Consider the following 72,089-nt stretch of genomic DNA (forward strand, 5'->3'; position numbering starts at 1 on the left):
GCACGTCTCATACACAGTATTGATTTGCATCATCGCGAGGGCGCGAACACTGAACATATCACACATGATGAAACAAGATCGTTATCCAAATGTGAATGTGTATATTACGTGTTCTCTCTCTAGCAACGCAAAAGAGATGGACTTTTTCGGAAATGTCGTTGCATGACTCGTTTTTTTGAAACTCCACCGAATATCACACGTAAATCGAATCGAAACATTTCAACTCTTTATGCATTATGTCAATTCGGTTTAATTTTATTATGGGGTTCCTGGGTATGCAAGACACACTAAAATCACAAACAGATCTTGATGATATTTATTTTATAATATTATCAATAATATAATAATTATTAACTATATGTACAACAAAATCAGAATATTGGTTGCTACTAGTAAATACCCTTGTTGAGTTGTGTGTTCGATGAAAATGATAGATTGCACATATGCTTCGAGGTTGGTGAAGAAAATCTAATAGTCAATATCGTGATAACTTGTGTTAAAACACAGAAAATAGACTCGTGGTTTCAATTAGGTTGTGACTGTGACGATGATTTTGATACACATTAATAAACAGATTTTCTAAACTACATGTTCAACTAAATCACGATGTTGTAGAAGGTAAATACTTGTATTGGCTTGTGTGCTTGATGACAAGTGATTGATTACAAGTACGTTTTGACGTCGGGAATTTTTCGTGATATGTAACTATTGTTCTAAACCACGGCGGCCAACCTTTTTGACCAAAGGATCACATTTGTTTGACAAACCATTGCGCGGAGTACTAGCAGCGCGCGGCGCGAAAAATGTTCGAAGTTCATTGGTCAATAATATTGGTACTTGACTATATTGTGGGCCTGCTGTATATCGCTGGGTTCGGTTTGTGAGGAATGGACTATTCGGCGCCTGGTCATATCGATATCGAAAGCTTCGACCAACACGCGTCAACCCAATCTGATACATTAGGCGTTCTTTAATTTTCACAAAGCAGTAACAACATTAAAAGCAAGTAAATGACTGACGACATGTTGCGGGAAGCGTAGTCATCACATCTCATGTGTTGTGACCAGACTAATCAAATTATTAGTTGACCTTTGCAGGGATTTTTATGGATCAATATTTCATGTAATCTCGGAAGAAACTGGATCTGTCGTACAGTAAAATTGATGTAATTAAACGACGAAGAAAATATATTATTTAAAAAATATTACATGGTGTATGGCAAAAAATCCATGATCTTGTTATTGCCATTGTAATAGACGTCAGTCCAATTCCAACAAGCATGATCCAAACTTTACTATCATCGAAAGCAGCGTTATCAAAAAATCCTACAAAACCGTCCTGAAACAAACAAAAGAATGTAAGCCTTTCTAATCTTACAGAGGGAAGTTACCGTACTTGCTAGGTAATTCAAAGTTCGGAGCGCTTGGAATGTAAATTACTTTGTCTTATGACAAAATGTAAATTGCAAACCGAATAGTGAAATGCAAGCCAAGTTTCATTATCGATAGATGGCATGGGCTCTCGAGAGCAGATACACAGTAGGCCTACCTCATGCTAAATGATAATTCCTAAATCCTTATCAAGACATATAAAATCGCTTACCCATCCTCCATTTTCCCCTATCCACTTTCGTCTTCGACTACCAATGTAATTCCCGACTGACTTTATGATAACTTCTATATTCTCACCGTGATGCTCATCCTCGTTTTTGCGAGCAAAAATGCTACCGAGCACGAACACAGATACGATCCGACCCCAATTCTCTTGGGTATCTTTAAAAATTTCGTCAGCTATCGCCAGGAACATCCGCTCATCCATACAATATTCTTCATATTTCGCATCGACTTCGACATCACTGTATCGGAGACGTTTCGAGATTGCGTTTACGACAGTTCGATGTCGCTCTAACATTTCATCACCAACTCGTCGTAAGGTTCTTTCCGCTTTCGTATTTGCCTTAACGCTTGGCCCGTCGAGTTCGTACATGATAAAGTTCCTGGCCAAGGAATATGCTCGGGATATAATTTCATCCTTTTCTTCAGTGACCGATGGTGATACTCGTGATAATTCCATGGTTTGAAGATAACAGCGAGTCAGAGCTTATTCAGAGATCTAACCTACTTTGAGAATTAGGATCCAAGGATTCACCCATTTATTTTTATGAGAGACTGATGAGAGATTGAAATTACGAATTCGAACATATTCACCGGTCACCGCGATACCATGTTAATGATATCGGTATGTTTCTCAGACCTTGCATGATAATGTTTCGGATTGATTACTATTCAAGGGAAATTCATTCAGAGATTTACGTTACTTTGAAATTAGTATCAAAGTATTTGTTCCCGGATTCCTGAATTGATACATTAATCGCGTATTTATCCACCGATAGCAGAAAGGAATCGTATTTAATGTTAGTGTTAAGATACCAAGACACTAGTCAATAAAAGTATTACCGTAATGTACTTCAATAGCTGTTGAAGTCGATCAGACATCTGTGCTCGATCAAAGTTGTGGACAAGTTCTTTGAACTCTGGCTGCATGTTAGACGCACAAATCATTAGTAAAGACTGTACGTGAACATAATTTAGATTGGAACGTCTTGTGTTTATGATCGAAAATGTTTCACGCAAATCCATGCAGATTCGTGTCGCGGGGCACATTGTCATGCAAGACGGGTATCTGTCAGTGGCGAGATAGCGCAGTGGTATAATCCGCGGCTACAACACCAGTGGGGTGCGGAGTCCATATTACGATTCATTTGATGTTCGGCATTCTACATATAACTCAAGTTTATCCGACTAGGCTCAACGTTGCAAACATATTTCTATTTGCTTTCGTGGTGATCAAAGTGTTTTTTTTTAAACTTTAGCACGCTGGGTAGAGAGGATGAAACGGAATTAGGTATTAATCAATCAGTGGTATGCGAAATCAAGTTAATAATTTATTTCGACCAAATTTTTATGTACCTTTGGTATCTTGTAAATAACTGTTTAATATGAAGATGGTAGTGTGTGATAAGCATTTGCATTATGGGAGTGAGTAAAACGGACCTTGAATTTGATCTGACTAAAATCAACCTCGCGTCACACAAAAACATCAATTATATTATAAGTGTAATATCGAAAAAATTCCTATTGTGTTATATGATGTGCGATATCGAAAATAACAATTGTATTATATGATTTTTGATATCGAAAAAATAACGACACAGCGATTAATAATTTATGTTGGTCGTTCGTCGGTGCTTTAGGTGTTGATTGATGAATTAGAGTAAGTGATATTTTGGATATGCGCACTAAGTTGAAAACTCAGTGATGCTCCTGTGTATTGCTGAATTTAGCTATGTGTGGGTAAATTGGTAGTAATTCAATCACAACTCAAATTCATATGAACCGAAAAATACCTTTCGGTGATTTGGATTTTGTGATAATATTTGGTTCCATTACTGCGAATGAACAGTGATACAAAACACCAGATTACCAGATTCACCATATTACGGTGTACAATTCTGATTTCTTTGATGTTCCGAATTCAACATATAAAGCAATAACTTTTCCCAACTAGTTTAAGCATAATCCAAATTTGTTTTGTGATCATGAAACTTTGTGAAATCTCTGTATCTCACCATATTTGACATTGAGCGTGTTGGATGGTGCTGCGAATAGACTCAAGCATTAATCAAGCCACCATATGTCACATCTCGCGCGCTTCGAATAGTGATCATACGAACCGATGCACATCGCGATGTACCGACGCTATGAGTATCTGTTTAGCTTCCCGTCACAAGTACCGATAATATGACTTGTGTGAGTTGGTGCATTCGACATTAACCATATTACTGTTTTATCTTAAGCTCTATTACAACGCTTGAGTTCGTAGAATATTATTTGATAATCACATAATGCCATTCTGTTAAAACAGTGGTAAGATTGTGAGAAACAGAACAAATTCCCAATCCAGCACTTTTCATATACATACTATAGTGTAGTTGTATTTTTTTCAGATCGAGGTGCTAATGATGGTGTTTCTGAAAAGTTTGTTCATATCATAACACCCTTCACTACAATGTAAGATGTGGTACACATTAAATAATTTAAATTGTGTACTGATCGGATAGTTGAATCTCGTGTTGTGAATAAATTGGGTAATATGTAACCGTAATGAATTTGCTCGCACTACGATATCTTACATTATAATACATGGATTCACTTGCGACAAAATATATCTCAATCTATCATTGGTCAGACATTCACATCTCGTATACTCAATATACAACCTGTTAATCTCAAAGTCACAATGTTGGTTGTAATAAACATTTTATCAATCGCTTTTGCGACGATGGAAGTGTTTTTGATAAATCTGTAGACCTAGAATGTTTTACATTGGGCACGTTAGATAGTACGAAAGAACTCAAGCATTATTCAACCCGCGACATGCCAAATCGGCCGCACGCTATATGCTCGCGCAACTTTTATTTTATAATACATATAGCGGTTCAGTTAGATTGGCAAGGCATAACTGGATATAATGCATGGCGATCTGTCAGTAATTGGCCTTGTTAGGTTTTGTAAGATGTCGATATTTCGGGATGCAATGGCGATAGCATTTTCCGATACTCAATTTTGACACGGGGAAAACAGATCACTGATTGAGTTGAGTTTCAAATCATTTTGTGAATTTTTTGACCCCCTTGATACTGCAGTTTCAACTTTAGCCTTGATTATTGTAAACGATTAGGTTTGTGAAATATTAGCTGATAATCACATATACCATTCTGAAATACAGCATCACCATATCTTGCAATATAACACTTGGATTCGCTTGACAGAAAATTAATTCACGCAATCTGTCATTGATCAGATATTCAAAAATCTGTTAGGATTTACCCAAGCTCAATCGCAACACGACAATAATCAGGTAGTTATGATCACGTTGACGCAAGCGCTCGATAGGCTGTTTCAAAAATCTATACGTGACATACACACGTGAAACAATATCCACATTCATGGCTTTCCTACAGCAGTGATTCGATACACTCGATAGGATAGTTGGGTGCTGAACGATTGTATTCGGTGTGTCTTGTGTATACGCTCACGGATTGCTTTTCGACAACCTGTTCCACGGGAAACAATTCACCATACAACCATTATAGTGATTCAGTGGACAGGATACTATAGTCATTTGTCCCGCGGAATGTAGGTCACTACGCATTAAAAACACCTGTTTTCAAAACCGATCGCGGAAAATCAACCATATGCACGTTATACAATGTAATTAGTTCGGCGAAATACACAATACGCGTCCATGAAGCGCACAATGACGCTTTTTCGAAGCTCCGTAGGTCGATTTTCGACTGCTAGCTAGCTCAAAATGCACTGTTTCTGACTTCCGAAATGCTACATTCTCACTTCCGGTATTTTACGCCTCGCCAGCGAGCGATTACACTACTGCCGTCTGCCATTATTCGCGAATAAAGATATTGCTAGAACAGTGCCCTATTCAAGAGTAAAAACAAGGGCATGAAGTAACATTTAGAGTCGTATAATTGGTCCGGCCCGCGAGCGATCTCAAGGTTCGAATCCGGCCCGCGACGCAATTTGAGTTTCACAGCCCTGCTGTAGGGTAAAGGTGTCAGGTGTCTTCTCCGTAAGTGCCAAAACACTTGGAAGTATGCACATTTTGATATGATTTTATATCGTCAAAAACGAGATGCTGGACAGGAGAAAGAACACCAAAATTGTACTATTGCGACACGTGATATCACTATACCAAGTTAGGAAATTGGCCCTGGATAAAGTTAAAGATCCCTGCTCTAGAATATAGTCTACCGATAATGAAGCTATGACTCGATTTTGCCTACGTCGTCTAGCTAGACGACCTTCCCAAGGATCTTGTTTTCTTATGGATGATAAGAAATTCATTTTGGAGATGCAGATGAGGTACCTGGACTGGCATGGTCATCCAGGCATATCAAGATACCACAAAGTATTACATCGATAGCCTTTTTGCTATAAAATATATTCTCTTTCATCTATTTCGACCAAGACATTCAGAGAAACGCGAGTATGTCTATCAAACTGCCATAGTTATCGCAATAGTAGCTACCTGGAATCTTGGAGATATGATTCCGTAACGCCAAACATTTACGAATAACGGGTTCGCATTAGATTTGATATACCGCGAATGTACGTAAATTGTGGCTGTCAGGAACAACGGAAAGGAAGGAAATGGAAAAACGTTGTATATTTTTGTCCTTGGTGTTAGGGGAAAGTAATTAAAGGTGCGAACAATGAACATGAACACGCTCTGTTCCCGGAAATATTACAGATTGCCGATCCATATCTATATAGGAGTATCACATGCTGCGGCGGGTGCTATCGGATAAGTTTCGTAAACCTAGTATGCTGACGGCCACACACGCCGAACAGGCAAGCTTGCTAAGTTGCTATCCAGTCTATCATTGCTATGCACAACCGGTAAATTGACCGAATTCCTGTAAGTGGCCTATTGCATCGACGAGCAACTGGCATATACGCCTTCTATACACCCGTAAGAGATGGTGCTCATTTAACTTCGTGTTTGGTTGATATGTATATCAGGCTCTTGTAATGGGAATATTCGTTCATTTGTCTATTCATGATTGTAATTATCAAATACAACGAGACGGAGCGCAATTCGCAATCAATTAGTTGACAATATAACCTAAATTAGCTTTGGCAATAGCATCATTATACATAAACAGATCGCATCATGTCATGTATTATAATCCTGGTTATACGAGAGTGCTTCATTTTATCAGGAATTCCTACGCTCTGAACACGGCTTTTCGTAAGAGTGCTATCCCCTCGTTGAGTGGACTTCACTTATCATCTTTTTATGCCTCCACGACTGTCGCGCGTAATTACCTCATGTAGAATCTCATATCTCATATCTCATATCACTATTAAAGCAATCACCAGGCTACACCGGGTGCCTTTATTTTGTGCTAGGAAACTTATGAAAATTATGGAAACTTATGAAACTTATGAAACTTATGAAAACTTATGAAAACTTATGAAACTTATGAAACTTATGAAAACTTATGAAACTTATGAAAACTTATGAAACTTATGAAAACTTATGAAAATTGTGGAAACTTATGAAACTTATGAAAACTTATGAAACTTATGAAAACTTATGAAACTTATGAAACTTATGGGAACTTATGAGACTTATGAAACTTATGAAAACTTATGAAACTTATGGGAACTTATGAAACTTATGAAAACTTATGAGACTTATGAAACTTATGAAAACTTATGAAACTTATGGGAACTTATGAAACTTATGAAAACTTATGAAACTTATGGAAACTTATGAAGATAAAGAGCTCTTGGATGAAGAGCCGTTCAACATACAATTTAAGAATATCTTCCTATTGAAATGAACCCGATTATTTTCGGCTGAAACACGTCAGGGGTAATCGTCAGTAGCTAGTAGAGAATTGAAAAGAACACTGTAAAGCAACAATCGCAATGACATAATGAATACAAGCCAATAAATAATCAATCAATTTGAGTTGAAACCGTCCAGATATGTCGTACCTTATTGTCATCGCATATGTGCTGTGTCGATGTTTGATATGAACGCATGGCATCCCGCACACCAATGCTACTTAGCCTATTTCATAGCGTAATGGTGAGAATTCAGTATGCATACACCCGCTTCATCTTATACCATAAACCTGACTGGAAAGAAAATTTATTACCGTGAATTAAACTAGACTCATTCACCTTTACTTTGCTTCAATTTATTTCGAATGCCAAGTGAAAACCGTGGGCGTTGTCAGTGTGAAGTAGGATAACTCGGAAAATTTTCACGTACAGTTCTGGAAATTGAGATAAGTTCAGTTCATAACATAACAAGTCAGAGCTATTTGTCATAAGCACGAGAATGGCAAATGTCCGTACAGCAACCTCGGTTCGTTTCGTACTATACAGTTCAGTAGGATTTTCCGGAAAACCAGAAGTACATTAGATTCAAAATTGTAAAGCCTTGAAAAATATCAGAAATAAATTAGAGATTACCAGCATTTCGCTCCAAGTATTCTCCTAAATTAACATTGCAATTTACATAAACATTGATCGTAATTGTGGAAGAATTAAAGCTTCGTCCGGAGAGTGAGCATTTTTTATTTAATCTGTTGTGAAGAACAGAGAGTACATCAAAACAATGAGACGTCTACCAGCGCATCTGAGATTTTGTGCACATTGCGCAATCTTTAACTTTCCCCGCGCGGCAATCAAATTGGGTCACGCGTTGGCAATTTAGCATATGAAGATTGCGACACAGTCGCGTTTGCTGATTGACGTTGAATTGGTATCTTGGAAATACTAGTCGACGTCAATGCCACTCAAGTATTTGGATAAACTATGCTTTAAGACCTTTTCGGTTCGCGATATTATTGAACATACTAGCGAAGTCGTGATACACTGATATGTGACGTATGAATATGTTGTTACTTATCGTTCCCAATGATTATGATTTTAAAAATTATATGTAGAATTGTAGATAGCATCACTGCACATCGACCAATCATCGCTGATGCGCGATTGCCCATTGCCATCCATCGTTGCTCTGGTTAAACCTCTAATGAGTCTAGTCTCGTTGTCTCCTGGCACCAGTCACAGGCGTGTATCACCAGTACCAATATCCATGCCTGTAAACGGGTAGGGTAACGGCAGAAACGAAATCAGTCGTGACAATCGATCACTACTCAACTCGACGAGTACTCATTTAGCGGATCACCGATCCGTTGAGGCAATTTCAAATTCGGGAGAATCCGAATTACGCTATCTCATCCTTGACTCCTTTCCGATATTTTTCAGTTTTTAGTGAGTTCACAAGTAAGCGAAAAAAACATTTTATTGAAAGATATAGCAACATGTAAAACGAAACTTAACTGAACGAAAGTTTGCAGAAAGGTACGACGAATAACGGGAAGATGCCAATATAAACACGGCTATCATTATTTGGCAGACACTAATTCGAAACCCAGAAAATTTCCGCCATTCGTATACCTAAAATGAAAATCGGAACTTGCAGCAGAATTCGAAGTACAAATATAAACACGGAATGTACAGTGCTATGTTCCACATCTCACCGAACTTTTCGTTTACATTTAGTTTGTCCTGGTTTGCCACCACTTCGTTTAGAAGGATTATGTGCCAATAATTGGCCATCAGTGGATTGGGATAAGGATCTTGTCAGCTTATAGACTGCCGGGGCCGGAAAAGCCATTAATTGCTGAAATGAACGGTTTTGCTCGTTTTCTGGCATGTCGTCCCAATCCCAAGGCGATACCAAATACTTTTTACAATTCTCGGCAAGGGTAAATGTACCACGGCCCGTGATACTCTTTCGCACATCCAAGTATTGTGAAGTGATCGCCGATTTTAGTAAATGAATTAGGTCTGGTAACTTTTTCTTTTTCCAGTCTGTCAATCGTTTGAGAACATGATTCATGCTCTCGCAGTTGTTATTGGTGAACCATTGGTGTTCGACGCCCATAAAGCTACGCATACGCCAGACCTTGTTCTTCAACAAAGGTAGCAATCTATTTTGTAGGTATGGATTAAGTGTTGGGCAGATGCCATCGCACCTAGTCACTAGGTCTTTTTGTCTGCGATCAAATTCCATTTCGTCTTTGTTGAACAAAAGATTGAAGACTTGATTTACCAGGCTTTTTCTTAAATGCTTGCTTGTACCGATGTCGTGCTGAAGTTTGTCGACCAAATTCGTTTTTAAATGATTGACGCAGAGAACATGTTTGCAGTTTTTGAACGAGTTTTCGATGGCCGAGTGTAGTGCAATTTCGTCGTCTGTCCCCACGACAAGCCGATCAAAAGTACCTCCTATAGCGGAGCTGAGATGATTAAAGAAGTCGTTGAATGTCCCTCTATCTGAACTATGGTCGAGATATATTGGACCGATAAAAATAGGATTTTCCTGCGTTCTGGTGCTTATCATCTTCAGGTTTTTGAAAACTGCTACGGTAACGTACACATTGTCCAGGTTGTAAGTCTTATCAATTCCAAGTACGGTTTTTCCAGTACAACACATTTTTTTAATATCTGTTATGTGGTCATCGGTGTACATGATTATGCTAGATGCTTTCCCTGGAGAATGGATGACTCTTCTCACAAATCTTTCCGTGTGCATCATGTTAACGACATCCAAAAGTTCGTCTGCATAACATTTTCGCGGCAGGCTATTGTGCCCTTCTTTGCTGACCTTGTCCCGGTGCTTAGTTTGGTGAATTTGATTTATATTTCGAGGCATTTGCGAGATACTTTCAGATTCATTTTGAAGATCAACGTAAATGCGCTTTCCAGTTCCATATTTAACCTTTTCTTTTATCTTATCAATAACGCTCGGCGGAGTGCGGGTGTAATTCTGAAGATTGACAGAGCTGTTTCCATGTGAACCGCAGTCCCCAGAAATACCCTTGTACTCCACGACACACACATTACATGGTTCCGACGGTCCACTCTCAATCCAGCTTATACGTTTTTCGTAACCAGGGTTGTTCTTTGATTTAGCGTAGTATCGCCCAACCGTGATAACGTCACCTGGACAAGGCTGCGGTGATAACGGCAAATACTCCTTCATCCGCAGTGTACAAATGGCACCGTTGTGGCAACGCGGCTTGTATACGTACTTGAGTCGGTTGTCGACCTTCAAGTAATACGAATATGTCTGCATGGTTTTCGTCCAAGCTCCCATGTCATCGTAAAATATGCGACGAATCTTGGCAGCCTTTCGTAGTATGTTCGTTGTGAAATCTATCATAATGTAACAATTGTCTTTCCGTCCTGAAGGCATCTTCGAAAGAGCATTTTTGCAATCCATAATTTTGTTAACTGCCTCCTCCGTACTCAAAAACTCGTTAAATGGCAGTTTTGTTATATTTGTTAAAGTCTTGTTAGGTTTAACTGATTCGGGTTTGTCTCCGTCAGCAACTTCTCTCATTTCAGTATTCATCTGTTCACCATTCGTTTGGTCCATAGGCGAATCTTCGCTCGGAATGGTGATGTCTGGCAGCGAATACTTCTGTTCATTAGCAATTACATCGCCATGTTCGTTCCTATGAGATGTTTTGGAGTTGTCTGGTTCGCGTATAATCGGTTTGTCAATGTCGCTTTCCTGATCCTCCAATTTCAGTTTTGATTCGCATGCAAGACCTGGATCACTTGAAGTTAGATCGCTGGTTTTGATCATTGGTACGAAGTGATTCGGTCGAAATGGATAACTTGTCGTAGGCACAGTCGTTTGTGTCCACATGAGAGTCGCGACAGGTCTTGCAGATTTCGATACACCGCGGCCGCAACATTTGCGTGAGAACGGTTCTGTCAAGTATTCGTTTTCCGATGTTGGCGGATAATATGAGCGAATCGCGGAGCCAAGGGCTGCACTCAACGCGTAAATATGCATCATCTCGGACCATTGCCCCGGAATGCATGCTTTTTGTACCAGAAGGGCATAAGGTGATGACACAACTCGAATGTCATCTAAAAGGTCTACGAATCCCTCTGCGTCTTCGTCATAATATTTTGGATTCTCAATAATTTTGAGCGCAGTCAGGAGCCTCAAGCGCAAGTGGTGTTTCGCAGTACCGTATAGGGCCAGCGACACTGCGCGATAAAAACAATTCCCATCGCCATCAACGCGCAAAACCGTGTGATCCGTGGTGATAATATAATGAAACTGCTTCAAAATCGTCAATGAAACATCATCCACCAGTGCAGCCTCGTTTGGCATGCTCCGATCAGGCTCGGGTACATTATACAAACGAAGTATTCGTTTTATAGCTGTACAATGTCCCGGATGGGCTCGAATGTGTTCCAATGTCCATCGATAATTGAATCCGCCTTCGAAGAATATACAGGAGTGGCATATGAAAATCTGGCTTTTCCACTTGAAGTTACCGATCTTCGCACAAGAACAGTGAGAGTATCTGTTGCATTCGTAGCATTCGACCAACTCATCGGACTTTGAAAAATCCAGTCCGCACACAGTACAAGGATGAGACATAATCCAAGACGAACATGCAGCGTTGTTGCAAAAAAAATACAATAATGTTGCTATCCTTCCCACTATTGACCTATGATACCTCAAATGATGACACCTGTCTGCTTGCTTCGATTACTGCCGCGCGGGGGTAAGTTGCAAATTTTGCACAAATCTGAAGCGAGGGGACATTGCGATGAGGTGCTTTGATAACTACATGTTAACTCTCTGGTGACGTTGCAATTCTACCTCAAGTACACGTGCAAATGTATCTATATGTGAATTGCAAAATCAGCGTAAGAGACAGCCAGTCACACACACCAGTCAATGGTCACACTAACGTAGTAGGTTGGTATTAATGGTGTTCGACTACTGTGGTCTGGTTATTTTACACCAGGCTAGTGGTATTCCTTATTATGGTTCCTCATACGCCGACTATTATGGTTCGGGGCCGTCGCAAGACACCGCTTATTCGGTTTGTACGACGAGTCCATGCCTACATAAACCCAAAACACGTATGGGTAGGAATACTGGAGTCGACCTCAGCCTGACTCGAATTCACAACCTATTCATTTTGCAGCGGTGGCGTTGTGAATATATTCAGCGAAAATTTGAAATTATGCTTAAAATAACTGTAGTCTAAAGAAAACGTTCAATAATCTAAATTATAATCCGTCGGTCTCGATGTGATGTTCATTTGTAAAAATATAATTTCTGTCATGCCGACAACCAATATCCACGCGAACTCGGTTTACCAGACGTATCGCGTGCCGAGAAGGGTTAATCCAGTTTTGTACGATGCGTTGATTGATCGCAGACATACTGGCGCCTGTGAGACAATGCGGTTTTCAAAACCTCATTGCCTTCCTAATTACCATCAAGAAATGAAGTGTCGTCGATGTTCAAGTTTATAAATTCATATTGTAATCAGAACAGTCCCCATTCTCTTATTAGGCGTGCTGGCTATTGGTTACCGCATGGTTTCAAGCAGACATGGAGTAATCGTGATTAGTAATCGTAATCGATTACGACGATTACAGCATTTTCAAGTAATCGTAATCGCAATCGATTACATTGGAAAAAATTCCGAAGTAATCGTAATCGTAATCGACTACTTCCCATATCTAATCGATTTCTCCGTGAAAGAACGATTACTTTTTATTTGTACAAGGACTATGACATAAACTGAACATTCGTGAACAAGGAAAAAATGTTATACCAGGTTGGTGACACAGCACAAACGCCTGATTTTCAAACGCCACTGCTCATTATTACGTCAGAAGCAGCCTACTAGCTTTGCGCGTCATTGTGTAAGAAGTATCCACAGTAAATAGATATTCGATGTACCGACGTCGTCCATTAGTCTGATTGTAAGAACACCCGCCGTGCTGTATATCAGATTATCAACGCGTTCCGCATGACACTACCTCGCAGCAGTATAATTTATCTCCGCTCTGCCTATAGTTTAAAATAGTAACTTACGTGTTGATGTTTGGTTATGCTTATGCTTAGTTAAACGCAGTTTGACCGTTGCTGCTTGGCGAGCAGTAGGCCTATCCAGTACGTACGTACATCGGACAAAGATTTGAAATTTTGTACTCGTCAAATAATACATTGCGGTTTCCACAACGAAGCAGTAAAAATCAACAGCTGGTGATATATATATCATAAGCGAGCCGTTTTGCCATTTCTCGTAACGGCAGCTTGCAGTGCAATATCTGTATCAAGTTGAAGGCAGAATTTTATGTTCGCTTCGTCTTATTCTCATGTGACTCTACTTGAAACGGGCGCCTATCGTTATTTCATAATTCTTTATTCAACATTGGGACCTGCCGCCATGGCCATGGACTTATATTTATATATCATGTTAGCGTGGGTTGTAGCTGGTACCAGGACCAAAACAGCAATTCGTCTCCCACTCCAAACGTTGGTCTTTGGCCCCCGTAGGGTGGTAATCTCAAGTTGAAGACTGAATTTCGTCAAGAAATTTAGTAATTGCAATATATTACTATTAATTTTTAATCCTCTCTCAGCCCGCGATGGTCAGATATACCTGTAGAGTTTATTTGTTTGAGGTAATCATGTTGTCTGTCGACTACCACAGACATTTACACTAAGCCGATTTCATGCATTTTCGATTCCGTATCTGCCGACTTGTAGCACGGCCACTTCTAAGCTTTTTGTAAGACAACACATTGGTGTTGCAGCCGTGGATTATACAACTGCGCTATCTCGCCACACAATTACCTACATGTAGAGCTGGGGCAACTTAATTCATAATTATGACCTCTGGTTTCTTGTTATAATTACTTTAGTGTATGTTCTTAATTCGTGACCTCCGGTTTGTTATATAATCAAAAGATATTGTAGTGGCTCAAACGTAGCAGACTAAAAGAAAAACTTTCGTGAGACGCATGAACAAATTGTCATGTCTTTATATCTGTCTGCATGTCTAGCAACTCAAGTTGTAAATTACTAGGGTCAGCGGCCACATTAACTACAATAGGACTTGAAAACATTTTCATCATGGTTAAAAAGCATTCATTCAATGCGGCCGTTGAACTTAATAATCAAGTCAAATAATCCATTGGTTTTCTGGTCAGATAGCGTTGTAAAACGTGTTGTAACACCGCCTGCACTTGAATAAGTCTGGTGATGAGCAGACTTAAATTTGATTGCCGATCCAGACGCATTTGAGTGTGAGCATACTTTTTGACGTGAGTTGAGCAACGAAATCGTTGCTGAGTAGAGAATCGCTACTCGACATCAAAGGAATTGGTCTTCACCCTAAATTATAAACTCCAGATTCCAAGCAAAGCAAGTGAAATTTTTGAATATCATTTTTTTTTGTTATAGATTGATTTTTTATTATTTTTGTTAGATTTTCCAACGTCAAGGGTAACCGCAAGTTGGCTAGCTGAGAGCGACATGCGGCTCTCGGACCCGCGGTTGGCGATCTCTCGAAAATACTCTATAACTTATGTTGGTTTACGAAATACTTTTTGAGTCCCCTTCGAGCTCGCTCTTCACCCTATTGGGAAATTTGGGGTGCGGCAGTTATTGCCCTGGCAAGAATGCAAATCGTTGGGCGCGATAAATTGACCTCTACGAAAATGGGCAATGATACATTATGACGTAACAAGCAAATGACGCATCTTTTGAAAGGGAGTTTGTTATCTCATTAGGCCTTTTCAGCGAAATCCATATATTGTCTTCCAACATAGCTTCTAAGATGCAAAATAAATGTAATCGTGAGTAATCGTGATTACTTTTCCAATGTAATCGTAATTGTAATCGACTACTTTCTGATTTTGCTGTAATCGTAATCGTAATCGTAATCGCGTCATGCAGAAGTAATCGTAATCGCAATCGATTACATTCATGAAGTAATCACCCCATGTCTGGTTTCAAGTATAGTACAAGAAGGCAAAGCCTACTCGCGGTCATCGAATAGGTAAAATAGCTTCGTCAGAGATCACCTCCGCGTGTCTATCGGTGCTCTCAAATCTTCCGGTAGTTTACAGTGTGCTGCTAGCCAAAAAAGGTCGATAATGCTAGGGTGCCGCTGACTATTTTCCATTTACAGAGGGTGCCGCGAGGTTGAAGATTTTGGCAACCACTGCATGGTCTATGTAAATCTTGATTGCCATTATTGCAATCATGATTTAAAAATCCCTATTTGGTATCGAATACCGAGGCAATGGTCTCGCAATAAACTTCGAATCTGAATTAATTTACCTCATGTTTTATAAGCTTCATAATTTCCCATAAGATTCATAAGTTTTCATAAGTTTCATAAGTTTTCATAAGTTCCCATAAGTTTCATAAGTTTCATAAGTTTCATAAGTTTTCATAAGTTTCATAAGTTTTCATAAGTTTCATAAGTTTCCACAATTTTCATAAGTTTTCATAAGTTTCATAAGTTTCATAAGTTTCCACAATTTTCATAAGTTTTCATAAGTTTTCATAAGTTTCATAAGTTTTCATAAGTTTCATAAGTTTCCACAATTTTCATAAGTTTTCATAAGTTTCATAAGTTTCATAAGTTTCCACAATTTTCATAAGTTTTCATAAGTTTCATAAGTTTTCATAAGTTTCATAAGTTTCATAAGTTTTCATAAGTTTCATAAGTTTCATAAGTTTTCATAAGTTTCATAAGTTTCATAAGTTTCCATAATTTTCATAAGTTTCATAAGTTTTCATAAGTTTCATAAGTTTCCATAATTTTCATAAGTTTCCTAGCACAAAATAAAGGCACCCGGCTACACCTCAACACATAGGATATAGCTTGATTAAACGCTTCATCTCTACTCTTATATAGTTGTATTATCTATTTCAAATTACGCATTCCAATAATGACTCTGTCATTCCTGCGTACGTGGTAGTCATGGGCCGTGAACTTTCACCTACTTTGGAATCGAAGGAGCTCGTCACGGCATTCTATTATTTTGTTCACCTTTCACCTACTTTCGTGCATCTTAAATTACAGTGTGATGGCGAACCATTAATGAAGTGACGAAAACTGCCATAGCTATTTATATAAGGGGACCGTGTTTTTATTGTGAACATTTATTGTTAGATATGGAGTCCGAGAATAAGCAATCATCACTAACCGTGCTTAATGTTTTTATAACGTGTTTTTCAAAATACGGATCTGAAATAACTGCAAAATGTATGTTAGGCGATTGCAATACTGTTTGACATCAAGATACTGCACATATTTGAAGGTGTTTTTCAATAGGCATAATTTTACCTTAAAAATAGGATGCACTTCTGCTAATACGATGAAGACTTGTATAATTGTAGTAGTCTTCGCCCGGCGATGGGAATGTGAAAATATAAATCTAGTTAAAGAGCTTCTTGGAGGTACAGAACCTCAATATAGAATGGAATACTATATTTATATTAAAATGAACCATAATATTTTTGGCTGACACTATAGTCAGCGGTAATCGTCAGCAACTGGAGGAACTGCATGGAACATTGTATATCAACAGTCGCATCACAAAATATGACGCAGAATCATGAAATTTAGACCTATCGGCGCGCAGCTTCAAGCTTCAATGAACGCAGATTTTTAGTTAAGTTTTTATCGTGAGCAGTTTTCGTAGCGGTACAGCAGAAATTTTTCCTGGCCATTGATGAGAGCCACGGAAATGTGGTTGCCACACTGTCAAAAATCTGGTAGATTTACTGGGAAATCTCTGTAAATTTTGCAACGAATTGGCGGTAGCTGACAATCACTGTACGTAGCTTGTAATTTTACATTTTTATATGTAATATTACCTCAATTTAGCTCTAAAGTCAAGTTACCAGAATTTCTTCGAAAAATTACTGACATTTACTCGTTGCTGAAGTTTACCAGGCTATTGGCAAAATTGATTAGCTTGAAAATCTCTGCTGCCAATGTATACGTGGAACTGAATGTTACTGATATCATTCTCGTGGTGATTTGACCTGATTCAACCTCGTTCGCGAGACTGGGGTCTGTCATTCGGAAGTTTTTGGCCCTAGTACCAATTTCAGTATAGTTATATAGTACATAGTAGGGTAAAAGAAACAACTGGCAATCGTAGATAGCCACTATAATATATTATAAGGCTATACGGCCGGTCTCGCTGGTTACATTCGTTGTCACGGATAGGACTGATGAGTTAGAATATCAGTTTATGATGTATAATATTGTTCGGGAAACTAGAAATATCAGCACCGCATGCTAAGTTGACCATTTGTTAATGGCGAACAAGGCGGGTTAGGCGACCTGTAATAGGTTACCCTTACGCGTTACTGCTTTTTCTGAGATTTGTAATAAACAACCAACGCACAACTGTGACATCACAAGCAGCGTCTGGTTAAGTAAGTAGCTAAGTACGGTAAGTAGTGACATGACATGGAATAAATATCAATTTATACGCAATTAGATGGAAAAGAAAGGGACCAGATGTAATGATAAATGTTTCTGTATGTAAAAAACGACCTAAATCAAACATTATAACGCAGTGGTCAGTAAATATTATTGGTTGCATGTCAGCGGATGAATACAGCTTATTTCGAAATCGTAAGAGTGTCGTATCGTAGTCTGGCCATTATTGAGATTTGAGCAAAGGGTGGAGCCAACTTGTTGTACTTGAAGAAAGTGGACACGATCGTTGAAGATTCCTAGGAATGCTGATTGGGATACGCATCGTAAAAGGTACAATACTACATAGTATTCGTTACCGTGAATATCTACGACTGTGCACACCACCGGGATGACTTTGATTTCATGATTGAAATATTTCATTCGCCGCATTCTCTGTTCTATTTTGGGATGTTAGTCGACCTATATACTGACCTGTGACACCTCATACTCTGCCGCGGAGTAGTTGAAACTGTTGGCATGTTTATGTCATTTTTGGGCCATAGCATAGAGATGTTTCCATCCACTGCTGGATTTGTTTGGCACACATGCCACCTCAAATGAGGAACCTTTTGCTTCAATACATAAGATCAGTGGTTCTCAACCTGGGGAACGCCAGAAATTGACTAAGTCTGTATGAATTCTGACTAAACATATGTGTTTTGCAACCATTTTCAGAAGACGATTGTTGAAGATGAAACATATTTCGTATTCAAGAAAGCTCGCCAAATTCAAACTCCAGCAGTCGCGCTCAACTTCATTTAAGCAAATTTTTGATATTCTTCGAAGATTTAGAGGAATTCCCAAGAGTAAGTCATTTATTACTTCATAGCTTTGGCAGCAGCCTAAAGCTCGTTGCGCCGGGTAGCTGTTGTTAATAGGTTGCTCGGTTTCGCCTTCAATTAAGCTACCCTATATCAACACAATTTAATTCAATTCAATTCCAAAACTGATCAAATTGAGCATGGCAATATATACGACGCCCTGTTCTCTGTAGTCACTACCATTATTAGGATTAGTCTCAGTGCAACCTACCTTGAAACAAATTGATGTCCTGTCCAATGCTTTTTTGCTATTTTCAAACGAGTTTGGGGAGATTTGTCAAAAATGTTAAAGACTGGAATACGGATTCAAACTTGGCGTAAGACATACCATATGTATCCTATTAGATCAGGGATGGGCAACCTGCTGCCGTAGATGGAAATTTGTGCGGCCGTCAACACCTAATTCAATTAGTATGTGTTAGCATCCGTCGACATGCAAATTGAAATTACTAATTCACTCCCAATTTTTTTAGAGATTTTAATTATTCTTGAAATTTTCTTCGCGCTCCACGCAATTCATCATAACTTAATTTTTCGATTCTAATATAGTAGCACCCAGGTTCTAAATCTGAGCAGGAATCAGAATCGTGTGCTCCTCACGAAAGAAATTTTTTTATGGTACATTTGGGCGATTTCAATTTATTTCCACTACCAATCCGATGGACAATCCTGATCGGGGGTCAAGAAATAACAGCATGCAATAAAGTGCATGACTAATAATAATTGGCCCACACGAAGATGCAATATCATTTATAACTTGCCTGCTGCATTTGATAAAGTAAGTCATGAATCTCTGCTATATCATGTAAAAGGCGGAGCCGTCACCACACTATGTACCAGTACCGGTACTTCAAAAATTGTTATATTTTTGTTACCCTTTTCTTAGTAGTCTTTATAATATCATGTATAGGTTAGGAACTTTGCTTCATATAGAGACTTACGCATGAATTCTTTTTAGTGGAACTGCAAGATACTAGCTACTCAGAAGGAATGAGGACGAGAAAAAGAAACAAGTGGAAGTTTGGCCGATGGTGGGAGACCACTCGTGTTACTGCATGTCTCCTAAAGAAGAATTAGACCTCCTGCAGCAATACTTTTCCATCGATAATCTTCTCATCGTGAATCATGAATGAATATACACTATACAGTTTGTTCCAATGTCGTTTTTGGGTGTGAAGAAGCTTTTGCGATATTTTGGCATCGGGTTGCTTTGCGATGGGTATGGGATGTACGTGAATTTACAAGCGTGTATGTAATCCTGATTTACACAGACAGCATGTATGTAGGTAGGCGGTAAAATTATAGTCTGAGTGGTGAATATACAGGATAAAATGTAGATTGGATATACCGAAGGTGACTGTAACATTATAGTCTGGCGTGCAAAGTGAGATTACCGGACGAGTGTAAGTTAAATTGACATTGACTAACGGCAATGTTAAATTGCCACGAAATGTCTGGCTACCGTGCTTCCAAACATTTCGCGATAAATCGAGGTTTTTTTTACAGTATAGCCACAAGGGGCTAACTCAGTGGTTCTTAACCTTTTTTCCTCCAGCGCCCCCTTTCAAAAATTATCGTGCTCCAGCGCCCCCCTCAACTTCATAATCTAAGGAATGTAATAAAGACAATGAGTAAGAGGGAGGGCCGTAACAGCACTTCGTCAGCCCCCTAAAACCTATTGCCTTGCACACCCATAGCGTGATAAACCGAACTTCTGAGTGCTTCGCCCCCACGAACCCCCTATCGTGATTTCGATGGTCAGCAAAGTTTGTGCGGCCTGGTCGCCCTAGGTACCAAAATTTTCTATAATGCATGAATGAATAAGTGGTAATTACTAGGGCTGGGCAAAATCGAGTACCTGAGTGATTCGATTCTGAATCACGTAATATGTTTCGAGTCGAGTCGAGTAATCGAGTATCACTCATTATGACGTCACAACAGAATGTACTATGTCGAAGTCCAAATATGTACCTTTTATGCCACCACAAAGAACGTAATGACTGTTATCCGTCACATTAAAGATACTTTGGTATTTTCTCGACCATATCGATTTCATTGCACTTCTTAACAATGTTGTGGGATGATCATGACTTCGGAAATGTGTTATTTCCAGTAATGTTCGTAGCTTTGTACTATGCCTGGTAAGCTGAGACACGGCCAATCAAGGTTTCAAGGCTTCCTCAGTGGAAAATTGTATCAAAACTATAATTCTCGTCAGTAAATTAACTTTCAGTTGCGAGGACCGTATAATTTCAGTACTCGAAAAAATCGTCTTTTACTACTCGACTCGAATCATTAAAATTACTACTCGATTCAGATTCGAGTACTCGAATCATTGTGCCCAGCCCTAGTAATTACATATATAAGTCGCGATAAACGGAGTGAGCTGTTGTATAGGAAGATAAAGGGTACGTAATTAATAATTAAACATATTCCGGCGTGCCCGCAGGAACAATTATTCGTTACCAGGGCCGTAACAGCACTTCGTCAGTCACCCCCCCCCCGCCAAACAAAAAACGTTGGTGCTGGGCCCCATCGGGTGATAATCCAAGCTTCCGGGGGACTTCACTCCCAGACCCCCATTAGGCTGTCCTCTATTTGCTGAAAGCCTGTTAGGTATCTACATTGGGTGTCCATTTACTGAGGAAGCTATTCTCTCCTAGTCGCGCGAAGCGCGAAAAATTTCACTAATTAATGATTGAATTGGTCAGTATCATCGGGAATTGCATGCAAATTGAGATTAATTTTTATCCTCTCTCTGCTCACGTAAACACATTTACCGGTAGAGCTGAGTGCGGTGCAATGTTCCCTCTAAGCTGCACAGTGCACTCGTGCGTAGTGCTGACACGGTCTCTGCGCACAGAAAATCTACGTTGCGCACAACAAATCCGAAGTTATTACCCTTTTTTAGTCGATACGCACTGTTGTCCAGGGGTCAGCGAAGTGAGTTGTTGAGTGTGCGCAGACTCATCAAAACTTAAAGCGAACATTGTGAGGTTTCTTGGAAACTGTAGGGCACGTTACTAATAATTAAACATGTTCGGGCGGGCGAACCCGTTGGTATGACTTCGTTGCATGATGTTATTTCGTGACCCCCTGTCTGCAATATCAAATAATATAGAATCGCTCAACGGGGATATCGCCCAACAGGAATATCCCTGTCGCCCAATCGTACTAAACTAAAAGACGCACACGATTTCAGATTGTTATTTCTTCACTGACATATAATTTTTCCCTGCCAGATGGAATTCGTCTTCTGGGGTTCAGATTGCCAAGATATGAACATTCGGTGTCAGTCATTTAGGCGCCCATGGACAATTAAACCTATATGTATTTTGAAGGCTATATGTAACGAAGTTTTCGGCGTTAATTTGCTCTGAATAATCATTAAGGATATGTCCTATCACCACATCATCTACTGCGAAGCCATTTTTCTCCAGCGCCCCCCATACCGCCCCCCTGAGCCCAGCGCCTCCCATATCGCCCCCTGAGCGTTTCCGCCCCCTTTCAAAATCGCCAGCGCCCCCTGGGGGGCGCTGGGGGCAAGGTTAAGAACCACTGGGCTAACTAGACTTATCTAGTTGTCCAAGTCTGGTTGCCATTCCATGTTTACATTCGATAGTGCAACAGGCCTTTGGGCGATAAGCGCCACATATTTTTGTTTCATAAACAACAACAACCTACGATTGTCAGTTGTTTCTTGTACCCTACTATGAACTATACTGAAATTGGTACTATAGGGTCAACCAGCTCCGTATCACCTACCCCTGTCTCGCAAAGAGGTTGAATCAGGTCAAATCACCACGAGAATGATATCGCAGTAACCTTCAGTTCCACGTAGCCTATACATTGGCTCCACGGATTTGGATGCTAATCAATTTTGCCAACGGCCTGGTAAACTACAGTGACAAGTAACTGTCAGTAATTTTGCGAAGGAATTCTGGTAACTTGACTTTACAACCAAATCAAGGTAAAATTACATATTAAAATGTAAAATTACACGTTAAGCGCAGTTATTGGCCGTGACCGGTAATTTGTTGTACAATTTACAAATATTTATATGGAAATCTACCAGATTTTTTACAGTGTTGAAGCTTCATTACACTCTCCGGTACAGGCTACCGAATTTTTTTCTTGCGGTTTAGAATTGCCAGAATATAGTATTTGTAGTACGTTTGAATTTTCCACATCTTTCATGCCGTGATAACGTTATAATGAGTGAAACCCGACTACCGACTCGACTATAATATCCCGACAACACTTACGTATAAAAATTTTAGATTCATCGAATTTGGTTATCTGTCCCGTGTGCGATATCGAAGTAATTGCGGTCTTTCTTTACATTTCCCATTTCTGCAGGGAATGTTCAATGTTCATCTCCGTGACACACCCCGGCACGATCCCAGACTGATTACGTTTGATTGTTAATCACATTTCTACGGGAACGTTTGCGCTCCGAACGGGCAGTCTGCTATCTCGCTTGTACGCATTGCGTAAAACTTGTCAAGTTAACGTGCTGGTTTAGGTTCTTTTGTTGCAGAAGATTTTGTTTTGGTTTACGTTGAATTGATTTGTGACGAACATGGCGGAATCACAGTATAAGCCTCCTTCCAGGTCTGCGAGACCTGGAGATACCATTAGTTCTGAAGAATATTATATTGAGGGTGATATGGAATATGAAGTTTTATACGAAACGTACGAACTATATCTGGGATGTCCTTCCGGCAATTTTCTGAAGGTGAGGTATGTTGACCAACCTCTCTGGCGTTTCGCACCATAATGCAGTGATGCTAGTATAGTCTATCGAGCCGGCCTATATTACAACTACGTGTCTTTTCTGGTTGGACAAAATCGCCACTATGATGAGCATATACTAACTATGCTGAGCATGTCAAACCTCCCGTCCAAAATGAAATGCATAAATAGGAACAATGCTGGGATTATCTAGCTAAAACATTTCAATGAAGGACTAGGATTTTGATAAATGCTCAGCAGTAGAAATCCATCAAGAAAGCAAATGTCTGACATGATCATGTGTCGCATTATAACCGTTTGTTGGCAGTGTTATATCTTCCCCCAGTCGCCATAAATGGCGACATGCGAATCTGTGGTATCGTCATCGTCACCACATTACAAAAAGCGCACACGATTGCAAAGGTTACAAGAAAAAATTAACAAAAGGCTAGTTATTCACAGGTCAAAATGCCCAGGCTGAACCGTTGAGTTGAGCTGATTAAACACCGGAACGCAAATATCTGCTGTTACATCGCTATATCATTTCTTCATCAATAGGTACCAGCCTTACAGAGCCATTAGATCTACTTCTATGAATATAATGTGACGTTTTGTAATATGTAAAATGCGCTGTATCAGTGCGGTGGTTCCATAAACTTTTTTGGGGTGACTCAGAATCGTATCAAAGGAAACCCGATTGTTTATTTTCATAAGGGCACATCATTACTGCTCACAACGCAATGCACAGGGCCGATACCATTTTTAAATCTGAATTATTTTAATAGAAAAGTGCTGCATACTACAAGCTCCTTTTCGTTTACATATCATTGCTTTGCGGAGCAGATCCTGCCTGCAAACCGTAGATTTTACATTACTGATATGGAGTATTCATGCATATTGTAATTTCCGCATCATTTCTTTATATGTCATGTGACGTGGCGATGGTCGGTAATCGTGGTATTTACATGTGCATTCATTTCTTAATTTGCAATTTCTCAGAGCCACTTTACATCAGCGTATCAGACTTTTTCCTGAATTGTTATTTTGCGCTTGCAGCTGCACACGATTTTGTTCTTAATTTGGCTTGCTTCGTCGTCCCCTACTTTTGTTTCAATGTTGGCATGTCGGGTATAATGTTGCATGGATACAGATGATGAGTTCTTGAGTGCGCGTCCACAAGAGATCAAGATCTTTTTAGAGAGGGACGATTTCATGGCGGATACGGAAGAGGACATTTATTTTGCTCTGGCGAGGTGGTACAACAGGGATCCGGATTCGAGGTAAGATTAATGAAAAGGTTTTTCTGGTATCTTGTAACTGAAAGATCTTCCTCGCCCTATCGGTCTGCGAGGCTATGTTATTCACCCTTTCTGTAGAATTTCCAAAGTTCCAATGCCCTTTGTCATCGCTACACACGGCGCCTAAGCTCAGTCACTATAAGAAGATTTGCTTCGTGCATATCAACACGAAATATCATCGTATTGACTATTCACACTTTTTTGTTAACTCGTATCTGAAGATCAAAACGATAATTTACTAGTTTACTTGAATACACATAAACGGTGATAACTGTCATGAAAATGTCTTGCGTGCCATTTAGCACATCGATTCAGTAAGGCCAACTGTTCATTGTCAAATAATATAGCTAATTATGTATTTACTTTACGCATATATGGGATATCGCTGATTAGGTTAATATAGGGTTACCATATTTATGTGACTCAAATTCCGGACAGTCTTTAGCGCCCACTAGGGGAATTCCAAATGAGTTATGAGCACATTGTCTGTCAATACGACGTCACACTAGCAAAGCTTTCCTTATAGGCCAGAGATGGTCACGAACCAGGTTCAGGTGTATATGTGGTGTGTGTAATGTAACAGGGACAGGAACCACAATTATTCAGTCCCTCTCCGGCCAAATAAACAATGATTTTGGACCTACCATAGGGTATTTGATGCAACTTCTGGGGGGAGGGGGGAGGCTTGGTATATGTATCTGGTCCTTAAATGTTTTGAATTACTTGTGTCAATAATATTGGTTAACTTCCATATTGCTATATAGTTTTATCCTCTCTTCGCCCACATGATAAGTGTTAGCGGTAGAGGTTGTGAAGGATAATGACTTCGAAAATACAGGGAGTGTAATTGTACACATCGTTGAGTCATGTTCATGTCACATCGATAAGATTGTTTATGAGCCCTATGCCACTGCGCACCAAGGATCTTTATAAACACCCCACATCCAGTGGTGTGATCATAGTGTCCTATAATGTGATTACTAAAAGAAGTCAGCACCTTTGGTCAGACTTACTAACGGGCTATTTTGGAAGCTGATTACGTTCAACATCTTCGCGAACCCCAGAATAAAGGCAAACGACCCCCACGTTTGGAACCACTATCTTTGAATAAAGCATTTAAATGGCTCTAACTATCTCTAGGAATATACCGTCTTCCTAGAATTGGGGTTATAATTAGGTTTATTTCGGTAAATCAGTGGTTCCCAACCTGTAGTACGCGTACCACTAGCGGTACACGAAGGCCTTCCAGGTGTTACGCGAGTAGATTTTGTTTTTCGACCGAGAGGAGTTATTAGTTCAGGTGGGGTTGATTTTGTGTTTTTCGAAGCCGTCGTCGCAGTTGCAAGGTCGTAGTCGTGGGTAGGGTCAATCGCACCTATGACAGCCTATGGGGAAGAGGTTTAGTCGTAAAGCATTGGGATTCTTACCTAACCAAATTCCGTTTTAATATATTTGACCGTGAGAATTTCAAATGGATCCACTACAGGAATCATATACTGCGCCTTAAAATGGACAGTTCACTGCTTTGAGCAGCTCAACACGGTGGAAACATTTATGACCGCTTTCGGCGCGCGTAACTTAAGTAATGATTTTTTAGGTGGTACGCGAGCACTGCATAAAACCTCGAAATGGTACGTGGGTGGTAAAAGGTTGGGAACCACTGCAGTAAATGAAGGTTATTTTTATTTATATTTTATTGCAGTTTTTGAGAGGGTGGTAGTCCCCATAATAAAAAAATTAATGTGATAGTAAATCGCGCGTAGCGCGTAGAAAAATATCATGTAGCATATATATATACCCAAAAATAATGTTAATATGTTGATTAATGAAAAAATTATGAGCCTATACGTCAAACCTTCAAAACTCCCGACATTTACGCATATTTTCGAAATTCCTTCCGGACGCAAGTTTGAACAGTAAAATTCCGGACATGTCCGGGAAATTCCGGACGTATGGCAACCCTAGGTTAATATGGTCGATCAAGAAGTGAGTGGGTCACGCTAGTCATAATCGCGAACGTCAATTTGCATAATCGCCGCGCGAAACTTGGTAAGACAATGGGATGAGTGAGTCTTGTTGAATGTACGCATTCAAAAAGAATCACAGGACAGCTGGAGTAAGAACCTGTTAAACATGAATGAATATTGCAATATAGGAATGAAACTAGAAAAAACTCATTCGAACTGTCTCTACCTACTTAGTGAGACCTGTCTTGCATTTGATATCTGTCATATAAGTTTTTTTAAACTCCGTCTCGATGTCATCTCAACTTAACTCCCAACCTATCTCCATATGCTACAACTACATGTCCAACTATAAATTATTTATAGTAAAGTTGCTGCCAAATTTATGGTGATGAAAAATGTTTAACACCGCGATTGAACACTATCATTTTTTCATAGCACAGAAAATGGAAAGATTCAAAGGTTCATCTGCTTCATAAATACTTGCTATGCCGATTCTTCCAGTGTGACTCATCGCTTGTTTCATGTCACAATACGGATACGCGGTGACTAGAGTGCAAAAAAATGCGCGTCAATACAGTTGGTCTCATGATGACGATGTATTAAAAATAGCAAGTTCCGTGAGAGTCAGTAATTCAAAATAGCCAAAGCTTACGCTAAACTTACAGCCCGTAATTGAACACATATACCGAGGCTATTGAAACTATTCGCAGTCTAGTTAGTCATTTTGCATTTGTAGCGAATACGCAACTTTCTATTTCGATAGTGCCTGCCTAAGATAACTGCTTAAAGTATGTGAAATAAACCAACGTTTAAAATTACTTAATTGAGCTCTATTCAGACCAATTACCACAAGGGTTCCCAACCTGTGGGCCACGGCCTCCTTCTCAGGGGGGACACGAACAATTTATCATATATAAGTCTACTCCACCCATACATAAAAAAAAGAAATGAATTGAAATTTAACAAAGGATAGTAAACTCGTAAAGCTGCCACAATATAGACAAAACTAAGCGCATCATGCCTTGGACCAGGGGTCTCAAACTCAAATGTGCTCACGGGCCAATTCCCTATTTTTTTATGACGCCGGAGGCCGCAGCACCGATATAGGAGCATATTCAATGTATTTCAAATTAGGCTATATTTGACGGGACCTTGCAGACTGGCATCCCACACGCATCGTGAAATGTGATTTATTATTTGAATCACGCCTGGCACGAAATAAATTTTGGAATAAAATTGATGCTGCACTTGACATAGTTTGTCAAATTAATTGATTATAGACACCATGCGAGAGTACGAATGCATCATGACATCGTAAAAGCTGTTACGGTATAATTTTGCAGCTGGCGGACATTTGGTGTGACTCAATTATAGGTAGAATATTTTAGAATTTAAGGAAGATAGATCTTATATCAGAGCATTGGAGCGGTACAGCCTAATCCGCGTTTCGGGCATAGGCTACTCCTGTTCATGTCATTACCAAAGTCAAATTAAATCGGCGTTAGATTTACCTTCAAATATTGGAATATTTCAATACCCACCTAAATATATTGATTGATGTGCCATAACAGTAGAAATGTCCAATCGCCGAAGAATCCATTGGTGTTACAGCTTTAATTGGCGATAATAACGTGAATAAGGGTTGTAATGACTCGAATCGTGACTCGACTCGCGATTTTTGGTGATTCGACATGACTCTAGTCACTTGTTCAAATATGTAAATTGACTCTACTTGACCCGAGTCAATTTTTGTAATGACTCGAACCAGTACATACGACTCGAGACTATAGGAAGGCCAAGACAGACATTTCATTGTAACTTCGAAGATTAGCAAAGTTAACACATTATTGGTATTTCGTCTAGTTCTAGTTCTAGTTGCACATTTGAAAAAAATATTAGTTGCCGAACAACTAGCAAACACGTGTCGCGGTTTTGGGCGAGTTGAGATGCCGGTGTTCTGTTGAATATTGTTTGTGCAGCCATTGGTCGCTCAGAGCCGTCACTGCTAACAGTGACGTAGCCAGCGTATGGCTTCATAAGGTCGGAACCTCTCCCATTTTAAACTCGAAATCCTGTTCTTTTGAATTTCGATTCAATGTCTGATATTCCCGATAAAATTAATATTAATGTGTTGACTAGGAGAATGAAATCCAATTCTTTACGGTTCTTAACTGTTATTGACTTAGTTGCCCATCTGACCCCTACGTCACAGATGGGCAACTATGTCATGAGAGTGAAAGGCAGGAAATACGTTGGCGAGCTAAGTCAAAAGTTTGCACTATATTCGGCGGTGTATTAATTTCTAATAATTTATATATTGAAAGCAATGAATTAAGTGGTTAACACAATCTATATATCCCAAGTAATTATTCAAAACAATTGTTCACAAGAAACATTGTTAACTCTTTTTAATCACACTATCCCATCGACACGTCCTTCTATTAAAACACCAAGATTTGTGGGATTTTACAGCTTGGTCACTATCCCGAGCGGTGTGTAGCTTGGTAAAATCATAGTGTCCTGTGTGGTGTGGACACAGCGACACTGAACGGCTCGCTACATTCGGGTTACGTCATACTTACCATTTGACCATAGTGTCCTATATGGTGTCGACACAAGCAAATCGCACGGTTCAATGAAATTGTATCACGTCACAGTTTCCATTTGGCTACAGGCAATTTGACGGTGATTTTTGACCGACTTGCCTAGCATTAAATTTGATGAATCGGGTATCAATCGAAAGCTGACGCTGTACTGCTTGCGAAAATATAAATTTTATTCCACTCATGGCCCTGGAACCCCCGCAATCAGCCCCAAATTATTCATTGTCGTGTAGATTGGCAGTGTGACGCAACAATGCTGTCTGGCGAAACAAGAGACTAGCTCAAGAGCAAGGATGCGGCCGAGCGGTGAGAGTGGGATCAGCTGACTTCGCGGCAATAACAATGTGCATGTGCAACCGCGCCACAGAGAAACGCTGCGCTGTTGATACTTATTCTATGCGCTTCGGTACAAGCGAGCACACACCAGCCTTTCCTTGACTTGTAAGGGTAGAACTGGGTCCACAAAATGTATTAGGGCCCTACCAATTTTCGCGCAATATCCTTCAGCTGATAGAGATATGTAGGCTACGTCTGTAGGGATGGTGTGAACCTCAGAAAGGTTCGGGTTCGTGTGAACGCGAACCTTTTTGAAAGGTTCTGTGTGAACACGAACGTGAACCTCGTGACGTCACGTGACGTCGTATTGCTAATTCCAACCCTTTCTTTCAATGAAGTGATAGCCTAATATGCCCTATATTAATGTACAGTGTACACGATACCTAGCGAAGATTCGGCCCACATAATGCCACAATGCTGAGGTACATATCGGCGTTTTAAACGTCGCTAAATGTATCAACCGCGGTAATCAAAGGATATAATAATTGCATAAAATCAGTACATTCCGTCGCTTGCCAACAATTTCGACGAGGACTTACCAAGGAATATAAGCTTACGCCTGAACGGTCTTAGCCAGACCGGACAATGTGTTCGGAGTCTGAGTATTGCTACATTGATATGGAGCAGAGTGTACAACGGGTTTCTGTACTCGCTACCGATACCACAAACAACAAGTTATGCAGCAGTAGCACGCACCTTAACGGCACGGATTTGGTTTTAATGATACAGTAAAGATATGAAGTCAAGATTGACCCAGTACGACCGTTCGATTTTTTACATCAGAAGACGATGTCAATGTCATTGATTGGTTGACTAAGCATCATTCGCTGACTACGTATATCGATAGCGGGTCAAGCTCACAGCAGAGAGTCACTAAATATTCACGAACGGAAAGCTGGATATTCCGAGAAAATTTTTGCAACAAAGCAAGTAAAACTTTTAAGGTTGTCGAGGTGCATGGTGCATGCTCGTTTAGTGTTGATTTTTTATGCTGCCAGCACCATGCATGGAGTGGCCCGCAGTTAAAATGCAATAAATTTGAGCCAAAGATCTTATAATGGAGTGAAAATTACAATTTACCAAAAGGTTCACAGTGCAGAACCTACCAAGGTTCTGTTGTAAACGCGAACCTCTAAATTTCCGAGGTTCACACACAGAACGCGAACGTGAACCTCACGTTCACACCATCCCTACTAAGTAGTCTACATTGGATATGTCAGATTATTATGATATCGATTGCCTTAGCCCGCTTGTTGCGTAGGGCTCCAGAGCAGACTTGGACAACTAGATAATTCTAGTTGTCTAATTTCACTAAATTAGAGCGAAATGCCAGTAATCTAATTCTAATCTAATTTGGAAAAGCTGAAATTTTTCTAGTTGTCCAATTATACGCTTGGATAACTAGATATTTCTAGTTTCTAATTTCACTAAATTAGAGCGAAATGCCGGTAATCTAATTCTAATCTAATTTGGAAAAGCTGAAAATTTTCTAGTTGTCCAAGTCTGCTCCAGAGACATGTCGCGCTGTTGATGGCGGGTGTCGATACTTTCTATAGTCGCTTTTATGGTTAAGTAAGTATGAGCAAGGAGCATTGAGCATGAGCATACATTACAAGCTTTTATTTGATCCGTATGGGTAGGACTTGGTCCGCGAATGCAGCAGGTAAAATGTTGATTGTTGAATAAAGTTTAACAGCAGGAGTGTCGAATTAAACTGGTATCGCTGTCCGGATTCAATCCGTTACTAGAAATCTTGCGGGCCATACCTGCCAAATGATTCCAAAATGTTACCACCAAATTCATACCTTTGTTTTTCACTGGAATATATCTGATATCACTATAAACGTTGACGTTGGAATTTGATTTAGCATTTTTCAATCACCAAACAGTTTTTTTGAATGCCGGGGACCTTTTGCGTCAAAAGTAATACAGTGGTATCACAGATATTTGAATTATATTCATTCTGTAGCCTGTATTTATATTCCTAATGTAACTTACGTAAAACGGATTCGCATTATTTTTTTCGCATCTGTGAATAACTGAATGTCCATTGTCCATTCGGCCCAACAGAGTTTGCACTTTTTCGCCTTCTCGGAATTTGGTGTCAAGGTCACCGACGTGGTGCTTATGGGGACTAGAGTGAAAACTCATCACCGTAGTTGCATTACTACAATATGATATATTTACATTATCTAAATTTGCTGTCTTGAGTGAATCTTATTACTTGAAAGTATATTTTTCTCACTAGAAATATCTCTATCAGCTGAAGGATATTGCGCGAAAATTGGTAGGGACCAAATACATTCTGTGGACCCAGTTCTACCCTTACAAGTCAAGAAAAGGCTGGTGTGTGCTCGCTTTTAGCGAAGCACCTATAGAAAGTATCAACAGCGCCACGCATCTCTGGAGCCCTACGCAACAAGCGGGCAATCGATATCATAATAATCTGACATATCCAATGTAGACTACTTAGACGTAGCCTACATATCTCTATCAGCTGAAGGATATTGCGCGAAAATTGGTAGGGCCTTAATACATTCTGTGGACCCAGTTCTACCCTTACAAGTCAAGGAAAGGCTGGTGTGTGCTCGCTTGTACCGAAGCGCATAGAAAAAGTATCAACAGTGCAGCGTTTCTCAGTGGCGCGGTTGCACATTGCTATTGCCGCGACGTCAGCTGATCCCACTCTCGCCGCTCGGCCGCATCCTTGCTCTTGAGCTAGTCTCTTGTCTCGCCAGACAGCATTGTTGCGTCACACTGCCAATCTACTCGACAATGAATAATTTGGGGCTGATTGTGGGGGTTCCAGGGGCATGAGTGGAATAAAATTTATATTTTTGCAAGCAGTACAGCCCCAGCTTTCGATTGATACCCGATTCATCAAATTTAATGCTAGGCAAGTCGGTCAAAAATCACCGTCAAATTGCCTGTAGCCAAATGGAAACTATGACGTGATACAATTTCATTGAACCGTGCGATTTGCTTGTGTCGACACCATATAGGACACTATGATTTGACCAAAGGCAACTTTAAAATCATTTTTGACCAGCTTGCCGACCGCTGTATTCGATACAATGGGTATCAATGGAAAGCTGCTGCTGTACTGATTACGAAAATATGAATTAGGCCTATGTAGGCCTATAGCTCATGGTGCTGAAACCCCCCAAAATCATCCACGAAATTTGCATTGTGATTTAGTTTGCCATTGTGACGCAACAGTTCTGTCTGGCGAAACAAGAGTGAAACCCCGGTGAAGCTAAGAAGAAAGAGCCAGACAGCACTGTTGCGTTCACATGCCAAACTCGATAACAGTGCAAATTCCAAGACTGATTGTGGGGGGTTCCAGGACCACGAGCAGAACAAAGTTTATATTTTCGTAATCAGTACAGCAGCAGCTTTCCATTGATACCCATTTCATCGAGATTAGCGCTCGGCAAGCCAGCTAAAATTGACCGTGAAGTTGTCTTTGGTCAAATGGAAAGTATGACGTATCCCAAATGCAGTGAACCGATCAGTATCGCTGTGTCCACGCCGTATAGGACACTCTGGTAAATTCGTCCTGTTGTTTTGGTAATTTCGCTGGCAGGTTTTCCAAATTCGTCTTCTCGCAGCCTCAGCCAAGTAACTTCGTGGTTATGTCATAATCCCAACTTGAAATAATCCATCTTATATCGAATTTATTATGAATATAGATTACGCCAGGGATCGGCTATCCCTGGCACGCGTGCCAAAAGTGACACGCAAGATGATTTCTCATGGCATGCCAAATGATGTGATGTGCATTATTATAATCATGTTTCTTGCAAAAAGTGAAATAAAAGTTCAGAATGGAAAAAGCTCCAAGGTGAATCCAAATTATTTCGTAAATCAACATGAATTATTAGAGTCTTTTGGGACAGATTTTATTATTCTATAAAATTGTCTCCGCACTTCCCACGTATAGTCTGTATTTGGCCCGCGGACCGTGAAATGCCCAGGTCTGCCCTACCCTAATCTACAACCATTCGGGGAACCCCTAATTTTCAGTGAGTCACAAAACAAAAGTCTACCACATGTGTGCCCAGCATATGTTTTTTAATCAGTAAGACTACCAGCAAAGCTACTCAGACAGACTTGTACAAACTACCCATCTAGATAGTTGATGGTCAACTAACTACCGGTTTTTTGAGTAGTTCCAGTTCTAGTTGCTGATTATGAAAATTGAATAGTTGTATTTGTAGTTCTAGTTGCGGATTTTGATAATTGACTAGTTCTAGTTCTAGTTGCAGATTTTGAAAATCGGGTGGTTCTGGTTATAGTTATAATTGCGAGTTTTACAAATTGAGTAGTTTGTGCAAGTCTGTTTCTTAGGGTTAACTGACCGAAGTTCAACAGATATTCACGATATTCACAGATATTCAAAGCCAACATTTCAATATTTGCTACTACTACCAAGAGCGGCTTACCTGGTCCTACAGGTGCCCGCTATGTGTTGAAAAGTAACATAATTCGACTAACGATGAGTTCGGCGAGAAATGAGTATTACGCACGTCAAGCTAGGTGGGCCTGGCCGTACAGTGTAACAAAAGAAATATATTCAAATCTCAAGGATCGCGTTGTTAGAGCGCCCGGACTCCAAATCCGACTTGTAGCTTCAACCGGTCACTTTTCATTCAGGCTTGACGATTACCTTGCTGCGTTGAAGAACATTCGTTTTGCGCTAGTCTCGTCTCATGAGGCACAGAATATCATCGATTCAATGGCACTTATTGCACCAAGGCACACTGAAGATTTGCGACGGAAGTTTAGTAAATACCACTTGGCATTTGCGAGGAAAAGACTCGGACTTGAAACTCGGACTTCACGCGGTAATGTGTTCTGAGTTAATTCTTTTAACGTTGATGATCCTCGTGAACAAAGATCCCTCCGATTTTTCGCGGGTCTGCGGGCACTTACCCACTCGCTGCGCCGTCCCTTGGATCACTTCGGCTTTATCGTGCGCGGCACAGATTTTTTGTGTGCGGCGTCTTTGTCAGCAGCGCGCGGCCGCGCACGCACGCAGCTTAGAGGGAACATCGCTCATGAAAGTCATGTTTGTAACTTAATATTCCGTTTGATTAATTCATTGTTGGATTGACATGACATCTAATTCAGGAATATCGAATATCTGGGCGGTCCATGAGCAATGTTCCCTGTAATTTTTCACAAGCCTGCGCGCCCTCGCCAACTCACAACGCGGTCCCTTGGACAACAGTGCGTCATCACTTCGGATTTTTTGTGCGCAGCTTACATTTTCTGTACGCATAGACCGTGTCAGCACTGTGCATTGTGTGCAATTGCGCACGTGCGCAGCTCAGACGGAACATTGTCCGTGAGCCAGATCTGGCGTAGTGAATAATGTGTATCAGGTGAAAAGGACGCGCGTTTCCCGATAATAATTGACATAGAATATTACGACTTTTGAATTGCATTGTGAAGAAACAACAATACAATTTTGATTCTTTTGGTGTAGTGTACAGGATAAGCAGATGATATTAAATTCATTACAAGAGTCGTCATGACGAAAAGTACAAACATTTTAAAGGAAAACACTTGAATAGGGTACGTGCTGATAGCATGAATAATATTGATTTTATATCGAAAAGCAGTATTTCCCAAAAATCGGTTATTAACCGGTGGGTTTTCGCCCCCTGGTATACCACAGGAACATTTTGCGGTGTGGGGATGCGTGGGAGAAGTCGAGTCTTTTTCGTCCTATTTTATTAGCTTAGAAAAACTCATATCCTGATATACACAACTTCGATCTTTTTGACCGAATGATCCGGCACGAACGCCAGCAAATTGTGTTTGGCCGAATTAAGAATATTGGAAGAGTAGCAGTCCATTATTTTGAGTAAACAGAATCGCCTATAGCCTATCATAACCCATGGTTAACAGCAAAGAAGAATTTCGATTAAAAAGTGAAGTCGACAAAATCGCGAACAAGGTTCCCAGAGTCATATGTGTCATATGCGGGAACGTACGTATTCGTAAAGGAACCTTGGCAGCCCTCAACCCTGTGATCCTTTTAATGGAATGAAAGAAAGATCCGATAATCTCAACGTCTGTGATCATCGGATCTAAGTTTCAACTTGATAGCAATGGCACAATGGCGATTGAACTAATTTTGTGCTCTTGTATGCGTTAAGTGCTTGATCAGAAAACGGCCAAAATCGAGATCATATGGTCCCGCGCAGTTGAAGATTTATTTTATCGTCTGATAGAGCCTACATCAGGGATGTAAAGCATTAGACCCGCCAGGAGATTTAATCTGGTCCGCGGGGCAATTGTGAGTGTAGATGTAAAAAGGCTTGTAGTATCAAGCACATTCCTAACAAGTGTTCAGATTTACTAGCGTTCTGGAGTTTTGGATCCGGCCCGCGAGAATATTTAGTTTGACATCCCTGGCGTATATTCATGGTTCGTTATGTAGGATTATTCCTCAGCTCCGACGATTTATTGCACAGCCGCGTAGCAGCCTGCCTGTTGCAATAAGAGCCTCTACCACGTGGTTCTATGCCGGGGGTAATTACCCCTAAAAGGGTAATTTACCTTTTTTTTGGGGGGGGGGGTAATTCAAATTGACGTTTTTTTATATACTTACAACGCTGCCTGAAGTATTTTCAAACGCAAGTATGAATGAATTTTGGCGAGCTTGTATGTATTTCGTTTCACTTAACACATCATGTCTGCTGTGATATCATATTAACCCTTAGTGGTTATGAATAACATGGGCGAATGTAGTTTAGTGTAATGCTAGGTTAGTTCAATTTATTTTGCTGTAGTGCGTATCATATATTGTTGCGCATGCTGGCAAATTAAATACAGCAAGATGCGTCTAAGTTTAGCTTTACGATATAATGCAGTGACAATATCGTAGAAACGTAGTTGTTAGGATTGAAAAGTGTAGTGGTCAAGTCCAGTCATTGAGTTGAAATTAAGTCTGAAATCATCAAATTACCTTCGAAAAGTCGAGGGGAAGATTTTAGAGCCTTTTGGGTCCGCCTTCAAAATGAATTACCAATCTTTGTCTTGAATCAACTTATTGCTGTGAAGCAGGATTTTATTCAATGGTATCTATGAAAAACGAAATAAGTTTTCGATTGACAATTGCATGAGATGGTGTCTATTATCCTCCCCTTTTGTCTAGATTTGACCACCGGATAACACGAGAACAGCTTCAGCCCGTTGACTTTATATTTCTAACCGTCATTTCAGTGTACATTATGACGTCATATTTGTGCCGTTTTACAATTAATTGAGTGCCAGCTGTAATTTGTTATTATTTGAAAAGGGGAAATTGCATCCCGTCATTTGCCTCGTGGGGGTAACGGTATGAAAAAGGTGAAGAACCAATGAGAGTCTAGCAGGCCAATTAAAAGTGATTTCGTGTATGATGTTACAAACGAGTTGCTTAATGATATTATCTAAGACAGGGGTCGCCAACTCGAAACGGGTCGCGGGCCACTTTTCAAATTTCGTAGAGGCCGCGGGCCGCATTCGATATCGATGTAAAATAGGCAACCATACGTTCGAAAACTCTGCGTCGGTATGACGGTGAGCTATTTTGAACTGTGAGCTGTGCACGATACGTGGAAACGCTATTCAGCGACTAAGGAGTCGATATTGGGACTAGCGAGATCCGTTACTAGATGAAAGACCGTCTCCACGTAACGCTTGATCTTGTGAGAAAACCCGACACCCGTGGTTCTCAAACTTTTTTAGACACGCTCCCCTTTATAATACTGAAAAATCGTCATATTACAAAATGCAACCAGAAAGCTAGCAATTCCAGCGGCTAGTTTGATGACATGGAAGGTTATGACTGTTGATGAGAGAATTCTATAAGATGAATTCCAGACCATACACAGAGTAATAACTATGAATTAGATGTAAATAGCGCGAAGCGCAAAATTTTTTTCAGTTGAGCGCAGCTCCGCCTCCCCTTCAGATGCTTTCGCGCCCCCACAAGGAGCGCTCGCTCCCCACTTTGAGAACCACTGCCCTGAGCCGTTTTCTACGCGTCTTGGTCTTGGCAGTGTTTGGGCCATTGCAAGTCAAGGCAATATGCCCATTCATAACAGCCGATTATCCTTCGATGGAATGCTGTTGCCATCACCAGAGCCGTTTTAGCTAGTGTCGAATAGTGATGTTGGGCACAGGAGAATAGCTTATTTTGAAACAACACAAAAACATGTAGAGACTGTAGCCAATTCCAGCATTCCTAATTGGTTTTCTTAGCTTTCTTCCGAAATCTCAAATCAGGTCGCGGGCCGCAGAATATGACTTGGCGGGCCGCATGCGGCCCGCGGGCTGCGTGTTGGTGACCCCTGATCTAAGATGTAGAGAAACGTAAACTTTTTAACGCCATGCGCAATTGTAATTCATTCTCGCTAAAGGTGATTTGAGAACGTACCTTTACGTGTTAGAAGAACCGAAGAATGGAGAGCAGTTCCTTCAACGCTTTGATTTTGGTAGCAGGACATGGACAGTAATTGTCAATAAAGTACCTCTGCCAAGGTTGGTCCGCGATATTCTGTATTGAAACTACTTGACAGATATGACGTCACCAGCAACGTGCCGTAGGGGAGGCAAGTGGGCAATGCCTCACCTGTCGTCAGAGGGGCGGAAGAAAATTGTCAGACCGGGGCCTACGATATTTACGGCCTTGTCTTGTACATAACACTTGCGAGAGCTAACAGGCCGACTCTCGCAAAACATAAATTCGCGATTAGGCTACTATTGACGTAACAATAGGCGATTGTTTTGATTGGACGATTGCCATCAACGTGACAATCGACGATTGCTTCTCATACCAGAGTCAACGCATTTTGAAGCGAGTTATCGAGTTGAAGGTTGGAAGAGATGTTTTGAGCTGTCGTTTTTAAAGTCTTACACTATTAGGCAGGCTACAGTTATCTGATTGAACTACTCCGTAGTAGACCCATCACGTTTGAGGTGAAGTTATTGAGCTAGTCGCCGCGTTTGATTAGCTAATGCTACATGGACTATATATTTATTGTAGTGGTGTTACTCTTTGCCAGTCGTTTTGGCCGGATTATAGCCTGAGGTGGCATACCGGGATGCAGTGGTTAAATAATTCTTTGTGTTGCATATTATGCACGCTCACCCCTACCACTATCGGTGAATGATTCGCGGTGGTTGGCTATTTCATGAGGCCTTTCTTGCAATGAATTTTGACTGATTGCATAATTGTTGACTCAGGTTTGGCTTATGGCAAAATAATCGATGATGGTCAATAAATGCTCTGTTTATGGTTGTAAGTCTGGATATTTGACAACTAAACAAAACGTTTCGTCGTTTCAATTTCTATTGGATGATTTGGATATGGATATCTTTTGTGAATAGACGTGATTGGAAGCCAGCGAAGAATTCTGCTCCGTTTCAAATCAAAGTACATCAAAGACCGTCTTGCGAAAAAAAAACTGCTTTTGGATAGAAAAGCAGTGCCTTCCATTTGTTCCGAGCAGGAGCTGCATCGGCCTTTATGGATCCCAACTGTGTGTCCTTGCAGGAAACCACCAAAGCGAAGGATATTTCAGAAAAAACTTCACAAAATCAGGGAATACAAAATCAGCGAGCGAGATAGTGTAATGGTTATGCGTCCGGCTTCTCGAGCGGTAGGTCGTGGGTTCGATCCCCGGCCGGGCCATACCAAAGACTCGAAAAATGGTATCCGCAGCTATCCTGCTAGGCGCTCAGCAATCACGGATAGCATGGAGGAGAAAAAAAACGGGGGCGCAGACTAGATGATCTCATGGGGCCGTATCGCAACTCCGTCGCCAAAGCATCTCGATGGTGCAGGCGAGAAAGAATATCATATCTCTCTCTCTCTCTACAAAATCAGGGAATGTGATGATAAGCTGGATTCGAATTTACGTAAAGCGCCAAAATTGACATATATACCTGACATGTATACCTCAGTGCATCCAAGCAATAAGAAGCAGAATGTCAATTTAGCTCTGGCTCCAATCCAAAAGTCAACTATTGCAGCTTGCAAAAGTTACTTGCCTCACAGGGATGATATGGCTTCATTCATTAGCCTTTCCAATGCTTGGTGGACAGTTGTCGATTGCTGACACAGATTTTCAGCAAACCCGTTCAAATCAATTTTCTTCACGTTTTCGCTAGTTGGCTTTTAAAATGGAACGGATATAACCCCAAGAATGATTGGCTGTCAAAACAAAACTTGGAAGCTCTGATTGAAACCATGCATTCACAGTCACGGCTTATTGCATAATTGTTTGCAGAGGGGTATATGTTATTCTAAGAAATATGCAAAGTGACCCGATTGAACAAAAGTTCTCTTGGTATGACTACTTTCTCCCTCGGGACCCCCTCGCCAAGTTTGTTGCATCCAGTTTTTTTAATCCTAGATGGTCCTGATAAAATCATCTGCTCTCACCCCCTAGTTGCAGTGAGGGAAACTGACGATTATGTTTTGCATTTCATTCGCAGTACTTGTGTGGTCGAGGCTTGCATGCTACATGTTTGTTTTTGCAAGTAGTTTATAATATGGAATGTGTACCAATTCTTCTTCACATGATCGAATTTATTTTACCATGCAATAAAAGAGTTTTCATGAGTAAGTCGGTGTTTTCTCACTACTTAGCCTACTTCTGGAATCGGTGGACATCTGGACAACTGCATCTGCGACGCCGTCTCTTGTCACTTTCTGACGGTAAGGTAATGATTTGGCCTGCTATACGAATACAATCAGCTTATCTGAGGCGAGGTGTCCTCTAGCGAGAAGCGAAATCGTACATAAACGCGAATTTCAGTTTGGCGAACATCGGCGTGTTAGCTCTTGCAAGCGTGATGTACCAGATAAGGTAAGTATCGTAGGCCCTGGTCATACTTTCAATCATTGTAGCTCTAATAACTATTTTCTATCGATGTTATAGAATGACTATGATGTCTACTCTCACACTTAAGTCGTCGCATTCAGCCGGTTGTGCGCGAGCGATCGGAAGTTCGAGAGGTTTTTTTGGGGGACGCTGACCACTCTAAGCACGTAAATTAGTCATGACGTTACTAGTGACGCCACGGGTCATTCAAAGGCAGGTTAAATAAGGGCTTATGTCGATAGCCACGAAATATAGCTCGCCGAGTGAGACGTCATCCGCATAGGGATACCATGTTGTCGTATAGTCCTTCTCTGTTGTAAAAGGTAGGAAGTATGGGTAAAAAGTTTCAAATCATCATGCGCTATTTCTATAATCGGCTACCAGTATGTTTTGACTCGAGGGCTTAGCACCAGGTAACGACTTCTGCTAGTAAGATGTTTCTTGGATGGCTTTGGCGGCCTTCATGGCACAGGTATATCGAGCCGCTAGCCTAAGCGGGATTTACCTACTTGTACTTCTTTCAATTGCATCGTTATAATGTATGATATATCATACATAATCTAACACTATGATAATATCATGTTCGGGCAAACTATATTGTCAAGTGTCCATGTTGCGAATTGAGGGAACAGGATTTATTTTGATCATAAAAGCTTTGACGGTATTTTTCATAATATTGATATAAGGATATGAATTGATGAATATTTAGCCCAGATTTGCTATGATGAAAAGGAGGCAGTTGATTATAAATATGCAGCAAATATGTTGAGATGGCTAAATTCATCTACATCATCAGAATCTGATCAGAAATTGTATTTTATGGTTGATTATTTATAGGCAGATATGGTATGGATACCGCGAGATTGAACGGATCGCTGCATTTTGGTTACGTCACACTCTCCATTTTACCGAAGGCAAATTTACGCCGTTTTATGACCGGGCTGCCAAGCGCTAAATTCGATAAAACGGGTATAAATGGAAAGCTGCTGCTGTACTGAGAACGAAGATATCAATTTCATTACGCTCGTTGTCTTGCAACCCTCAAAATAAGCCTCGAATTTCGCATTGTGATCTAGATTGGCATGGTGACACAACAAAGCTGTCTGGCTATGTCTTTTTAGCTTCACTCTCGTTTTGCCGGACAGAATTGTTGCGTCACAATGCTGAACTTGATCACAATGCAAAATTCGAGTCTGATTTTGGGGGGTTCCAGGACCACGGGCAGACTAAATCTGATATTTTCGTAATCAGTACAGCAGCAGCTTTCCATTGATGCCCATTTTATCGAATTTACCGATCGGCAAGCCGGTCAAAAATAGCCGCAAAGTTGCCTTTGGTCAAAGAAAAGTATGACGTACACCAAATGCAGTGAGCCGTTCAATCTCGCTGTGTCCACACCGTAGAGGACACTATGATATTATATTTCCAGGCACGTACTGTCGACTCGACGACTACAACGTGAAGTCAGCTCGTATTATGATTGATCAAACACAATGGGAATTGGAATTTACAATCCTGGATTGTAGCAAATGACATCACCAAGAATCTGATGACAAGAGAAGACTCCAATGACCTTCTAGCACGTTTTTACGCCAGGGAAGTTATGACCTTGCATCTGCATATTCTACTTGGAGATAACAATTCTGGATTCCTCTTCTAGAGGTGACTCAGTATTCGAACAGATTTCAAAATAGCCGGTAACCAATCGAAATATTACCATGTAAAGTGAAGTTTTACCCTTGTTCCCGGCAGAGACTTGGACAACTAGATAGTTCAAATTGTCTTGTTTGACTAATGAGAGCGAAAAGCATGTTATCGAAATATGATCTAATTTGTGAAATGTATCTTTGCTCTTATGATAATTCCTTGAATCTGATTTCTGGTTTTCCTGTAAATGCTACAGAAGAACTGTAGTGCGAAACGAGACAAGCTTGCTGTACAGATTTATGCTATTGTCATGCTGATAAGAATGCACTATGATTTGATATTAACTAGGGTTACCATATTTTGAAATCGGGAAAGGAGCACACTTTGAAAATTTTCAGACTTACTGTGGAGTAAAATCCGGAAAAAACGGAAATTTTTCCCGACATTTCGGTTGGTAGACTAAAAAAACTTCAAGTTTCCGGCTCAACTCGCGAAATACGGTTTTAATAACACATTCTTCGTTGGTTGACTAAAGAAAAGGTGGTCACTTACGTTCGAACCACGAATTTCCTATTCGACGTCATTTATGCCATTTTCCCTCAAAAAATATCCATCAACTTAGCTCAAAAAGCTGTAAAGGAGGACGAATTGCCAAAAAAAGGACATTTAGGCGTCCTCGGAGGACATTTTCAAACACTTAAAAAAGGAGAACGTGGTAACCCTATATTAACGGAACTTAATTCAATGCCCAAGTTTTAGCGGATTCAGTAAATCTATTTCTAATCTAGTATGGAAAAAAATATGTAGGTATAATTTCTAATTCCAGTCTAATTTGGATATAACTATATATTTAGCTATATTTTTAATTACATTTCTATTTCTAAGTTGATATTTATCATTTTCCCCATCCATGTTTTGGTGTAAAATGCTATTATATATTTAATATGCACTATATTTCACCCGTGTAGTAACATCTCGCGTTTCTTCTAATTTAGATTGTTTCTAATATGGTTGCATTTGACATGTTTCGTTTTTCTGTGTAACTGCAAAGCATCGCATTCATTTCAAACTGATTCATTTGCAATAATATATTGTTTGAAGCTAGGCATGTGTGACTATTCATAGATTACATGTCTACTATTTCGAACTTTTTACGAGTTGGTCGAAACACCCCTCTGCGAAACATAAGACATTCACGCACATATCAACATATTATGCTGTAGTTTGTAACAAACCAGATTTGGAGTGTTTAATTGTGGTTCTCAGCACCCAAAATCACGGGACTTGAATATTAACTGCTCATAATTCCACTGGCAAGGTGAAGTGAGGCACATGTGAGGCTCACCCGGACGATGCCTCGCCCGTCAGAGAAGTTCATCATGAACAGCTCAGCTCAACTGGTATTAATCGTATGATATTGTCAGAAATAGTCTGAAAATCTAAATATTAATAATGTCTGAGCACCAAAAACCCATCACAATCACCAGGGAATTTGCAATTAGGCTAATTTACTTCCAATTGCAGCGCAGAGAAACGATACAAGATGAGGCACGGATGAATTTGCCTCATTTAGTGATGGCTAGCATTCCAAAAATCAATGATCGACTTTGGAAACCGACGATATAGTATGAATCGTGCACTTGCGATGGTCAACATGTAGTACAGAACAAACAACATTCCCTGACTGATGTAGCTATTATGTATTTTACAATACTAACTAACAACTTTTTTTACAACTTACAGCAGCTTCCTAAATACTCAGAAGTCTTGCAGTGTGGTGTTTTAAGCTGTTTGGAGAAAGCTTATCTTGCAAGTATTTTCACTTTTTCTTCATTTTTCCATGCAACTTTTTGCAATTTTCCCGATTTTTCATGCAACTTTTTGGTTGGATAAAAACCAACCAACTTTTTCACTGGAACAAAATGGCACTAAATGGGAATAGATCGCTTGATTATTTCACTGTCGTTTAAATTTGGGTTCGTTTCTGATTTGACGTACATTCTGGCTAGACCGAAGAAAATTATATTTTAACTGGGTCAATGTTTTTCAGGTTATTGATTTTGCTGAAGTCGCCAAAACTTAGTTTTGCTACAGTGTCTTGGATGGTGATCGATTCTAGTATCTCATACCCTAATAATTTCAAGGAACTTGCCCATAAATGCAACATTTTTGTGCAACTTTTGGGAAAATTAAATGCCACTTTTACAGCAGTAACTTTCCACGGATTTGACTGGAACAAAAACTTGCCCTAGCACATAGATGCCGCACACTATCCATTATCGAATACTGTTATAAATTATATAGCCAGGTGTGAAAAGTTTCCATGGGCACGGGATAGGAGAATGGAGAATGGAGAGTTGAACGAGAGAAACGGGGACCAAAGATGAATGGCTAAAAATTAGTAGTCCTCATATGTGTCCAACACTTTCCAGCGTGAACCCCTAAATTGGTTGGTTGGTTCACAGACTCCCTAAGCGAAAATGTGAGATGTTTGAGTGAAAAAAGGCCATCACTTAGGTTTGAGACTTGTCGAGAGGGCTGAAAATAAGACAAAATAAAGTATTTTTAATAAATAGAGATAGGTTTGTAAATTTATTAAAGGTTGATGTAGCCTAATAGTTTCAAAATAAGCCTTTCATGTAGAACAAGGGTCGGCAACCTACGGCCGCGGGCCGGATCCGGCCCGCCAAGCGAAATCGTCCGGCCCGCGACATAATAATTAGTTATCACAAGAATACGGCCCGCCGCTTCATAATGAGTTTCAATCTGCAGTGCATCGCTGCATGAAAAAAAATGCGGCATTGCTATAATAGTAGCCTACATCGTATTAGTCTATTGTTACGCCATAAAACGAAGGTGGTTGAAGTAGGAGATGGAGATGGACTAAACTGGATCAGTGCTTATCAATCGGGTGTATCTCGCAACCGAATGTGTTCCATGCTTTTTTAAAGGGTTAATCAATCTAACGGGGTTTGACAATAAAGGTGTTCTTCCGTTGCTTCAAAAACGCTTGGAGCATCTCAGACGCAATGACGGAATCTCAAACTATTCAATTATAGATAACTAGCTTCAGTATGTTAGTTAGCCTGTCTATAGTTTGATTTTCCAGAAGGCATTGTGTGCCAAGACAAGAAACCTGAATAGTGTTTTGGCCACAATGGTGAAAACTGTTAATATGATTTTTGTCTCATCAACTGAATCAGTTACGCCAGATATTACTAGAAGCAGAGAATCAATATGGCGATGTCATGTAGGCCTATATCTGTCATGTTCGCTCATTGAGTCGAGCAGCTATGTTTACACGAGTGTATGAACTGAGAAATGAAATAGCAACTTTCCTCGAAAATACAAATATCGTCGACTCATAATCTTGTAACCGAAAATGGGTATCTCATCTTGCTTTCCTGGTACATTTAACGTCACATCTGAACAAATTGAACTTGCAACTTCAGGGGGAAAACAACTACATACATGAGATGTTGAGGCGCATTCAAAACAAATCTGTGACTCTGAAAATGGCAACAGTACAAAGAGAATTATGCTCACTTTCCTATACTGAAGGAGAGAAAACCTAGTACCAACACTACATTTGTAACTGTGATACGAAATTTAACTACTGAATATTCACCCGCTTTTCCGACATTCCTTCTCTACAAAATGAATTCTGACTATTCAGTATTCTGTTTAATGTGGACGCCAATACCATTGCCTGAAAATTTCAAATGGGCTTTTCTGAAACGCGATAGCAGTTGAATTGAATGATAAATTTCATACAAAGAGTACGTTCTTGAAATCGGCCTTTATCCCAGCTTGACCAGCAATGCAAAAGAAATTGCATCGATTTTTGGAAGCACGTACGCATGTGAACAACAGTTTTGAACAATGAAATTCACGAAGACCAAGCTAAGATCACGTATTTCAGACGTTCATTGTGAATAGGGTCTGATTCTTGGTTCATCTGACTTGTTACCAGAAGTTGAAAACCTTTCACAAAGCAAGCTGCGTCAATTGTCACAATTATTCTGTGTCGTTGTAGTGTAAATACATGTGTCTTCGGATTGGTATGATTGAGATTACAGCAATGTAGGATAATATACCGAAGTGAGCTTAAAATATAGTACTAAGAAAAAATCCGGCCCGCCAAAAGGTTGTACACCCGAAATTTGGCCCGCGACCAGCAAAAGGTTGCCGACCCCTGATGTAGAACTATACTCCTGGATCGAGTCCGCACTGACATGGAAACTAGATTTTTAGTTTTCCAACTAGACTGATTAAAGCGAATTGCTGGTGATCTAATTACCCTCATTTACTGGCGTTCGCTCCTGAAGAGAGCCAGTCGAAAAGCTTCGAGTGGAATAAGTTTGGCAACATGAACGTATTGTTTGCTGCAATATTGAAGTTCTGTACTTCGAAGAGCCAATCTAATTTGTGAAATGTGTCCATGTGTTATCTTAATTTTAATCTAATTTCTGGTTTACTGACGACTGAGTGATAAACTAGCCAAGCTTGCTGTACAGACCTTTGCTATTCTCATGCTCATAAGAATGAACCATGATATGATATTAACGGAACTTGATTCAATGTCTGTTTTCACGAATTCAGTAGTGCTGATTCTTAATCTAATTTGGAAACAAATGCGTACCTATTCCTATTTTTATTTCGAGTTCAGAAATAACTGTATAGATAAATTCCTATTCTAATGTAATTTGTAAATATGAAATTTGTCTAGTTGTCCAAGTCCGAGTCCGCTACCTAAAAGATTAGGTGTTTTAAGGAGAAAGCTAGGAATTGCCAAGTTTATGAATCAGTTCCGTTGCGGTTACTGTTCCTCAAATTTCAACGACTAGCCTACTTCACCTCGGAGTCAAAAGCTCACAAATACAACACACGCGCGTCCTCGAGGAACAACTACCATATGATCGGGACGGAATACAAGAAAACGCATTGCCCTATCAAGTATGCTTGACCCCAATTGTTGAACAGCATCTTGCCGGTTACCCGACAGTCGTCTAGCATGTCCACATTCGAGGAGAAATATAAGCAATTTCTTCTAAACGAATACTAGTCAGCCTAAGAGATCTCGCCGTCCGCCACCTGCCACCTTATTTTATCGCTTGCCTTTTATATTTTTTGCTTTACTTGTCATTCAGTGTACATACCTTTTCTTTACATTGACTAGGTCCAGGTGGCTGTCTGATCTCAAAGACTACTCTAAATCGTTTTGACACTTTCCTATCATTTCATTGTATCGCAGTTTTGTGGTGTTCGAAATGATAAAAATATTAATAAACTGATACTGATACTAAACTGATACTGATACTGACTCATCCAACAGGTCAATGACATGTTTTGCATTTTATAGGTAATAAGTTGGGCAATTTTTGTTGCAGTCAAATCCGTGTAAAGTTGCACTTACTTTTGACAAAAGTTGGAGGAAAAAGCTGCATTTACTTTTCACAAAAGTTGCACTAAAAAGTTGCATTTATGGACAAGTTCCTTGAAAATATTAGGCTATGAGATACTCCAATCGATCCGTATCCCAGGCGCTGTAGTAGAGCCCAGTGTTGGCGACTTCAACAAGATCAATAGCCTGAAAAAATGGACCCAGTGCAAATAAAATTTTTGATGGTCTAACCTGAATCTAAATGTGCGTCAAATCAGAGAGGACCTCAAATTTAAACGACAGTGAAATTACCAAGCGATCTATTTACATATGGCGGCAAATATTCCAGTAAATAGTTAGTTGCACGAAAAATCAAAAATACTTTCAAAAAGTTGCATAAAAAATGAAAAAAGTAGCATAAAGTTTCATGTAAAATCAAAAAAGTTGACAAATATTGCATGAAAAAAAATGAGAAAAGTTGCAAAAAAGGGACGGTATAAAATACCTCCAAACAGCTTAAAACACCATACTACATAACTTGTGAGTATAGGAATTTGCTGCAAGCTGTAAAAATGTTGCGAAAGTTGCAAAAACTTACCCAAGTAACCGTATTCGTTATATCATCGGTGAATTCAATTTCGATATTTTCCAATCGGTAATAAATTGACTCTTCATCTATGTCACGGTCCTTGAAGAGTAGTACAGCAACCACCAACTATACCGTATCTCTTTTCAAGAACTAGCGCTGGAATGGCCGCCCTCGATGGACGCGTTTGGGTAGCCGGCGGGCGAACTGTCGACGATGAAGCGAGTGCACTCGACTTGGTGTGCGCTTATGATCCGATCACAAAAACCTGGTTCGACAAACCACCCATGAATAACGCAAGGGCTGGCTGTGGTCTAGCTGCTCATGCTGGAAATCTGTATGCGGTGGGAGGCACAAATGAAGACGGTGAGAATGATTTGTCTTTGAAATGGCACATGAATACAAGGTCCTAATGGATATTGGGTAACTGATTATAAGGGGTGGTAAAATAACCTTAATTCCCTCAATTTATTGCGTTACACCAGTGTTTCCAAAATGATTTTGAACTTCCGCCCCCCTGGATAACGAATAAAGTGTCAGCGCTCCCGAACCCCCTAAATCATAAAACAAAGTTGTTCTGCATTAACTACAGCTAATAACGGGGCTGATGAAGCTGGTGCATTATTATCCTAATCCTAATCATATTGGGTTTGAGTTTTGATAAGAAAAATTCCTCTTTCTAAAATCTCAGTCTTCACTTCCCGTACTGTCAATATTTTTGTGAGATTTTCAACCGACGGTATCTACTGTGAATCAGAAACTTTGTCGCGGCTCTGAAAACACATTCTATCGAATATGAGCGGGGAAGGGCAACGACGAAGAAGTCAACCCGACTCCAGTGAGAGCATTTCAATTTGATTCAATTGTGCATCCAGAACGATTGATTAGAGATATTAAACTTTTGGTTGAACTCGAAATTGTTCTATACTAGGCCTACAATGTAATCAACTTGTCAGTCATTTCATGCTCTCATACTTTACAGAATTGATTGGTTATCCGGTAACGAATTACTAATTGGAATATATCCTAGAATAAAATCACCATATCTTCGTGCAGTGTTATGGGATGATTGATTTATGTTTCTCCATCAAAATCGGGTATTCGAGATGGACCGGTAGCTCATGAAAGCATGAGAATGAGAACAGTTCACATGTCGCAAAATATCGGTGAAATATCAAGGGCTTATCACTGAATTAGGACAGTGCCGTTTTCACCGTTATCAGGTTTCATCATTACTAAGAACGGAGATATTTTACTCATATATTTTTGAAAATATGCAGGTCGAGTGTAAGCGATATCGTTTATCGCAACCAGAACGCCGTGTTGAAGGCGACGGTCACGATCGAGATTAAAATCATGCAAGACAGTTGATCTTAAAAAGCCATCACATCACGCCTTGCAGTGAGCAATAACTGTTCACATACTCCGTAGTTCTCACCGCGCACACGAACCATACTTTCTGGAAATTCTGCCGACTGCCAAATTAGTCCATTGATGGCAGGATCAACATTGTCAAATAACAACGGACTTTCTCGGTACAACTGATAAAATAGACGGATGACCCTTCCACGACATGATCGATTTTGAATTTTTACTGCGTATTTAGCTGCATTATTCATCAATCGTTTCAACACTACGCAGCAGTTGCCTTCTAAACCTATACCGCCCCCATTTGCTATCAGCGCCCCCCTACTGCCCAATTTTATAACCACCGCCCCCAATTGCCCATTTCATGGTCAGAACCCCCTTCACGCTCGCGAACGCCCCCAGGGGGCGCTGGTGCCCACGTTGGGAACCAATGCGTTACACCTTGGAATGGTTTTGTAAGGGAGCGTTGGTGACAATCATACTTCTGCGCACTCTTCTGTTGATGTTTCTATATTTTGTCAAACCTGTCTTTGGACCATTGTGCTCCACGCACTTCTTCAGAGCAAAACACCTCAAATAAACTTCGAAATCGTAACCATGGGCCTAAAATAGCCTACAGGGCGATTGATAACAGCTCTGACTATGCTGTGTACGAATTTCCAGCAACACCAAACGAAGTGTACCCACTGGCGTAGCAGCATGTTCTGCCGCCCCTGGCTCTCTTGAAAATGCCGCCCCCTAGGTAAACCTCATCAAATTTCGACATAGATTGATGTTCAAGTAATCTTGTCAATAGGAATAATTACAAATAATATGCCGCTTCTCAGCTTCACCGTCTCGACGTTAATGACGCCAAAAATAATAAAAACAAGAAATAGCGAACGAATGTATTGTACAAATAGAGAATCAATGGCCGCTTCAAAGCAAAAGCAGCGATAATATCCTCAAATTCAAGTTTTTGAACGTAGTCTCTTTCTATAGACAGAATGGATGGAGCTGATAGCCGATCATTATTCATGAATCATGATAGAACTAAATATATAAGACTTAATCAGTTTGAGCTTTGAGAAGCTCCTCACACAGCTCGCAGTTGAAACACCAATGTTCAGATAAAGTTTCAGACACGAGCATAAATACGGTGTCGAATCAAGTAGCTTTGCATTAAACAACCACTGTAAAACATCAAACGTTGTTGCACTACGATCAAACGTAGTTTCACTGCTCCGCACCAGCCTCTTAACCCTTTTAAAATCTCAAGTTGAACAACTTCATTTGATTATAACTTAATTTGTGTTCGTCCTAGAGCAGTGGTTCGTAACTTTTTTTAGACACGCCCCTCTTTAGGATAGTGAAAAATTCCGCGCCCTCGTATCGTCATATTACAAGATCCAACCGGGATGCTAGCAACCCTAACAAATTGTTTGATGGCATGGAAGGTTATGACTGTTGATAAGAGAATTCAAAAATAAGAAACTGGGTCTATATATAGAGAAACACGCGTGAATTGGAGATAAATCGCGCATAGCGCGAAAAAAATTCATTTGACCGATTCTTCGCGCCCCCTCTTAAGATGCTTTCACGCCCCCCCCCCCCAACGGGGGCGCGCCCCTCAGGTTGAGAACCCCTGTCCTAGAGGCTTCATATTGGTTTGTACGAAAAGCTAGCAATCTTCTGCTTTATATGATCCCTAATTCGAGGTATAAGGCATGACAATTTTCGCAGCTAACTCCAAAAAGTCCACCTCGTCGTCATAAGTGCTTCTAAAAGCGCTGCTAAATAAATTGTGACTTTCTCTTTGCAGCAGCGCGTGGGAATTCAAAAACCCAAATATATCATTTAAGTGGTGAATGCCGGTAAACCTAGTTTCAGCTTCAAGTTTAAATCTGTCCTATGCTTGAAACATGCATCGTCTAAATTCTTCAACAACACCGAGGCCAGCATCTTCTCTTTGTTATCGCCAGACATTCTCTTTTTTCTGCGAACTCTCCGAACATCGGCCGTGACGGCTATTTCAAGGTGATTCCATCGCCATGTTAACATATTAATTCGTGTTTTCGGAATCAGCGCGACACTAGCTTTCGATTGAGACCTGTTTGATTAAATTTTAGCTGACGGGACGCCAGCTATAGGACTACCAAGCACTCTTCTTTTAGCCGGCTGTCTACACGCCGCGCGAGATAGTGTAATGGTGATGCGTCCGGCTTCTTGATCGGTAGGTTGTGGGCCCGATCCCCGGCCGGGTCAGATCGAAGACTCGAAAACTGGTATCTGCGGTTATCCCGCTAGACGCCCAGCAATCACGGAGGAGAAAAAAACGGGGTGCAGACTAGATGACCTTACTATAAAGTCCTTATCGCATCTCCGTCTTCAAACCATCACGATGATGCAGGCATCTCTCTCACTGTGCAGCCTCATTTTGCCGCCCCCTTGGAGCCTGCCGCCCCTGGCGCAGAGCCAGAACCGCCAGGTGGCTGCTACGCCACTGAGCGTACCCACCTAGAACACGATTGAAAGGTAGCGATGTAAATTTACGCATGTTGGAAAAATTAGGAATATCGTCCTTTTCTCAAAGACGCCGTCACTGACGAAATCTAACCGCATCAGGATTACGGTTGATAGATCCTTACTAAATCACCGAAGCGATGTATATTCATCCTGGCGTGTTTTAAAAGATATTCACAATGTACCATCGTGCCCACCCAGCCTACACTAAATCGCGCGCAGCGCGGAGAAAAATATCAAATAGTATAAATTTAGTTGAAAATAATATTGTTTATGTTGATTTCCGAGTAAATTTGAACCTGCTTCTAGTCTTCAAAATTCCGGTCATTTAGGCATATTTGCGAAATCTCTTAGCGTGAGTGTCGAATGTTCATATTTACTGTGTTGGGAACTATATCCAATAAGCGACAAACGCAGAAAAGTGGTTACACATGAAAATGATTCCATTAGGATATGTAATTACGTGCAATTTGGTGCTATTTTCGAAAACACCACCCAAATCAGGTCCTCAAGATTAATTCGTGAATTTGAACTTTGAATAATCTTGCGCGGAGCACTTCTAGGGAATCAATACTGATATTTTAGAACAATGATTCTTGCGACATTTGATTCACTGAGGTTAAGGTATCATTTAAATTAAATTGTAAATTGAAATGCTGTACCTCAGTGGCGGCTCGTGACAATATCGGGTGGTGGGGCAAGGGCCGCAAGCGACTTGTTATCAATATGACGTCACAGTAGCGTTTTTCAACGTTCATGATGGTCACATGAATTTCCCGTAAACAATGATTTTTAACGTAGGTGCCGCGAGAGGTTTGCCGGTGGCGTGACTTGAAGTGCGGTAACAAATGTTTTATTCATTGTTTTTTATTCAAATGATTATTTTACAAAATGTACGCGAACTAAGAATCGTTCCCATGCCACGAATCAATCATCAGGGTATCCTTAGTAGCATGCGTTATGATTTCGTGGTAGAGATTACGCAAGCGCCGAGTAAGACTATACCAAAAAATACACAGACCAACTACCTACAAAGAGCATTCGCATGACACCTTGTGGTGTTTTAATCGTTCCATGCTCAGCAATTCTGTAAAGTGCTGCAGCGCCTCCGACCCGATTTGTATATGGTAGGATTCTCGTCCCGAAAGCGAGTCAAATCGATTTGCCCTCGTTTTTCTAAGCCCGTCCGAAAGTGTTTGGTGCACGATCCTGATGCGTTACGACCAGGGGATAGGCAATCAAAGCGGTGGCACCCATAAACGTAAAACATTATAAAAAGCCAGCTGTTATCCATGGAAGATTAATTACGAGTCTGCCTGCCATCATTCAAGCAGGAATCCAAGCATTGTGTTAAATTGAAATGCGAGCACATATCGCATTAAACAATTTCATGAATAAATTATTTCATCTTGATGAATTTTTTACTTTTTTTCCATAGCCATAACAAAATATATCGGTAAATTAACGGTCAGTGTGCCTCGAGTAATAAGGATGAAAACCACTCACTTTTCCTTAGCCATAGACATGGTTGAGTTACCTGGGCTCACTTGATTGAAATTATTCGGAAAGAACATGATGTGTACAGTCGTCCGCCCACCAGCATTAATTTATGTCTTGTATAAGTATTGTGCGCGACGTGATTTCTTATTAGCAAAATGTTCAATAACGAGTTTATTGAAATCTGGAATTCCCAGAACCACGTCGTTGTGAATCGAGAGAACAGCCAACGCATTAAGCCTATCTTGGCCCATCCTGTTTCTGAGAAAGGTCTTGATACGTTTCAATGTGCTGAAACTGCGCTCGGATTCCGCGGATGAAATCGGGGTGGTCAAAATGATATTCAGAAAGCTAGTTACTGTAGCAAAGTTGATCGAAAACGAATTTTCAACTAGGAATTTTGAAAGTTCACTAGTGGTTTTAACTTCCGAAAAGGATGTATTAGAATACAAACAAGTCAACTCGCTCTCCAACCGAGCAATGTCGATCATCGGGTAATAACGAGGCACGCTGCGCAGTAGTCCAGAAGGAAAATGAATTTTGTAGGCAGGAAAATTCCTCGGATTTAACAGGGCGAAAGTAACCAACTGGTCACTATTCAGACGATGTTGGATTTGGGACATCAGTATATCGCAACATTCGTAAGCCGCAACAAGCAGGTTTTGCACACTTATCCCACGACGTAAAAGTGCTGTGTCACCAGCGAAGTGTACATTCTCCCGAATATGCGAAATTGCATCACAAAAGTGTGCAATACACATTTGCGCAGTAGTACCATCGGCCATACGCGACTGAAAAGTGCTGTACAGTGTATCGACGTGCATGAAGATGTCACAAAAAAGCTTCAAAAAGAACAAAAATTCTTCGTCTTCCAGGAGTCGTTTAAGCCCCGCCGCTTCACGTATGGAAGTATCATCCCAGACAGGAGAGCTCTCAATCACTGAGAAGCATTCCAGAGGCTCCACCCTACTATCTGACACTCGTTGCACAACTCTGGATTGGAAGTTCCACCGTGTTGATACGCATCTAGGTAACCGGTGCTTGCATATGTCGCGCAATAAATCAGATCGCTTTGGCGAAACAGAGAAAAAGGAGGAGAACCCAGAAAGATTTGCAAAGAATATCTTGACAGAAGATATTCCTAAGCACATTTTTTTCACTACAAGATTGAGCTGATGCGCGTAGCAATGCAAAAAATGCGCATGCGGGTAAACTTCTTTCATTAAAACTTGTACGCTATGTCGCGATCCGCTCATGACTGCTGCGCCGTCGTAGGTTTGCGCAATAAGTTTCGACTCAACTGAATAGGGGTGTAATGTTTTTTTAATACGTAAGAAATTCCGACAGCAGTGCGATCGTCAACAGCCACAAAGCTGTGGAATCGTTCGACTGGCATACCAAATTTCGTGAACCGAAAAATCACGACTAGTTGTGACAAACACGTAATGTCAGTTGTTTCGTCAGACTGAATAGATAGAAATTCAGCGTCAACAATCTCGGTAAACAAATGCTGTAGATAGATGTGATATATCGAATCAAGCACATCATTTTGAATAGTCTTTGAGGTACCCTTAGCTACTGTCGCGGTGTCGAGATGTTCGCGCAAAATGCTATCCATGGAAGCCGTGTATTTAATTAGATCCAAAAATACCCCCCTATTGAGAGAGCATTCCTTCTCATCGTGGCCTCGAAGGGGCAATTCATGAACTCCAATAAATTTAATGGCATCAATCACCCGAGAGAGAACATGCCTATTCTCATCTACAAGCTCATCGTTCTTGCAGACTGATACGCGATAACTTTCATTGAGCTGCGACATTACATTTACTCTGCCAAACAATTTATATTTAACTGCACTAGCCATGTGCACTTGGGATTTTTGGTGCGCTTTCACACGCTCTGACAAATGCTTCAGATCGCGATAACCAATTTTGTTCCAACTAGAGCCACTGCTTCCGGTACCGGCACTGTCGAATAAAAGACAGTAAAAGCAAAACAAGGCGTTTTTATCCTCGCTATAAGTAAGCCATTCATTTTTATCGAAATGCGCTGAAGAAAAGGCACGAGTGCGTTTTCCTCCGGCGCACGATTGGACCAATGGGCAATTTCTAGGCTGATACGGACCTAGTCGCTTTACCTCTAATTTTGCTCTAAAGGCAGCTGGCTAAACGGCGTACGGAGCAAAGATTCAACACGATTCATGTTCGCACTTGACCTGACTACTTATCTGCAGAAATGGAAATGACTATAAATCGAGAGATTGCGTATGCCTTACTGGAAAGGTCAACGAGTTCGGACACATACGCAATTGTTATCTCATAGATTGGACAGGAAATGTCATATTGAATCCAAAACATCTTTCTGAAGAACTACGGATAGCATCCTCGGAAATTCGGTCCCGGTACAGCTTGGGAGATTTTGACCTTGAGGCTGGAGATTGTCACACGACACATACGGCTTACGGTGTATAGTGTCTACTGTCTATATGTCTGCTGCAAAATCGCCTTCGGAAAATATATTACCGAATAAATACGGGGATGAAAGCCGAAAACTTGGTACACTGTTACATGAAATCATCGAGAAGTAGCCTCATGACCGTTTTCGGTATGGTACACTGTCAAAATTAATACGAATTGATCAACGCCGAATTTTGCGTAAAATTTATTGAGGAATAGGCTGATCAAGCGATAAGCTGTTAGCCGCCATCGAAAACGAAACAGCTATCGCGCTTGACAGGGGTTGTAATTGTGAGCAAATGGCCCGAAGGCCACCATTCCACGGTGAAATTGACATTGGAGAAGATAAAATAAAACTAAATATTTGAATGCAAACCGAGGATGTTTGTAAACTGTTTCATGATATCATCATCTCATCACCTATCTCAGTATGGAACACAGATACACCGGCTTTTGCGTGAAATCCGCAATGCGTTAGGTAGGCTAAGTGTCAGATCAGCGCACATCTCTACCATACTCGAACTTGATAACGAAATTGCTGCCCTAATCATTGAGTGCCAACCTTGAGACTTGGCACAGCGTTCGATACTAAAATCAAGACATACCATGTAAAAGCTCATGACGGATCTAGCTAAGGAGCATCGTTAAAATTAATGGAGACCAATACCGGCTTTGCGTGAAATATGTTTGCGATACATGACGGATCAGCACACACTCGACTTTGGAAACGGAATTACTACCCTAAACTTTGAGTAGAAACCCTGAAACTTAGGACAGTGTTAAATACCACCATCACGACATGACATACCAAGTTTCAAGAATTATCATGGTGTGAAACACCATCAAAATCGACCTATACCAGCAAAGGTCGACTCAACGCATATCACGGTATCCGAGTTCAGACATAAGTAGTATAGTCGATCGCTCGCGAATCGCCATTGGTTCTTATGGGCGGGGTGGTGAGGTGCCTGAAAACCGGGGGTGATGATGGCACCCTTTTAGACCCCCCTTGTGGTGGTGAGGTGCCATGTGTTCTTATGGATGCGGTGATGATGGTACCCTTTCCGGTATAGGCTGCGGCGGTGAGGTGCCTGAAAACTCGTGGTGGTGATGACACCCTTTTGACCCCCCTCTCGGCGGTGAGGTGCCATGTGTTCTTATGGATGCAGTGATGATGGTACCCTTTCCGGTATAGGCTGCGGTGGTGAGGTGCCTGAAAACCTGGGGTGGTGACTCGCCTTTTTTGCTATAGGCGGTGGCGGTGATTCGCCTGTCGTGTATTCTTGCGGGATCTGTGGTGATTCGTCATGTGTTCTTATGGGTGCGGTCGTGATTCGCACTTTCAGGCATCTCTCGCGCGGTGTTGAATATGTACGAGTCACCAACAATAACCGCACAAACGGAAACGTGGCTTGTTGTGAGGATTAAGCAGTGCGACCTATATTTCGAATGACCTGCGCGCTGAATTGTTTCCGTGCAGTCGTGTGCTACTATCGATTATTACACTAGACCAGTCAGTGCGAAATAGTTTACCAAATCTAGGAATCAGTCGCATGGTGTTACTTTAGTAATTAGTTTACCACAGAGCCGGCGTAGACGGTGATTCGAATATCAATAATAGTCGCGTTCGCAAACTAACACTTCAAAAAGATGTGAAATATTTGTAAAATCCTACGATCGCTCACAAGATACCACTTCCGGCATATCGATCTATCACTCAATACACAACCGAAGTTTAATTGTAATTGAATGCGTAAATTAGTCACCTCGACATAAAAATTCGAAAACAACAACTTGATGCTTTATGTTCTCACTCTAATTTCATGATAAGTGTATCAAGTGCCGAATAACAGATACACCACCGGCGAGACTTGAATACCAACAAATTGTCACTTATTTCTATTCTAGCCGTAATCCTTTGTGAAGTTAACGCTTATTCAAAAAGGTGTGAAATACTTTTCAAAACCCCGCGATCGCTAACAAGATAATGTCTCGGACATACCCATCTTTCACGACTTGGTGTCATAGCCATACCGATCGCTCACGCGGTGAAATTTTAGTAATCAGTTTGTCACAGAACTAGATTTCACTGGTAAGATTTAATAAATACCGACTATCAGAACCATCAGTGTGGGTAACTTGAATAGCAACAAATTGTCACTTATTTCCGACGGGGAAATTCACTAAACCACAGTACATTGTGCGATTTTGAAAAACAGATGTTTGCGCTTGCGTTTTGATATGTGCGATCCAGTAACTACATCCGTTTTGCGAACACGGCTTGTTGTGAGGATTACGCGCGCGCCCTATATTTCGAATGACCTGCGCGCTGAATTTTTTCCTGTGCAGCTGTTTCGTGCTACAGTATACTGAACTATCGTATCGATTATTACACTAATCCAGTCAGCACTATTACATTCAGGAGTATTCAGTATTCAGCACCGACACGAAAAGCGATCAACAATAGTCGCGTTCGCAAACTAACACTTCAAAAAGATGTGAAATATTTGTAAAATCCTACGATCGCTCACAAGATAACATATCGATCTATCACTCAATACACAACCGAAGTTGAATTGTAATTGAATGCGTAAATTTATCACCTCGACATCAAAATTCGAAAACAACAACTTGATGCTTTATGTTCTCACTCTAATTTCATGATAAGTGTAATAAGTGCCGAATAACAGATACACCACCGGCGAGACTTGAATAGCAACGAATTGTCACTTATTTCCGACGGGGAAATTCACGAAACCGTATTACATTGTGCGATTTTGAAAAACAGATGTTTGCGCTTGCGTTTTGATATGTGCGATCCAGTAACTACATCCGTTTTGCGAACACGGCTTGTTGTGAGGATTACGCGCGCGCCCTATATTTCTAATGACCTGCGCGCTGAATTTTTTCCTGTGCAGCTGTTTCGTGCTACAGTATACTGAACTATCGTATCGATTATTACACTAATCCAGTCAGCACTATTACATTCAGGAGTATTCAGTATTCAGCAGCGACACGAAAAGCGATCAACAATAGTCGCGTTCGCAAACTAACACTTCAAAAAGATGTGAAATATTTGTAAAATCCTACGATCGCTCACAAGATAACATATCGATCTATCACTCAATACACAACCGAAGTTGAATTGTAATTGAATGCGTAAATTTATCACCTCGACATCAAAATTCGAAAACAACAACTTGATGCTTTATGTTCTCACTCTAATTTCATGATAAGTGTAATAAGTGCCGAATAACAGATACACCACCGGCGAGACTTGAATACCAACAAATTGTCACTTATTTCTATTCTAGCCGTAATCCTCTGTGAAGTTGACGCTTATTCAAAAAAGGTGTGAAATAATTGTAAAATACTAAGCCGAAACCGATTATTTTCACTTTGGCGTAGTGCACATTGAAATAGGATTGACAAACATGACTACCAACTTCCCCACAGTCCCGTTTCGATATTATACGCACATTGATTTGAAACAAGTAATGGAACATTGCAACTCTATTCGCGATCCGACTTTTCGTTTGTCAAAGCGACATTTTAACATCTTACAATACTCAAAAGAATTATTTACAACATTAACAAGTGTTCAAAATCTAGTTTTCACTTACTTGATTATATCACTGCAACTCACAAATTTGAATTAATTCATCCTGGTTGTATTCGTATGATCGGTCTTTTTTATTCGATTGTAAAGGTCGTTACTATTCTGAAGACAAAGTAAGCTATTTACTAATCGACACATAAATGACTTGACATAAACATATTATATTTTGAGTATACGAGATTTGAATGTCTGAACAATAACTGAGAAATAATTTATCACAATAAAATCCGTATATTACAGCGTAAAAGATGTTTGAATGTCAGCAACTCTGTACGGTCATAGTTACTCCCACTAATTTACCCGACCAACTCGTCATGATCATTCCTGAAATCAACACAAATATGACCACTGACTTGAGTTAACCACAAAACAGCATCAAGTTTTAAATCCACTTGTAGCTTACGGATTATTTGAATGCTGGTTATGTTTTGTTGTAATTGAGTTAACGGAAATAGTATTACGTCTCGACATCTTACCATCTTACCATATTCAAAGAATCAACCACGAAAACATTGTCAAGTAAATCCGTTACCCGACCAACTCAAACAGTATCAATATGAAAAACAACCAAACATACACGAATCCATACAATCACTAAAACCTAAAATCCATAACAAGCTTGGTTGTATTCATATCCCTACGCGTCTTTTTTTATTCAACTTGAAAAGTCGTTACTATTCTGTAAGATAGAGGAATTACTACGTGGTATATTCTGCAAGACAAACTAATTACTACTCGGTATATTTTGTAAGATAAAAGTAATTACTTCTCAGTGTCGGCAACTTGAGATTAACATAATATGTTTGAGTATACGAGATTCGACAGTCTGACCATCGTAGTTGAGAATTCATTTCTTACAATCGAACACAGGTGTTATATCAAAAATTATCATGATGTAAACATAAGGATTGACACATTGATTTGACATATGAGATTTTGTAATAGGTGATCATTACTTTATTATTAAATTATTTGCGTTAATTAGACCCCGCGTTGTGGTAAATGTTATGACAGCAACAAACTTTTCAGTACCAATGTTATTAACATATTAAGCTGCAAAACTATGTGTGTCTGAAATGTTCTCGATAGGAAAATTACTCCACCTTGGTAAAAATCACTCTGCGTATCGCGGATATCAGAAAATATTTACAGTAACCAAGACTAAAGTTGAAACAACAATATCGGTATTATTACATTCAACACCCGATGCAAAATGCTTTATTGGTCTAATTCACAACGGGTAATTGAAACGACTAAGTGTAGAGTATATCACAATGACACGGCGTTACTATTGAATCCAACAATTGATACGATTTATTGTCGAGATTTGTGACAGCGCATTGAAACATACACAACTTACAGAGTGTGAAAATATCACTTTGGGTATCGAGTACCGTTTGAAGCGCGCGATCAATACATAATTCCGTTCGCACTCTCTAAGATGTTGTGAAGTCTACAGATTTACACTTCAAGACTTTGATCAACACAGAAGCAATTTGGAATATCTTTACTGGACGCATCCTATTCTACTAGACTTGAGTGATACACAAAACTCATAGCATTAACAAAATCGCAATAGGCGCTACACTGAAATCTACAAAATGTGTTTGTATCGTTGTTAGTGATCATAAATTATCATTTAAATAAGTAATTGTAATCATAAAACCAAACTTGTGAAAGTCATTACCATAACAAAAGAATATTGTAGGTTGCTTGCTAAATGTATGCCGGAAATATTTGTAGAACGCTCACGACCAAAGAAATCGGAAATTTCTCCCCATTGTCATTCGTCAAAGTATATGTTGTCACAATACTCATCCCGTAAAAGATCTTACTTGTATGTGATTGAATCGCCGGTAATCAACTCGCTAAATCAAACCATAAGGAAATTTCACTCAGTCATCGGATTATCATATTAAACAGCGTCGCTTAATCGGCGTAGAGCGTTTTTCTAAATGCAAATCATACCTGACCAACAGAAAACAATTTTCACTCACCTTGTAATGAAACCAAGCGGTGGGCCTTCGTTCAATATTTTGTTTGTGTCAGATACTTTGCAATAAACACACACACTGGAGTGGTTGAGCTTTACATCATCAAGCTGTCATCTTTAAATCGAGATCACATCCGACTTGTAACTGTATCGTTTACCTAACCGAGTTGTATGCACAGTTTCATATTTTTATCATTTAGTGATTGCTGAACATACCAAACGATACACATTCACTTCCGAAATACTGCGTTGATCTCTATTCCCTTTGTCGTGATAACCGAAGTACATTTGTTTCGAATTCGTAACAGCCGACTTTTCTATGACACGATAAATTTTGACAAGTTATGCTTAGAAGATTGGTTGCATATCGCGAAAAATAACATACTGCTCATATTGATACTGTTAATCGGTATTTTCACGCGAGTCGATTTTCAAATGAGTAAAATTGATTACATGAGTTTCTCCGCTTAATGTAAATGAAAACTCAGTCGTCTTTTAACATCACAAAGACATTGATAAAAAGTAAGCAATCAAACACAACACTTTGTACGACACTAATTATTGTTCCACACATCTCATTTCATACTAAGTGTATACGAAAGATATTCATGTCACACGAAAATATTCGCTCATGCTACAAGCCTGTACAATGACTGGTGGTGTAAGGCCAGCACAATTGTGGTATCCATACGAGTTTAGTTAACACAATTTACGACACCGAGGTCGCCCCATCTTTCGTAAGACAACAGACCAAGGCTTCAGGATATGTCCATGTCATAACAATAAATCAGCTACTCCAACAACGGAGTACATATGTTTTCTAGCACGGTGCTTACATCTTACACACAAATCAACCCACTTTGCTAACGAAAAGCGCTGGGTCATCACATGGTTATCCTCACAACAATACAACTAAAACATACTATCATACAAATTGGTCGTTATAGTTTGCCCACCAACGATACATCGTACAAGTAGCAAGTCTCGAGAATCCAGTTATTCCAAAAACGTGAAAGTGTTTCTACACCAAGTCGGTATGTTGACGAAAGCATATATTGTAATATCATGATCGATTTACATTCGTTGGTCACAAAATGTCACTACTCTAAATAATTATTTTTCACTCAAAGCCTACTTGTCACCATTCGTTTCATCAAGCACGAGTTCAAAAAACCTGCTACGACATGAATTGTTATTTTTATGCTGTGTAAATAGGTAATAATTAATTTTAGTAACACTATGTCAACATCATCGAGTTGTGCGAATAGATTTACATGTGGTCTTGTGGTTTTAATCGAAGTATACAGCACGGTCTAATGTAGAGTCATCTCTATTGTACAACAACTCGGTAATCGAAATGCATTAAAATTTAAACTACGATCTTGGTTCGTCACACCAAAAATATGTTTACTATCACGATACTCTACACAGGCCGTGTAAATCAATTTCACACTCGTAATAGTATACCAACAGCTACCGGCGACAACGTTTAACAATACCAACGACACTAAACATACGATACCTACCCCAAGTAAAATTACCATTTTCACCTGGAGGTCGGTAGTAACCCGAGTAGAAATACCATTATCCTTTGGAGATTTATCGTTTACCCAGTGTAACAAACCCCTTTTCCTTTGGTAATCTATTTTTCTCTGGGTAACAATCCTTTTTCACTTGGAAATATATTTTTTCTCTGGTTAACAAACCTTTTTCACTTGGAAATATATTTTTTCTCTGGTTAACAAACCTTTTTCACTTGGAAATATATTTTTTCACTGGGTAACAAACCTTTTTCACTTGGAAATATATTTTTTCTCCGGTTAGCAAACCTTTTTCACTTGGAAATATATTTTTTCTCTGGGTAACAAACTTTTTTCACTTGGAAATATATTTTTTCTCTGGTTAACAAACCATTTTCACTTGCAAATATATTTTTTCTCTGGGTAACAAACCTTTTTCACTTGGAAATATATTTTTTCTCCGGTTAACAAACCTTTTTCACTTGGAAATATATTTTTTCTCTGGTTAACAAACCTTTTTCACTTGAAAATAAATTTTTTCACTAAGTAACAAACCTTTTTCACTTGGAAATATATTTTTTCTTCGGTTAACAAACCTTTTTCACTTGGAAATATATTTTTTCTCTGGGTAACAAACCTTTTTCACTTGGAAATATATTTTTTCCTTGAGCAACAAACCATTTTCACTTGGCGGGTCGTCGTTTACCTGACTAAAAATATCATTTTCCTTTGGAGATCTGGCGTTTACCCAGTGTAACAATACATTTTCTCTTGGTCATCTAGCTTTTCCTAGAGTAACAAAACCATTTTCATTTTGAAATCTGACAAACACACCTGACAATTTGGTATTTGTTGTATTGACGATAGTTTGAAATAGATTACAACGAACAGTGACGGAAATATACACGGACTACCGGTTTCAGAGTATACCCCCTTCAGTCGTATCACATCAATATCATCGGTTACCCACATACAATATGCTCTTGTACACCGAAATGCATGTTTTGGAAAATTGGACAATAGACTTCGATAGTTCTGTGATGTCCGGGTTCGTGCTTTGGATTTTCCAGAGTCAAAATGTCTGAATAAAACACCTCCTCGACGATGGTTGGTATGTGGATAACGGGGTTCGGAAGACGGTTGGATTTATGTCACCCATCGCGATAACAATTCCAGGTCGAGTTTTCCCCCGCATGTTTACTATATTGTGTCTTTATTGGTCAATGTATGTCTCGACATTCAGTTTGAAATCGGAAACCCTGATAAAGTATGTAACCGGATCCGGATATCAACTCTGAATCGATAAACCAATGAACAATATTCAAAGTAAACATGTTACATTCCACGAAAAAATACCATCCAGACATACGTCGCGCTTGTTTGCCCACAACAGTATACGCGTAAATGGAGGTGTGTGACATTGCATGCAATGTGTTGGTATACAAACATCGGGGAGTAAGCCTTCGATCCACAGACATTATCATAGCCGGTAATTTTGATGCAGATCGAATGTCATCACACCCGATAACAATACCAATAAGCCACATTGCAATGACTCTGAGTCAGCGCTATTACATCGATATTTCGACACCGTTCACTGATTTATTCGATGGTGTTATGGTGTTGTAACATTACAAGATAGTCATGACCCTATCTGTAGACGGACCACCCAGATCAATTGGATACATCGGTCAATATCCATCGTGTTGTCGACACCGAAGTTTTCTGCTGAGACTACAGCGTTTGATCTAGGTGAACTATCGAAGTACGGTGCTCGAAATGATTGCGATCAGTCTTTCAGTCACGATCAATGGATGTCGCTACTCCCACATAACGACTCCGGATAAATATCGTGCAAATGTCGGACTGATATTGTGATCCAATAAGGTATGTTTCTGTGGAATGAAGACTGCGATCGTACACCACAATAGAACACTACCTCGAGATTTTACACGCAATCATAAAACACACTTTCGTAAGGGTCTAGCTCGTCCGGTGACATTTCGAAACAGTCGTCACCACAAGAGATCGGGGTTGGTCTCGTCATACCGGAGCATTTTGAAACGGTGTCGTCACAAGGCTATTGACGTCGATTCAGTTGGTCATGTCAATCCGTTTTACAAAGTACCGTTTTTCAAGTCCCTGCACCATAGTGTTACGACACAGACAAGATGCGACGGTGGAAATAATAAAACACGGAAGGCACACTTTGGTGTTATTTGACATGGATTTTACACCAGACGAACCTCACATTCGAGCGACGAATTGGAATGACATTTGTATTATTGACGTCGAAGGGAAAGAAATGTATCGATTTATCGGATTTGTACATATCCAACAAAAATCTGGGTATATGATTGTGCATGGTTCGCATATTTGACTGTGAACGCTCTATTGGTATATGTTGTACAGTTTACTTTCACCGTCGTGCGAATAACCATGTCAAGGTTCCATGTTTGTGTGTCTATATGTCATACTTCAGATTGACTCAGAGTCATTGCAATGTGGCTTATTGGTATTGTTATCGGGTGTGATGACATTCGATCTGCATCAAAATTACCGGCTATGATAATGTCTGTGGATCGAAGGCTTACTCCCCGATGTTTGTATACCAACACATTGCATGCAATGTCACACACCTCCATTTACGCGTATACTGTTGTGGGCAAACAAGCGCGACGTATGTCTGGATGGTATTTTTTCGTGGAATGTAACATGTTTACTTTGAATATTGTTCATTGGTTTATCGATTCAGAGTTGATATCCGGATCCGGTTACATACTTTATCAGGGTTTCCGATTTCAAACTGAATGTCGAGACATACATTGACCAATAAAGACACAATATAGTAAACATGCGGGGGAAAACTCGACCTGGAATTGTTATCGCGATGGGTGACATAAATCCAACCGTCTTCCGAACCCCGTTATCCACATACCAACCATCGTCGAGGAGGTGTTTTATTCAGACATTTTGACTCTGGAAAATCCAAAGCACGAACCCGGACATCACAGAACTATCGAAGTCTATTGTCCAATTTTCCAAAACATGCATTTCGGTGTACAAGAGCATATTGTATGTGGGTAACCGATGATATTGATGTGATACGACTGAAGGGGGTATACTCTGAAACCGGTAGTCCGTGTATATTTCCGTCACTGTTCGTTGTAATCTATTTCAAACTATCGTCAATACAACAAATACCAAATTGTCAGGTGTGTTTGTCAGATTTCAAAATGAAAATGGTTTTGTTACTCTAGGAAAAGCTAGATGACCAAGAGAAAATGTATTGTTACACTGGGTAAACGCCAGATCTCCAAAGGAAAATGATATTTTTAGTCAGGTAAACGACGACCCGCCAAGTGAAAATGGTTTGTTGCTCAAGGAAAAAATATATTTCCAAGTGAAAAAGGTTTGTTACCCAGAGAAAAAATATATTTCCAAGTGAAAAAGGTTTGTTAACCGAAGAAAAAATATATTTCCAAGTGAAAAAGGTTTGTTACTTAGTGAAAAAATTTATTTTCAAGTGAAAAAGGTTTGTTAACCAGAGAAAAAATATATTTCCAAGTGAAAAAGGTTTGTTAACCGGAGAAAAAATATATTTCCAAGTGAAAAAGGTTTGTTACCCAGAGAAAAAATATATTTGCAAGTGAAAATGGTTTGTTAACCAGAGAAAAAATATATTTCCAAGTGAAAAAAGTTTGTTACCCAGAGAAAAAATATATTTCCAAGTGAAAAAGGTTTGCTAACCGGAGAAAAAATATATTTCCAAGTGAAAAAGGTTTGTTACCCAGTGAAAAAATATATTTCCAAGTGAAAAAGGTTTGTTAACCAGAGAAAAAATATATTTCCAAGTGAAAAAGGTTTGTTAACCAGAGAAAAAATATATTTCCAAGTGAAAAAGGATTATTACCCAGAGAAAAATAGATTACCAAAGGAAAAGGGGTTTGTTACACTGGGTAAACGATAAATCTCCAAGGGATAATGGTATTTCTACTCGGGTTACGACCGACCTCCAGGTGAAAATGGTAATTTTACTTGGGGTAGGTATCGTATGTTTAGTGTCGTTGGTATTGTTAAACGTTGTCGCCGGTAGCTGTTGGTATACTATTACGAGTGTGAAAAGGATTTACACGGCCTGTGTAGAGTATCGTGATAGTAAACATATATTTGGTGTGACGAACCAAGATCGTTGTTTAAATTTTAATGCATTTCGATTACCGAGTTGTTGTACAATAGAGATGACTCTACATTAGACCGTGCTGTATACTTCGATTAAAACCACAAGACCACATGTAAATCTATTCGCACAACTCGATGATGTTGACATAGTGTTACTAAAATTAATTATTACCTATTTACACAACATAAAAATAACAATTCATGTCGTAGCAGGTTTCTTGAACTCGTGCTTGATGAAACGAATGGTGACAAGTAGGCTTTGAGTGAAAAATAATTATTTAGAGTAGTGACATTTTGTGACCAACGAATGTAAATCGATCATGATATTACAATATATGCTTTCGTCAACATACCGACTTGGTGTAGAAACACTTTCACGTTTTTTGAATAACTGGATTCTCGAGACTTGCTACTTGTACGATGTATCGTTGGTGGGCAAACTATAACGACCAATTTGTATGATAGTATGTTTTAGTTGTATTGTTGTGAGGATAACCATGTGATGACTCAGCGCTTTTCGTTAGCAAAGTGGGTTGATTTGTGTGTAAGATGTAAGCACCGTGCTAGAAAACATATGTACTCTGTTGTTGGAGTAGCTGATTTATTGTTATGACATGGACATATCCTGAAGCCTTGGTCTGTTGTCTTACGAAAGATGGGGCGACCTCGGTGTCGTAAATTGTGTTAACTAAACTCGTATGGATACCACAATTGTGCTGGCCTTACACCACCAATCATTGTACAGGTTTGTAGCATGAGCGAATATTTTCGTGTAACATGAATATCTTTCGTATACACTTAGTATGAAATGAGATGTGTGGAACAATAATTAGTGTCGTACAAAGTGTTGTGTTTGATTGCTTGCTTTTTATCAATGTCTTTGTGATGTTAAAAGACGACTGAGTTTTCATTTACATTAAGCGGAGAAACTCATGTAATAAATTTTACTCATTTGAAAATCGACTCGCGTGAAAATACCGATTACCGGTATCAATATGAGCAGTATGTTATTTTTCGCGATATGCAACCAATCTTCTAAGCATAACTTGTCAAAATTTATCGTGTCATAGAAAAGTCGGCTGTTACGAATTCGAAACAAATGTACGTCGGTTATCACGACAAAGGGAATTGAGATCAACGCAGTATTTCGGAAGTGAATGTGTATCGTTTGGTATGTTCAGCAATCACTAAATGATAAAAATATGAAACTGTGCATACAACTCGGTTAGGTAAACGATACAGTTACAAGTCGGATGTGATCTCGATTTAAAGATGACAGCTTGATGATGTAAAGCTCAACCACTCCAGTGTGTGTGTTTATTGCAAAGTATCTGACACAAACAAAATATTGAACGAAGGCCCACCGCTTGGTTTCATTACAAGGTGAGTGAAAATTGTTTTCTGTTGGTCAGGTATGATTTGCATTTAGAAAAACGCTCTACGCCGATTAAGCGACGCTGTTTAATATGATAATCCGATGACTGAGTGAAATTTCCTTATGGTTTGATTTAGCGAGTTGATTACCGGCGATTCAATCACATACAAGTAAGATCTTTTACGGGATGAGTATTGTGACAACATATACTTTGACGAATGACAATGGGGAGAAATTTCCGATTTCTTTGGTCGTGAGCGTTCTACAAATATTTCCGGCATACATTTAGCAAGCAACCTACAATATTCTTTTGTTATGGTAATGACTTTCACAAGTTTGGTTTTATGATTACAATTACTTATTTAAATGATAATTTATGATCACTAACAACGATACAAACACATTTTGTAGATTTCAGTGTAGCGCCTATTGCGATTTTGTTAATGCTATGAGTTTTGTGTATCACTCAAGTCTAGTAGAATAGGATGCGTCCAGTAAAGATATTCCAAATTGCTTCTGTGTTGATCAAAGTCTTGAAGTGTAAATCTGTAGACTTCACAACATCTTAGAGAGTGCGAACGGAATTATGTATTGATCGCGCGCTTCAAACGGTACTCGATACCCAAAGTGATATTTTCACACTCTGTAAGTTGTGTATGTTTCAATGCGCTGTCACAAATCTCGACAATAAATCGTATCAATTGTTGGATTCAATAGTAACGCCGTGTCATTGTGATATACTCTACACTTAGTCGTTTCAATTACCCGTTGTGAATTAGACCAATAAAGCATTTTGCATCGGGTGTTGAATGTAATAATACCGATATTGTTGTTTCAACTTTAGTCTTGGTTACTGTAAATATTTTCTGATATCCGCGATACGCAGAGTGATTTTTACCAAGGTGGAGTAATTTTCCTATCGAGAACATTTCAGACACACATAGTTTTGCAGCTTAATATGTTAATAACATTGGTACTGAAAAGTTTGTTGCTGTCATAACATTTACCACAACGCGGGGTCTAATTAACGCAAATAATTTAATAATAAAGTAATGATCACCTATTACAAAATCTCATATGTCAAATCAATGTGTCAATCCTTATGTTTACATCATGATAATTTTTGATATAACACCTGTGTTCGATTGTAAGAAATGAATTCTCAACTACGATGGTCAGACTGTCGAATCTCGTATACTCAAACATATTATGTTAATCTCAAGTTGCCGACACTGAGAAGTAATTACTTTTATCTTACAAAATATACCGAGTAGTAATTAGTTTGTCTTGCAGAATATACCACGTAGTAATTCCTCTATCTTACAGAATAGTAACGACTTTTCAAGTTGAATAAAAAAAGACGCGTAGGGATATGAATACAACCAAGCTTGTTATGGATTTTAGGTTTTAGTGATTGTATGGATTCGTGTATGTTTGGTTGTTTTTCATATTGATACTGTTTGAGTTGGTCGGGTAACGGATTTACTTGACAATGTTTTCGTGGTTGATTCTTTGAATATGGTAAGATGGTAAGATGTCGAGACGTAATACTATTTCCGTTAACTCAATTACAACAAAACATAACCAGCATTCAAATAATCCGTAAGCTACAAGTGGATTTAAAACTTGATGCTGTTTTGTGGTTAACTCAAGTCAGTGGTCATATTTGTGTTGATTTCAGGAATGATCATGACGAGTTGGTCGGGTAAATTAGTGGGAGTAACTATGACCGTACAGAGTTGCTGACATTCAAACATCTTTTACGCTGTAATATACGGATTTTATTGTGATAAATTATTTCTCAGTTATTGTTCAGACATTCAAATCTCGTATACTCAAAATATAATATGTTTATGTCAAGTCATTTATGTGTCGATTAGTAAATAGCTTACTTTGTCTTCAGAATAGTAACGACCTTTACAATCGAATAAAAAAGACCGATCATACGAATACAACCAGGATGAATTAATTCAAATTTGTGAGTTGCAGTGATATAATCAAGTAAGTGAAAACTAGATTTTGAACACTTGTTAATGTTGTAAATAATTCTTTTGAGTATTGTAAGATGTTAAAATGTCGCTTTGACAAACGAAAAGTCGGATCGCGAATAGAGTTGCAATGTTCCATTACTTGTTTCAAATCAATGTGCGTATAATATCGAAACGGGACTGTGGGGAAGTTGGTAGTCATGTTTGTCAATCCTATTTCAATGTGCACTACGCCAAAGTGAAAATAATCGGTTTCGGCTTAGTATTTTACAATTATTTCACACCTTTTTTGAATAAGCGTCAACTTCACAGAGGATTAGGGTTGGGTCAGAAATAAGTGAAAATTTGTTGGTATTCGAATCACCGTCTACGCCGGCTCTATGGTAAACTAATTACTAAAGTAACGCCATGCGACTGATTCTTAGATTTAGCAAACTATTTCGCACTGACTGGAGTAGTGTAATAATCGATAGTAGCACACGGCTGGACGGGAAATAATTCAGCGCACAGGTCATTCGAAATATAGGCCACACGCGCTGCGTAATCCTCACAACAAGTCGTGTTCGCAAAACGGACGTAGTTAGAGGGTCACACATATCAAAACGCAAGCGCAAACATCTGTTTTTCAAAATCGCACAATGTAATACGGTTTAGTGAATTTCCCCGTCGGAAATAAGTGACAATTCGTTGCTATTCAAGTCTCGCCGGTGGTGTATCTGTTATTCGGCACTTATTACACTTATCATGAAATTAGAGTGAGAACATAAAGCATCAAGTTGTTGTTTTCGAATTTTGATGTCGAGGTGATAAATTTACGCATTCAATTACAATTCAACTTCGGTTGTGTATTGAGTGATAGATCGATATGTTATCTTGTGAGCGATCGTAGGATTTTACAAATATTTCACATCTTTTTGAAGTGTTAGTTTGCGAACGCGACTATTGTTGATCGCTTTTCGTGTCGCTGCTGAATACTGAATACTCCTGAATGTAATAGTGCTGACTGGATTAGTGTAATAATCGATACGATAGTTCAGTATACTGTAGCACGAAACAGCTGCACAGGAAAAAATTCAGCGCGCAGGTCATTAGAAATATAGGGCGCGCGCGTAATCCTCACAACAAGCCGTGTTCGCAAAACGGATGTAGTTACTGGATCGCACATATCAAAACGCAAGCGCAAACATCTGTTTTTCAAAATCGCACAATGTACTGTGGTTTAGTGAATTTCCCCGTCGGAAATAAGTGACAATTTGTTGCTATTCAAGTTACCCACACTGATGGTTCTGATAGTCGGTATTTATTAAATCTTACCAGTGAAATCTAGTTCTGTGACAAACTGATTACTAAAATTTCACCGCGTGAGCGATCGGTA

General features: G+C 39.8%; 2 long non-coding RNA genes across 2 annotated transcripts; both read left to right on the forward strand.

Moving 5' to 3' along the window:
* Positions 1-16,312: 16,312 nt before the first annotated feature.
* Positions 16,313-26,985, forward strand: LOC145452260 (uncharacterized). The gene is made up of 5 exons (XR_013919272.1): positions 16,313-18,244; positions 18,629-18,759; positions 19,733-20,303; positions 22,346-24,788; positions 26,404-26,985. It is a non-coding gene; the product is annotated as an uncharacterized LOC145452260 (long non-coding RNA).
* Positions 26,986-36,947: 9,962 nt separating this feature from the next.
* Positions 36,948-38,250, forward strand: LOC145452656 (uncharacterized). The gene is made up of 2 exons (XR_013919468.1): positions 36,948-37,168; positions 38,077-38,250. It is a non-coding gene; the product is annotated as an uncharacterized LOC145452656 (long non-coding RNA).
* The last annotated feature ends 33,839 nt before the right edge of the window (positions 38,251-72,089 follow it).

This window comes from Botryllus schlosseri, chromosome 12, assembly GCF_051294905.1.
Source record: "Botryllus schlosseri isolate E-star chromosome 12, Bs_hap1, whole genome shotgun sequence".
Lineage (NCBI taxonomy): Eukaryota > Metazoa > Chordata > Ascidiacea > Stolidobranchia > Styelidae > Botryllus > Botryllus schlosseri.